Source organism: Capsicum annuum, chromosome 9, assembly GCF_002878395.1.
Source record: "Capsicum annuum cultivar UCD-10X-F1 chromosome 9, UCD10Xv1.1, whole genome shotgun sequence".
Taxonomy (NCBI): Eukaryota; Viridiplantae; Streptophyta; class Magnoliopsida; order Solanales; family Solanaceae; genus Capsicum; species Capsicum annuum.
The window spans coordinates 140,664,791-140,732,407 of record NC_061119.1 but is presented as its reverse complement, the minus strand read 5'-3'; the positions used below and the strand labels follow the sequence as shown (position 1 = coordinate 140,732,407).

Below are 67,617 nucleotides of genomic sequence, written 5' to 3'. Positions count from 1 at the left end.
TTGTAAAATTCATGGTTTGAATAAAAGGGCTAATAGCCGCCGTTATTTACTATTCTGGCCTTGCATCCGACCATTTTCAAGGTAATTAGTTTTTTTTTTTCTTTTTTAAAGGTATTGTAATACTGTCTTCCTCTCTTCAACCGTGACTATGTTTGGCTAAAAACTTTTCATATCTATGCTAGAGATCTAACTTCTCTTACATAGTAACTATGAAAGATCCAGACTCTATCAAAATATAAAGGAATTTTTCAATAGCTTCTTGACTTGGTTCTGAAATGGTTGGTACAGTCGAAACTAGTACTGCTTATGGTGACTTTGTCTTAGTGACTACGTCTAGCAAGCCATGACTTTTAAGCCCGTAATAATGGAGAAAATGGTGTCTCTTTTCACGGTTAGAATCGCTAGACACACGGGCTCATCCTAAGTATGTATTAATCTTCTAACAGGCCCCTTGTTCAGGTAAAAGTTTTCCATACAGTCATTAAGTTATTTGAAATTCTTTTATATTTCGGTTGATGCCTTAGTTGGTTTTCTGACTAGGCTTTTCGATATTAATGAATTGGTCTAGTAGGCCGTGCGGATTACCACCCGCCTGTCAATCCTGTTTATATGGTTAAAAACTTATACTATAAAAACAATTAACATTAACTTAAATAGCTATAATTTTAAGTTATAATAGATTATAATATATAATTTTAAAAATAATTATAATTTTAACTCATAACATTAACTTTTTATAACATAAACTTAGAAAAATTTATAAAAAAAATTCCTAACTTTATAAAGTTAAAGTATTAAACTTTTTTTCCATAACTTTAAAATTATAAATGTAAACTATAATTGCATCAAACAAAACAAATTTTAAAATAAAATTAAGGCGAATAGCCGTTATATTTATTCAAATTTCGTACGTTCTACATTTATTACAAATGTTAAAAGAGAAACTAATCTACGCAGCCACCTTCTAGGAAGGGTTCTGTTTGAATTAGATCTCTACTCTAGAATCATACTAATATCTATAACGTCCATAATATTCTAGACCTAACTTATCTATTTCTACATCTTCCGGAATTCGTCTTTTTCCTTGTTCTTCCATTGCTTTCATTCCATCATCACTATTCTCCTCAAATATTTCATCTATTTCGTCTTTATTTTGGGGCGGTAGTTTTGGGAGCCCAAAATTTCTTCGTTCGGCATTGATCCAATCTCTAAATAATACTAAAATCTCCAAACTATCCTTCGCCAACGAATATCAATGATCTCCAATCATAAATCTTCCTGCCCTAAAAGCTTGCTCCGAAACAACTGAAGAAGCTTGACTTGCTAGAAAATCTCGAACCACCCTTGAAAGTTTTGGAAATTGTCTGTACGGGTCTTCCACCATGCTAAAAGTTGTTGTCCATTTGCATCGCTAATATTTTCCCGATCCTGAGAAATATACGAATCAAAATCATTACTGCTACAACATTGAAGACCAAGTTCTTCACCCATCTCGTTATCTAAGTCATCATATCTATGTCTAGAAGTAGGAGGTTCGACCGACGCAATATTTTGTTCTATAACTTAATACATGTTATATAAACTCCTGGCTTTAGGTACTATGCTAGCACAACAAGTTTCAACTAATGCCTTTTCATGAGTTTCAATTTCTAAATTGGTGTAAATTTTTTGAACCATCATCATTACACATGTTCTTTGTAAAATGGGTTGTATAAAGTAGCTGTCAAATAAATTTGTGGAATAGGAAAAAAATATTTTTTAAATTTGTCAACCATAGCTTCAATTGCCTCTTTGTAAGGAATTTTTTTTATATTTAGCAAGTACTTTAGAAACAACAGTAATATTTACTAAAATAGAAAAAATAGTTGGAGTATATTGTACAGATACTGTGTTCGTAGCTAGATAAAAAGTTTTCAAAAATTTATGAAGTTCTTCTACTTTAATCCAATCATCAGAACCTAGCCTTAAATCATTATTCGAATTAAGCGAATTATAAACTAATTGTATAGGTTCACGATATACATGAGCAACTTCAAGCATTTGATACAAAGAATTCCATCTAGTAGGAATTTCTCTTGGAACTTTTTTATATGGAAGTTCACATTTTGCACATTGATATTTAAAATCATCTATTATAGCTTTTTTTAATTTTTAAAAATAAAACTACAAGCAATTCGAACTTTACAACAACCATTTCCAAACAACTCAACACCATCTTGTACTATCAAATTTAAAATATGTGCCGTATATCTAACATGAAAATAATCATCATCTGTAGGACGTAGTCCAGCATTTAAAAAATCAATGGCTTTCAAATTATTAGAAGCATTATCCAGTGTGCATGTCATAGTTTTATCAATAAGTCTAAAATATTTTAAGCAATCCGTTATTGTAGTAGATATAAATTTACCGGTTTTAGTCTCTTCAACATATTTATAAGCAATAATTCTTTTTTGCATGTTCCAATGGTGATCAATCCAATAAACCGTGACAATAAAATAATCATTACCGAGAACACTATGACCCATATCAGAAGTAATAGATGCTCTACCATCAAATTTACTAAATTAGCAATGAGGAAAATGACAATGTTTAGCTTGAAATTTAAAAATATCATTTTTAATTGTATTTCGTGAAAAACCTTTAAAAGAAGGATTATATACTCGTTGAATATAATGAATAAAACTGGTTTGCGAAGGAAAACTAAAAGACAAACCCATAACAACCATTTTCGCTAGTTCTTTTCTATCTACATCTTCACTATATGTCGATGAAAACTTGGGCCAACTGGGTTAAACCTATCTAAATGCGTTTGAACCATATTACCTCCTACAGATTCTTCCGTCAATGGTGTACCACCTTTTTTTTGCATTAACCTCATTTTCTAGATGAATAAATTTTTTATTACATCTCCTCAAATGCGTAGTAAGCAACTCTGTCCCACCATTTTTTCCCCCGGTCAAATATTTCATAACTTTCTGACATTTATTACAAGTAGCAGTATTATTTACCTTATCTTGACTCATAAATTGCCAAACTAAAGACCTTTTAGGACGTTCAGTACCTTTGGCCTTACTAAATTCAGGTAAAGGGGGAAGTACATCATCGTCTTTTGGTAATTCCGTAACCGGACTAGTAGGGGTAGGTGTTTCGCCTAACTCTTGTTCTTCTATATCATTTTCTTCCGGTAAATCTTCCTCAAAATTATCATAACGCCTACTTAGTGTCTTATGGTTTAATTCCATACCGGCACCAACATCGAAACCATTAGGTTGTGATAAAGAAGTTTCACTAAATCTAGGCGGTAATGAACTAATAGTAGCACTATTTTTTTTATTTCTACGAAAAACCTTACCAAAGATTGTTCTTTTACCACTACTCTTATTGGCATGCATAATTACAACAACAACAACAAAAAACCCAGTATATTCCCACATCGTGGGGTCTGGGGAGGGTAGAGTGTACGCAGTCCATACCACTACCTCTAAAGAAGTAGAGCGACTGTTTTCGATAGACCCCCGACTCAAGATAAAGGACTATATATAGAAAAAAAATGCATGGAACATGATAAAATAACATAGGTATGACATCCACCAAAAAATTGAACACTGCCAAACAAGGACACCAAATCCCTCCTACCTACTGCCTACGACTCAACCACACACCTTAGCCCTCTATTCTAATGTTTTTCCTCTATACCTTTCTATCCTGGGTCATGTCCTCAGTCGGCTGTAACTGCTCCATGTCACGTTTAATCACTTCCCTCCAGTATTTCTTCGGTCTGCCCCTACCCTGCTTGAAACCGTCCAAGGCCAACCTCTCACACCTACGAACCGGTGCATCCGTGCCTCTCCCCATTACATGGCCAAACCATCTCAACCTAACTTCCCGTAATTTATCCTCCACCGATACCACTCCCACCTTCTCCCGAATACTCTTATTCCTAACCCTGTCAGCCCTTGTTAAACCACACATCTAACGTAATATCCTCATTTCTGCCACCTTCAGCTTTTGGATATGAGAATTCTTAACCGGCCAACACTCTGCTCCATATAACATAGCCGACCGGACTGCAACTCTATAGAATCTGCCTTTCATCTTGGGGGCATTTTTTTATCGCATAAAATTCCCGAAGCGAGCCTCTATTTCATCCAACCTGCCCCAATACGGTGAGAGACATCCTCATCTATCTCTCCATTCACCTGAATCGTAGACCCGCCTGAGAATCCAACTTCATTACCACCTCCTCCTCTTGCCTCGAGTTACTAAACTTGCACTCCAAGTTCTCCGTCTTAATCCTACTCAACCGAGAACCTTTAGACTCTAGGGTTTGTCGCCAAACCTCTAGCTTATCATTAACACTTTATCGCAACTCATCAATCAAAACTACATCATCCGCAAAAAGCATATACCAAGGCACCTTGCCTTGTATGCTCCTCGTCAACACATCCATCACCACGGCAAAAAGAAACGGACTAAGAGTCGATCCCTGGTGCAACCCAGTCAAGATCTGGAAATGTTCGGAGTCTCCTCTCACTGTCCTTACCCGAGTCTTCGCCCCCTCATACATGTCCTTAATCGCTCTGAATTACGCCACAGAGACCCCTCTCGCCTCCAAGCATCTCCACAGAACCTCCCTAGGAGCCTTGTCATACGCATTTTCCAGGTCAATAAACACCAAATGAAGATCCCTCTTCCTCTCTCTATATTGCTCTACCAGTCTTCGCACTAGGTGAATTGCCTCAGTCGTGGAGTGACCAGGCATAAAATCAAATTGATTCTCCGAAATAGACACAATCTTCCTTAACCTACGCTCCACCACTCTCTCCCAAATTTTCATGGTGTGACTCGACAACTTAATACCCCGATAATTGTTGCAACTCTAGATGTCACCCTTGTTCTTATATAAAGGGATCATCGTGCTCCATCTCCACGCCTCTGGCATCTTAGCGGACTTGAAAATGATGTTAAACAAGTTGGTCAGCCACCTCAACCCTGCCCCGCAAGAAAACTTCCAAAAATCTACCGGAATGCTGTCGGGCCCAATCGCCCTACCCCATTGCATCTTGCGAATAGCCTTGCTAACCTCCTGTACTTTAAAACGCCGACAAATGCCGAAATCGCGACACTTCCCGGAGTGCTCCAACTCCCCCAATACAACACCTCTGTCCCCCTCATCATTCAGCAGCCTATGAAAATACGACTGTCATTTTTTCTTAATGAGGGCGTCTTCCACCAAAACTCTGACATCCATAATTAAATTCAAATATAATTAAAATGTTAAAACAAGCAATGTAAATATTATAAATCAAAAAATTAATGTAAGTAAACAGATATAGATACTAAAAATAAAAATATAGAGATTAAAGTTGGAACGAATATACCGAACGTCTGCGTAAAAGCAGACGTATACCAAATGTCGGAATTGAAAGTTGATATTTGAAGCTTGTAATATCTTCAAAAAAAATCTCCAACTCCAATTAATACAATAACTATAAATATTGAGAGTATGAAAATATTAAGAGAGAGAGTGAGAAATTGAGAATTTTTTTTTAAAAAAGAATAGATATAAAAGGGTATATATAGTAGAAATTTAAAGGGGGTAGTGGGGTAATTGGGAGGGGGAGGCACAAAATAGCCGTTGGCCACCTCCAACGGCTAAAATCAAACGGTCAACAACGGCCATATACTAAACAATTTTTTTTTAAAAAATTAAACTGCACCGGTCGGCGCCGGACCGGAACCGGCACCGGAATCGGAACTACCGGAAAAATCGATGCTCCGCACTGGTACCGGATTCCGGCTCGTTGGGTACCGGTATACCGGTACCAACCGGTACCGTTGCGTTACTGGACTGAAACGTGACCGGAACTGGACTGGAACTGGATTAACTCTGGTCCTCTGCCACCCCTACTCTTAACTGAGTCTATTGGTTGCTCTGAGTTTCTCTTCCTCAGCTTAGCCAATTGATACATCAACTTTTGGTGAGTATGCTCCTTAAGCTTGTGAGCCTCCTTTCTAGTGCCATCAGGTCCACTATTCAACCTGCGGAGCCTGCACTTTCTGCTGAATGTACTCTTCAGCTCATTGGTCACTTTGTTCTTCTAAAAGATTAAGCCTATAAAAGGGGAAAAGAGAATTTCGATTCACATGTAAACCCTAGAACTGGTTAACGAATATAAATGTCCCACATTAGTTGTTACAAGGTATTTATTGCAATGGTCCCCAGCTATTCCATTCGTACCAAATGTTATAACTTAAGACGGAGGATCAAAGAGTTGAATGTCACAAGAGACAGTGAATAGACAGACTCTGAATGTACTATCCATCATAATCTAGACTTAACATGTTACTGGAAAACAATAAAATGGGCTTCGGATTGGTTATCAACTTGCTATGTTTTGAGATAAATTGAAATTTCTCTCCTGTATAATATGATTCAATTCTTAGACGATCTAACAGGGAAAATATAATTCTTTATCAGAAGTTAATTTTTTGCATTTCTCAATTACTTCCAACCTTTTCTCTATGGGGAGTGGAGAAAAAGAAATGGAATGGAAGTGCATTGTCTTTTTTTCTCCTGGAATTTTTCTTTTTGGCGTTTATGATTTGCTTGACTTATGATAGGTATTGGCAAAATCCAATAATTTCTTCAGTTTTGGTGGTCTTATTTATTGGGTTTTCACTTGATGCTACTCATGATATTCAGCATAGAAGTATAAATGGAAATGGCTTACATACTAATACGGGACTACTTGGTGGTATTTATGATTAATTTATTCAGTAATAGCAATTTTATCTGGGTCACTGGATTTTCTTACTTGGGAGATTAGCATTTGAGGTGTTAAAGTAAACATATTATCGAGTGAATGGGAACTTGCAAGGTTTATTGTATAATTTATGCTTGTAAATTTGGGTCATCAGTTTCATGGATGTGCTTGGTTGGAGGAGAATCTTTCTTGTAATTTTGTTCCGTGTTTTATGCGTGATAAAATGAGGTAGCCTTCCCTGTGGTAATCCTCTAATTCTTTTACCTGCTGCATAAAAACTTGACTTATGTACATGTCCCCTCAGCCTAGTTGTCACATGTGGGGTTCGCTAAGCCATACAGTTCTGTAATGCAGCCATTGAAGGTGAACTGGAAAAATCCATCTTCAAAGCTGGTGGCATTCGAGACAGCAATTTTGGAAATTTTTATAAAATTGGCTGGGCAAGAAGTAGTCGAACCGATAAAGGAGTAAGCTGGAGATTTACAATTACTTGTGCATCACATTTATTTTTGCTTTCAGCCTTTCACCCAAAAAGTATGTCTTCTCTTGCCATCATGCTGATTTCATTTCAAAAATACATATTAGGTTCATTCCTTGGCGACCATGATATCTCTTAAAATGGAGATTCCTGAAGATGCATGGGAGGATGATCCAAATGGGATCACTCTTGCCAACTGTGTGAACTCAAGTCTTCCAGAGAATATCAAAGTTTTCGGTATTCTACCCTCAAAAAAGTTAGATTCTGTCTCTTATTTCTGAATTGGCCTATGACTCTCACTTTAGTTAATGTCCAATTTATAACCATAAAAAGCAGCACATTTACCTTGAGACTTTTGTTCATCCTGTTCTTACTTGAGAGTTGAATTTCATTATCATTAATGTAACTTTGCATGTAAAACACTTGTAAAAGTGCAGATTTCAAGCTTTGAACTGAAAAACAAAAAAATATTTCCTTCCTTTCCTTGGGTTAATAGCAAGTAAGTTTGTTGGGCTAACCTGAAAAGCTAAACAAGCATAACTCAAATTAAGAAGTACTCCTTAATGTACTTCATTGGTTGGAAGGCTATGTCATAGCATCTACTGCAGACTGTTACGTGCATGATGTATTTTTATCCTTTATGCTGATCAGTTGTTCAGTGCCTTATGTTTTGGTTAGTGCATTAGTTAAATGTGATGTATGTGTAAATGTCATGACCCAAAATCCCTAAGCCTTTGTTAAGTTTTGGTACCAAAATTGTACATTCCTATTCATATGTAGAGGTACAAATTTATAGTACAGAAAAACAAACAAACAAGCAATCTAATCCCTTGAGGGTAGGAGATTTGAGAATCAAGGAATGATTTTAATTGATCTAATTTCCTTAACTATTAAATAGCATATCAGGTATGATTTTATCAGTAATCAGAACAATTTAGATCTTACAAAATCAAATCTGATCACAGTTAGATATTTTCACAAATCAAAACTCCCCCTCAAGTTGGCGTGTAAATATCTGTCATGCATAACTTGCTTACAAGAGTTTTAAATTTTGGTTTAAACAAGTCTTTTGTGAAAATGTCCGCAATTTGCTGACTTGTTGGTTGAAAGCCATGCACACACTTCCTTCTTTAGCTGAGTTGTGAGCAATACTTATGGCGGCTTTGGTGTCACAGTACAACTTTGTTAGGAAAGTAAATTGTTTTTTTGGTTCTTTTATCATCTTCTTGAGCCAAATCATTTCACAGATCCTACGGGTCATAGATTGGTATTTAGCTTCAGCACTGCTATGGGCTACGACATTCTACTTTTCACTACAATTGTTACGATCCGAGACTACCCCCTAGTCGTAATACAGTGCTTTGAGTCACAAGTGACCCTAAGCTAACCCGTGGCCTAGCATGCCACAAAGAATATTGTATAAAACTGAGTAACATTGTGCGGAAGCTAAAGTCCGAATGATATATGAAAATCAAAATTCAATGTCAATGTTAATACAAAACGGAAATCACTGAACATAACTCTAATTGTCTAAAACTGAAATGAAATAAAATGAAATATTGATACTAGTTCTCGAATGATGAGGACTCACCATACCATGCGCAATTCGGATGTTGTAGTAGTAGATCATACTATGTGCAATTTGGATGTGGAACGTCAAAACCTATATTATGAGATAATATAGCGCAAAAGAGAGTATACGATCAATACGTTGAATGTACTGGGTATGTGAGATAGAAAATAACTGATATAGACCGAACATGATGCATGTAACATGATAAACTGTTGCAAAACCAAGTAATGGGCATGTGTTGTATGATATACTAAATAAACTGATGCAAAGCCAAGTAATGGACATGTGTTGTATGATATACTAAATAACTGAGTATGAGGTCATGCAAATATCTAAATCTGACCTATGAATTGTGGATTGTGGGAGCTATCATTAACCGACATATCCCAATTTGAGCTAGTCAGGGTCCAACCTATATCCCCAGTCAGAAGGGTGTTCAGTACCTTGCCAAGGGTACGAACACTGACTGACGTGAATCCACTGAATTGATGTCCAAGCGGACTAAGGTATCAAGCCTGGTCTGATGGGTGACCTTTTAGAACCTACGGTGGCGCTGTAGTTTTGGGACTTGGGGACTTCTACTGAAGGTCTCAACCTAATTAATAGATGAGCCTTCATCCCTGCGTCCGCTCGCTGCTAAGTACTACTACTGATAACTGAAATGCTTAATAGTGGTAATATTCAAAAGACTGAAAAAAATGCACTAAGAGCATTCAAAACATGTAAACTAGAGGATATAATACTCATAAGTATATGCATGAAATCCTAGGTCATTGGGTGTTCATAACCCACCATCTCTGAAGAATGCAACTATTGTGAAAATTTCATAAATTGAGTGAGTTAGGGATTTGATAACTCACGTCCAATAATCATGGATTTCACAATATAATTATGGTTTATAATTTGAACATGTAATGGTACTGAAATTCATGTTAAAACATGAGTTAATAACTCAATGTGATCAAGGAACTAAAATATCAAGAAATTCACAACATTATGAACCCTTATCTTTGAAAAAGGAATCGAACTGAGAATTTAGTTAACTTTGGGACTCAATGGGTGAAAAGAGATCCATTGATGAAATCCTATATACCTGGAGTTGAAATTGGAGAACCCTAGTTTTCCTTGATGCGAGAAAATCGCCTCTTTCTCTGTGATGCTAAGTTTCGAGTGTTTTCTGATTAATGAAGGCTTAGGGTATTATTAATCTTAATACTCAACTTTGGGATAACTTAAACGACGTAGTTTTGAAGTTAAAAGAGTAGGAAAAGACTGCAAAGGCCATCATAAAATGTAATTGAAAATCAGAATTGAGTCTACGGACCATCCTACGATCGTGGGACCCACTTACGATCGTGGGTGTTGCTCGTGATTTTGAGGCTGAATTTAGGCTTTCTGGACTCTACCAGACGAGCCATAGTATAATCATGGGACCCATCCACGATCGTGCCTTGTTCGTAGGTTGGAAGTCCAAGCCGGATCTACTTTAGGAGTCACCATTGTACCTAAGATCGTGGTTCCCTCTCGTGGTTGGAAGGTACTCGTCAACTTTTAGATGTTTGGGATTGTTTCGATATGACGAGAGTATTGTACGGTTGTACAATCTCACTAAGATCATACCTACGCTCATAGGTTCTTACTGCTCGACATGGCTCCTCTAAAATAGCCATAACTTCTTACTCCTATATCGGATTAAGGTGAAACTGGATGAGTTTGAAAAAAGACTCAAAGACTTTTCATTTGGTGGGTTTTGATCTCAAAAATACTTCAGAATCTACCTCTTGGTGTCATTTGTCCTCGAACGGAAGCTAAATAAGCTGAAATGTTAAGGAAAGAGCTGCAATCCCGTCATTGAATTTCTAAAAGCTGAGTTCTGACATGATAACTGAGTCTGTGACTGAAACATGGACTGAACCAAACTCAGGAATACATGTTATGATATGAGAAAAACTGGGTGACATGAAACAAAAATAATTAAAGGGAAACTATTACCTCAAGTTGGAACTGAGTTTGGAGAGAAAAAATGGGGTTCTTGTTCACCATATCTGCCTCTGTTTCCCAAGTAGCTCTCTCAACTGATTGATTTCTCCAAAGATCCTTTACCAAAATGACCTCCTTATTTCTCAACTTATGAACACGACGGTCAAGGATCAAGTATCTCAACTAGGACTTCTTCGTAAGAAAGACTATCTTTCATACCCACACTCTACACTTTCTAAGAGCAGAACCGATGCGGGATCACCAATGCATTTTTTTAACAAGGAACATGGAAGACTGGATGCACCGATGCTAAGTCTGCAGGCAACTCTAACTCATAGGCTACATTGCCAAAACGACCCACAATCTTATAAGGGCCAACATAGCGGTGACTGAGCTTTCCGTTCTTATCGAATCTCTTCACCTCTTTCATGGGTGAAACTTTCAAGTAGACAAAATCACCAATAACAAACTCAAATTTCCTTCTCATATCTGCATAGGACTTCTGACGACACTGAGCTGTTTTTAGCCTTTCTCTAATCAGTTGAACTTTCTCTATAGCCTCATGAATTGACTCTGGCCCTATCAATGTAGCTTTACCAACTTCAAACCAACCAATTGGAGATCGACACCTCCTACGATAAAGTGCTTCAAACGGGGCCATCTGAATACTAGAGTGATAACTATTGTTATAAGCAAACTCAATCAAAGGCAAATGATCATCCCAATTACTCTTGAAATCATTCACACATGCTCTCAACATGTCCCTTAAGGTTTGAATGGTTCTCTCTGCCTGTCTGCGGACGAAAAGTCGTGCTAAGATGAACTTGTATACAAAGACCCTTCTGAAAAGTTTTCCAGAATTGAAAGGTAAAATGAGTACCTCTATCTGAAATGATAGTCAACGGACTCCGTGCAATTTTACCAACTCCGTAAGATAAGAGTAGCATAATCCTCAGCTGAATCTGAATGGGAGCCTTGGAGTAACTGGTAAAGTTGCTGCCATCTGACTGGGAGGTCACAGGTTCAAGCCTTTGGCAGAAATGCAAGGTAAGGCTTCGTATAGTACACCCTTATGGTGGGGTCTTTCTCCGGACCCTTCGCATAGCGGGATCTTTAGTGGAACGGGCTGCCCCTTTTTAATCCTCGGCTGAATCTGAAGTGTTAACTGGCAGAAAATGATTTAACTTAGTCGTTCAGTCCACGATAACCCAAAGAGAATCATCTTGTCGACGAGTACGAGGCAACCCTGTAATGAAGTCCATATTCACCATTTCCCACTTTCATGTAGGAGTACTGATATCCTGAAGCGTACCACCAGGTTTCTGGTGCTTAACCTTAACCTGTTGGCAATTTGAACACTTAGCGACAAATTCGACGATATATTTTTTCATTCCATTCGACCAATAAACTTCCCGTAAATCATAGCACATCCTAGTGGCTCCTGGTGAATAGAATATCGACAACTGTGTGCTTCTGCTAGCATCCACTGTCTCAAGTCATCTACATCCGGAATACAGTCTTCCCTAACAACGAAGAACATCATCTCCTCCTTGGGAGAAAACCTTAACCTTCGGACTCTGGATCACTTTTTTCAACCTAAGGAAATAGGATCACTATTTTGCTTTTCTTTCACCTCGGCTATCAAAGAGGATTTTGAACCATTTTGAATTAAGATATTACCTTCGGCTAAATTGACCAACCGAACTCCCAGTCTAGCAAGCTAGTGAACCTCGCGAATTAACTCTTTATTCTCATCTTCTATATGAGCAACACTTCCCATAGACAACCTACTAAGAGCGTTAGCCACCACATTGGCTTTACCCGGATTGTACAAGACACTCATATCATAATCCTTTAACAAATGTAGCCACCACATTGGCTTTACCCGGATTGTACAAGACACTCATATCATAATCCTTTAACAAATGTAGCCATCTCCTCTGACGAAGATTTAGATCTTTCTGGTTGAACACGTACCGAAGGCTTTTGTGATCAGTGAATACATCAACATGAACCCTATAAAGGTATTGCCTACAAATCTTTGAGACAAAAAAACTGCTTCGAACTCAAGATCATGAGTCAGGTAGTTTGTCATGAGGTTTGAGCTATCTAGAGGCATAAGCTATAACCATGCCACGCCGCATCAACACATAACCAAGTCCAACTCTAGAAGCATAATCGTCTGGCAGAGTAAAAATTGGAGCGGTTATTCAACTCTTCAACTCCTAAAAACTCTTTTAGCACGAATCGAACCACTAATATTTGACTTTCTTCTAAGTTAGTCTGGACATGAGAGAAGCAATAAAGGAAAACCCTTCAACAAACTCTCTACAGTAACCAGCCCAAGAAATTCCTAATTTCAATGGAGAGATGGGTTTAGGCTAATTTCTAACTGCTTTGATCTTTTGAGGATCAACTCGAATGCCTTCACTGGAAATGATATGACCAAGGAACGCTACTGATTTCAACCAGAACTTGCACTTGCTAAGCTTAGTGAATAACTGATGATCTTTAAGAGTTTGCAAAATGATCCTTAAATCGTCTGCATGTTCATCCTCACTACGAGAATAGACGAGGATGTCATTTATTAAGACAATGATGAACATGTCAAAGTACTATTTGAACACCCTGTTCATCAAGTCCATAAAAGCTGCAGGAGCATTCATTAGTCCAAAAGACATAACAAATTTGAAGTGACCATACCAAGTTTTGAAGGCTGTCTTCGGAATTTGAGGCACAATTAATAATCGAATGCCAATTGTGAACCAGTTTTAGGAATTATCTTCGAAAAACTGGAGCGCTAATCAGGGAATATTCGACAATTTAGCCAAGAATAAGAAGAATTTGAGAGAGAAGAGATGTTATTATTCAATGGTGCTAAAACTCTTAATTGGATAGTTGTAACCGCCTTAACTAACTTTGGGATGCATCTACAATAACAGCTACAGTAAAAATAGATTTTTAAGCTACAACTATCATTTTAACAGTTTAACTAATCAATGCCAGCTCAACTCTAATTCTTGATTTCTTCTCTTCTTTATACTCCAATGAATGCTAGCTCAGCCCAAATTCTTGATTTCTTCTTTTCTTTATACTCCATTTTGCATACTTGTAACAATACCCCTTTCTTCAGCTGATCCTTGACCTCAAGGACTAAAAAAGTAAATCTCAAATAAAACTCAGAAGAGATTTCCCAAGTAGCCTGATCTTCATCCAAGTTGTTCCACTTAATTAACAATTGTTCCACAGCTTTGTTACCTTTCTTAACCGGTCTTTCAGTAGGGACTGGATAAACATTAACAGAAGGGTGTGCAATATTCACAGGAACTTCATGGCATTTCTTAAGCTGAAAGACATGGAATATAAGATGAATAAGCACCTCATTAGGGAACAACAGTTTTTAGGCAACAATACCTACTCTAGCCTCAATCGAGTAAGGACGATAATACTTGGCTGCAAGCTTGTTAAATGGCCTTGTTGATACTGAAACCTGTCTGTAAGGCTGCAACTTCAAGTAGACCCAGTCACCTACTTTAAAAGTCATGTCAGATCTATGTTTGTCAGCCAAATCTATCATCATTTGTTAAGCTCTGAGAATGTGAAACTTCAAGAGCTAGATGACAGCTTCTCTAGCAATCAATGATCTATCAACCATTTTAGTCTTTGATTCACTAGCCAAATAGGGAAGATGAATAGGAGGTTTTTGACAATACAGGACCTCATAAGGTGTGCATTTCAAGGTAGTGTTAAACCACCATTTAGCAAGGGGCAAGTAAGAAACCCATTCCTTAGGCTTGGCTGAGCAAAAACACCTCAAGTAAGAAACCCATTCCTTAGGCTTGTCGGAGCAAAAACACCTCAAATGTCTCTAACGTTCTATTCAACACTTCCGTTTGCCTATTAGTTTGAGGGTGATAGGCAGTAGATTGTTGCAATTGAACTCCCTATAAGCCAAACAACTCTTGCCAAAAGGTGCTAATGAAGATGGGATCCCTGTCACTTGTCAGGGTAGCTGGCAACCCATGTAATAAAGATGTTGTCAAGAAAGCTTTGAGCCACAACCCAAGCTGTGTAGTGATGCTATAGAATGATAAAATGACCAGACTTGCTTAATCTATCAACTACCACCAATATCACTTCTTTACCTTGTACTTTAGGCTAGCCTTCAATAAAATCCAAACACACATCAGTCTAGATCCTATCATCAGGACTGGGCAGAGGTTGTAATAACCCTGGATAAGCAGCAATATCATATTTGTGTCTTTGGCAAGTATCACATTTGTTAATGAAATCTTTGATGTCAGAGATAAGTGACTTCCAGTAAAACAATGCTTGCAATCTTCTAATAGTAGTATCCATTCCTGAATGCCCCTTTGAGGAGTAGCATGCCATAGGGTGATTATATCCTTTCTCAATTACAAATCATTTCCCACAACTAATTTGCCTTTCCACCTTAGTTGATCATTAATCCATGTAAAAGACTTGAGGGGGTGAACCTGTGGCATGTTAATTACCTCTTGCAATGTAGGATCAGCTTGCCAAGATGCTTGACTTCTTGAGTACAAAACGTCATCATGTGTCAATAAAGAAATAACTAAAAGCTCAGCCTCAGGTTTTCTAGAGAGAACATCAGTAGCCTTGTTCTCAGAGCCCCTCCTATATTCAATAGTGAAATCAAAAGCCATTAGTTTAGTTATTCTAGCAACCTAGAAATCAATATGGATATGCTACTCTAAGAGATATTTCAAGGCTTTTTGATCAAAGACTACAAAAGATCTTCCTAATAAGGACTTACTGATAAAAGCAATGGGGTGGCCTTCTTGCATAAGTACAACACCAATCCCTGTCCTACTAGCATCAGTTTCCACCAAGAAGGTCTGAGTATAATCAAGTAAGGCCAATGTTGGACTGTTGTAATCTTCTTAGGATAAGTAGCAACCCCATCTGCACTTATGAAATGATCAAGGTATTCTACCTTCAACACACCAAAAGTACATTTAGACATTTTAGCATATAATTGAAGTTGATGCATCAACTCAAAGACAACTTGTACATGAGCAACATGGTCAGTCCAATTCTTGCTATAGATCAAGATATCATCAAAAAAGACCAGGATTGATTTCGTCAATAATGGCTTGAACACATAATTCTTAAGACTTTGAAAGGATGAGGGAGCATTAGTTAAGCCAAAAGGCATAACTAAGAACTTCATAGTGACCCTTATGAGTTTTAAATATTGTCTTGTGAATATCTCCTTCAAACATTCTCAACTATTGATATCCAACCATGAAATCTATCTTTGAAAACACCTGTGCACCCCCTAATTCATCCAACAAATCTTCCATAATAGGGATGGGAAACTTATCCTTAATAGTTAGCTGATTAAGCTCTCCATAATCTACACATAACCTCCAACTTTCATCCTTTTTTCCAACCAAAACTGCTGGTGATGCATATGGGCTACTACTATGTTGTATCACACCTTGATCCAACATTTCCTACACCAACTTCTCTATAGTATCGTTCTTAGCATCAGGATACCTATATGGCCTCTTACTAATAGGATTAGACAATTCCATCAATGGTATTCTATGATCCAAGGGACCCTTATGTGATGGCAATGTTGAAGGAGCCTGAAATACGGAGGGCATTGCATCACTTTGGTCAGCCTGAATGTGATAGCAGTGAACCACCTTTATAGTCAGCAGGAATAAGGGACATGTAAAATTGAGCATCATTCTTATAATGCTTGATTATGGCCTTACTGCTGGTAGTTTTCATTATTAGTTGCTCATCTCATGACATGCCTCTTCCCCTGATGCTTGAACTCAATGATTCTGTTTTGGAAATGAAACTAAATCCTTCCTAAGGTGTTTAACCACTGTACTACTAACAAAATGTCTACATTTCCAAGAGGAAGTAGTAAAAACTCTGAGGAAAAAGTAGTTCCTTGTAAAAGCCATTGCAGATTCTTGCAAATTGTTATTGTTACCTTCCTCCCGACAACCACAATGACAGCTTGCTCTATTATACTATTAGCCTGACATCCCAACTTCTGGCAACTTCTTGATCAATAAAGTTGTGGGTGCTACCTGTGTCAATTAAAACTTGCAAAGATTGCTTTTCATGGTACCCAGTCACCCTGATAGTTTGATAACCATTTATGCAGTAAAGGCTTGTAATGAAAGTCATCAACTCCTCTTGGTACAAGTTAATCTCATTATGGTCAACATCATTACCTTCTAATTCATCCTCTGCATCCTCATCCACCACATCAATCAAGTAAAGTTGCTTCGTAGAGGCACACTTATGTCCCAATTCATATTTCTCATCACAGAAAAAACATAAGCCCTTGGCACTTTTTTCGTTCATTTTTACAGATGTAAATCTCCTTCCAGTGCTATTGCCATTAATTTTGAAATTCTTGTTAGTGTAGCCTTCCCCTCCTTTGTTAAAAACAATGCTTGATCCTGCTGATCTTTGGAACATAAGTGTTATAGAATATGCAGGTGTAGGTAATATAGGGCCTTGCATTCTCCCATTATTTTTCAAACCCCAAGAACTGCTTGAGCTTGAAATACCTCATTTGCAATCTTGTCAATTTATAGGCTTGCATCAATGTTCTTGGAGACTGCAATCTCACAGACTTATTCAAGTCTGGTGTCAATCCACCCAGATAATAACTAATTTTATTCTCAATTGACAGATTGACAAAACTCAATAGTCTATCAAATGCAGCCTGGTACTCCTTGACACTACCTGTTTGAGTCAACTTTTTGAGTGCTTCCATAGCATCCCCAAATCTTCCATATAAAGCTAAAACATACTCAGACCAACTCAATTCCGCACCTGAGTTTCTAGACATCATGTACGACCTATGCCAGGCTATAGCCTCCCCTTCCATGTGAACAAAGGCTATCCTGACCCTTTGGTCAAATGGAATATCATCCAGAGAAAAAATACTGCTCTACCTTGTATAACCAATTGCGTAATTCTGAACCAGAAATTTTGGGGAAATTTAGCCTAGAGAATCGAGTGAAAAATGTATCATGATTCATATTCTCCTTGGGTCTGAGATCATTGGGCAAGTCCATAGAACAAGCTCGAGCAGTTGAGGATTCTGCTCGACCTCCTTCCTTGTCCCTATTAACATCATCCAATCTTGCTAAGTTTTCACCCAATTCACCCAATTCTTTATCAGCTTGGGTGTTCCAGTCCATGTTGCTAGTCATTCCTTCCATCAATTTCTGAAGTTGATCTTGCATTTGGGACATCTTATCCTTCATGACTTTAGTAGATTTGCTTCTGTTAACCATTTATGGTCGAAAATCGAGTGGCTCTGATACCAATTGATGCACAATTGATAATCGAATGCCAATTGTGAACCAATTCTAGGAATTATCTTTGGAAAACTGGAGTGCTAATCAGGGAAATTCGAGATTTGACTAAGAATAGGAAGAATTTGAGAGAGAGAAAAGAGATATGTTGTTATTCAATGGATATCACAATCAGTATAATGGTTTATATAGCTAAAACTCTTAATTGGATAGTTGTAACTGCCTTAAAGTAACTTTGGGACATAACTACAGTAAAAACAGATTTTTTAACTACAACTACCATTTTAACAGTTTTAACTAATCAATGCCAGCTTAGCCCGAATTCTTGATTTCTTCTCTTCTTTATACTCCAATCAATGCCAGCTCAGCTCGAATTCTTGATTTCTTCTTTTATTTATACTCCATTTTGCATACTTGTAACAGAATATCACGTTCTCTAACTCTGAGCTGATGATATAGCCTGATCTGAGGTCTATCTTAAGAAGTAATTGGCAACTTGAAGTTGGTCGAACAAGTCATCAATCCTAGGAATGGGATACTTATTCTTGATTGTGACCTTGTTCAACTAGCGATAGTCAATGCACATTCTGAGAGAATCGCTGTCTTGCGCATGAAAAAAACTACAACATTCTATAGAGAGACGTTGGGCCTGATAAAACCCTTGTTAGGAGGTCTTTCAACTGTTCCGTCAACACTTGAAGCTCGGCTAAAGCCATAAATCCATTCTGTAGGGTGGAATTGAAATAGCTTGGGTATCTGGAAGGAGATCTATTCCGAAGTCAGTTTCCCGCTTGGGAGGAACTCTGGGTAGATCTTCACGAAACACTTTTGGAAATTTATTTCCACAGGAACTAACTCAAGAGTTGAGGTTTCGGACTTTGAATCCTTAACTCGAACTAGATAATAGATGCACCCTTTGGAAATACTTTTTCTAGCCTTAAGGTAAGAGACGAACCCAGGGTTGTCGATGGCGAGCGCCGTTTCGCCAATGGCGAATAGCGAGGCGAGGTGAGGTAGTGTCGCTACTTGCTTTCGTGGCGATACAATCCGTGAAAGGCGACGACAAGGTGAGGATGGCGACATGGCGAGGCGCTAAAGGCGATACCTTCTATTTTATTTTTTTTTAAAAATAAGGTTTTAAGGATAAAAGATAATTTTAGGACTTTCTTTCCATTTTGCTTTGACTGACTCACTGCGTGGCGACTGCGACCAAACCTTAAGGCAACTGTGAGTCTGCGACTGTGACTTTGAGAGATTCTGTCGATCGGCGGTTGTGACTCCGACGATAGCGATGGGTAAGTGTCGTTTCTCTTATTTTTTTCTACTTCTTATTTTCTCCATTGGTCACTAAATAGTCTTTTTGATTTCTTCTTGATTTTTTTTCTTCTCTACTTTTTTCTTCCTCTGTTTTTCTTCTTTTATTTCTTCCACTATTTTTTTTCACAAAGAGTAACATTGTAATAGTAAACAGTCTATACTCCATATGTAAAAAAGTATTTTTTTGTAACTTATAATATACTAATTAATATCGTAATTGTTTGATGACTTGATCATTAACAACAATTCCAATGTCGTCTTAATCTACTTGTAGCAAACAAAGAGACATTGAATGAAATTATGGTAAGCAAGGACCATTAAAAGATGTAGTGATATGTAATTTTTGTTGACGTATTATCAATAGTTGAATTACTCGGTTCAAGCAACATTTGATAGGTGGAAATAAAAATGTCAAAATATGTTAAACTTGTCCAACAAATATTAGGGATGTAGTAAAGACATTCGTCGATAGCAAAGCCGCAACAAATCCAAAGAATCAAAGATAGGTGTCATCGTATAATATTGTTGATGATGATAATATGGATGAACACGAAAAGATGATGCCTCCCTCCAAATTTCAAAGAATGTCTTCAAGTGGTAGTGTATCACCCTCAGTATGTATCACCCTTGGTACGAAATGTGATGAACGGTCCTATTAATAGGTTTTTTCCACAGAAGCCACAACACAATATAGGCTTTGAAAAGGCAGGAGTAGGAGGAGGATGGGGAATTGATGACACAAAAAAGATTTTAAGGGAGCGGGCTGGAAATGCTTTTGCAGTATGGATGTATGATGCGGGTTTCCCGTTCAATTGTGTCAATTATGAATCATTTGCTAACTTCATAGAAGTGGTAGGACAACATGACCCGAGAATTTTAGCCACCTACCTAGCATGAAGTTAGAGTTACTCAGCTAAAGAAAGAAGTGAAGAAAGTAGATGAACTTGTTGAGAAACATAAAGTTCAGTGGCAAAAGTAAAGTATGGTTGTTCCATTGTTATGGACAAATGTATAAGACAATGAAAAATAATCATTAATATTTTGGTGAATTGTCCGATAGGTAGAGTCTTTCTTGGTTCTGTTGATGCTAGCAATGAGTCTACCACTGACACTAAAATGTACAACTTGTTTGAGAAGTCAATTGAGGGAATTGGACTAGAAAATATTGTTCAAGTTGTCACTGATAATGTCCGTGAGAATGTGAAAATGGGGGAGCTTATAAGGGCTATGTACCCATTTATCTACTAGACTCCATGTGCTGCCCATTGCATCAATTTGATATTTGGTGACATATTCAAGATTAACCCATATGCTTCAGGTACTACTTGAAAGCTCTTCTCTTTTTTAGTTAATACTAAAGTCTAAATACTTATTAAGCTAGCAATTACTATAATGTGTCTTTTACCGTTTTTAAGAAGGCCACCAAGGTAGTTTCTAACATAAGTCAAAGGCCGTTGTTGAATTTGATGAGAAACTTCACCAATGAAAGAAATTTGGTAAAGCCAGCTAAGACAAGATTCGGAATGACCTTTTTGACTTTGGAGGCTATGTACAAATAAAGGAAGAATTTAAGAAGCTTGATCATCTCTAATGAATGAACTTCTAGTAAATTTGCAAAGGAAGTTTTGGGGAAAGAAGTTTCCGTCATCCTTTATTCTACTTACTCTTGGAATGATGTCAAAGCTCTTAAAGTTTGTGGTCCTTTGGTCTCACTGCTTTGCTTGGTGGATGGGAAAAAAGGACCCCCAATAGGCTATATGCTTGAGGCAATGGATAAGGCGAACAAAACTTTTCAATGGGGTTTTGATGGAGTTCAATGATACTATTAGAATGTCCTCGAAATAATTGATGCAAGGTGGACTGACCAACTCAAACGACCTTTGCATTCAGCATAGTCTGTTTTGCGTCCAGGATTGTATTTTAGATCCACTATGGATGACGAGAAAATTGCTCAAGTGTGGGAGAGTTACTATACTTGTGTTGAGACGATGGTCCCCGTTCTTTCCCTACAAAATTTACAAGTTGTTGAGCTTGCTAAGTACAAGAGTGCAGATGGATTGTTTGCTTCTGGTCAAGCTGTTAGAGCCAGAGACACAAGGTCACCGGGTTAGTGAATTGGTTTAGTTGTCTTTATTATAACTTTAGTGCTTTACTTCAGTTATTGACTTTTTTATACTTATTAACCTTCAATTTTTTCTATAGTTGAGTGGTGGCCGCTATTTGGTATCGGAACTCTGAATTTGTAGAGGTTTGCCATGAAAGTATTAAGTTTAACTCGTAGCACATCCAGATGTGAGCGAAACTGGAGTGTGTTTGAACATGTGAGATCGATTTATTATATTCTACTTTCTATATTGAAGCGATTATTATTAGTATCTAATTAGTAATTACTTTATTATGTACAGATTCATTCTAAGAAGAGGAATAGGCTTAGCTATCGCGTCTCAATGATCTAGTGTACGTTATATACAATAGAACATTGACACGTCGTTATGATATTCACGATACCATTGATCCAATTCTCTTAGATAATATTGATGATGCTAATAAATGGTTACTTGGTTGCCCCGAAGATCAAGAAGATGAACTAGTCTATGAGGAAGGTGATCTTAATTGGGGTACTGTTGCTATGGCAGCCGAAGTTGATGATAATGTCTATGGTCTTAGGAAAAAGTCTTCAAGCTTAACTTCAAGGTCAAGGTTACTTGACAAGTGAAAACCTATAAGTTCAAGTTAGAATCTGACCCTAGTTGATGAAGAATCCGAGGAGGAAGAAGATGAGGGGCAATATACTGTAATGCATGTTGGACTTAAAGATTATGAAAATCTTGAAGAAGAATAAAACTTTTAGAGTTTAAGTATTACTTGTTTTATGGATTGTTGAGTCATTCAAGTTCTCAACTTTTAGTATCTATCTGCTATCTATTTTCAATTTTTGACTTGTAATATTTCCTAATATAATATTGCTATTAAGATTTTGATCATTTATATATGCAATTAATTATTTTAATTTTTTGGTATTAATTGTCGCCACACTTTCAAAAGGCGATCGCTTCGCTGTGCGGCGAGGCAGAGCCTTGTCGCTTCGAACCAACCTATAGGAACTAAGGTACTACCCTGCCACTCTACAATTGGCTCATTTGGGAATTGAAACTAGACTACTCTGTTTCTACAATCAACTGAGGCGTAGCAAGAGTGGAGCCAATTCATGCCAAGAATAACATCAAAATTTGTCATGTTTAGCTCTACAAGAGGTGATATTTTTGGAAAACAATGATTGGCAATTTCTGTATACTAGTTTGGCTATGACTGAATTACCGACTGGAGCAGAGACTGAGAAGGCTTCAGAGAGGATTTCGGGACTGACATCGAAGTCTACTACTATAAAGGGAGTCACAAAGGAAAGTGTGGCTTCGGGATTTAACAATGCATAGACATGAATGTTAAAGACTTGTAACGTACTGGTGACTACATCAGGAGAACCTTCCTGATCCTGTCGAGTCTGAAGGACATAGAACCTGTTCTGACGTTGTCTGCCAGCTGCGCTATATGAGGCACCCTGTTGAGTCAGGTGGCCTTCTGGAGCTACTGGAGCTACTGAAGAGTTAGATTGACTTTGCTGATTAGCATCCCTACCTCTTTGTGAAGCCACCGGGCATTCCCTCTATCTGTGTGACTTGCCACATCCAAAACAAACATCACTATTAGCCATACACTCACCCTTGTGGTTCTTACCACATTTTTTGCAAACAGGGTTAGTACGACCACTATTCACACTACGTTAGGACTTAGAGCCTGTTGCTCTATCACAATTATCTTACTGAACTTGGGCACTAGCAGAAGATGGGGTTGGAGCTAAAGATTTTTGATGATACTGAGCACGACTGACCTCTGTTGAGAGAAATTGAGAGAAATTGAAGGTTTTAATAGAGTTCACAATCTATCGCACGATATGCACATGAAAAAAGTGAAACCTTTCTTAAAACATTTCCATAGCCTCTCACTCATAAGTTTGGCGCTCTTCATACCCATGAACACTCTACTTAACACGACTTTCAAATACCCTAGAACACTTTAAACCTAATGCTTTGATACCAAGTTTGTCACAACCCAAGACTACCCCTAGTCATAACACGGTGCCTAGAGTCATAAGTGATCCCAAGCTAATCTATGGCCTGGCATGACACTAAGAATATTGTATAAAACTGAATAACACGGTGCTGAAGCTAAAGTATGAATGGTATATGAAAATCAAAACCCAATGTCAATGTTAAAACAAAACAGAAATCACAAGACATAACATAAAGCTGAAGCTCTACTGTCTGTCTAAAAGCCTCTACTAAGACGAGTTGCTGGGACAAGCCCACAGCTAATCTTTACTGTCTGTAACTGAAATGAAATAAAATGAAATACTGATACTAGTCCTCGAATGATGAGGACTCCCCAAAGTACTGTTGCTGATGTAGTAGTAGATCATACTATGCGCGATTAGGATGTTAAATGTTAGAACCTATATTATGAGATAATATAACGCAAAAGAAAGTATGCGATTAGTACTTTGAATGTATTGAGTGAGATAGAAAATAATTATTATAGACCGAACATGATGCATGTAACATGATAAATTGATGCAAGACCAAGTAATGGACATGTGTTGTATGATACACTGAATAACTGAGTACGAGGTCATGCAACTATTTGAATCAGATCGATGAATTGTGGACTGTGGGAGCTACCGTTAACCAATATACCCCAATCTGAGCTAATCGGGGTCTAACTTTGTAACCCCAACTGGAAGGGTGTTCAGTACCTTGTCAAGGGTTCGAACACTGACTGATGTGAATCCACGGAACTAATGTCCATACGGACTAAGGTATCAAGCCTAGTCTGATGGGTGACCCCTTAGAACCTACAGTGACGTCATGGTTCTAGGACTTAGGGACTTCTACTAAAGGTCTCAGTCTAATTGACGGGTGAGCTTTCATCCCTGTGTCCGCTCGGTGCTAAGTACTCCCAACTGACAATAGTGGTAATATTCTGAAGACTGAAAATAAATGCACTATCTGTGAGCATTCAAAACATGTAAACTGGAGGATAATAATACTCATAAGTTTATGCATTAAAATTCTAGGTCATCGGTTGTTCATACCATCTCTGAAGATTGCAATTTTTATGAAAATTTCATAAACCGAGTAATTAAGGAATTTAATAACTCATGTTCAACAATCATGGATTTAACCTTATAGTTAGGGTTTATAAATTTGAACATGTAATGGTACTGAAATTCATGTTAAAACATGGTTTTATAACTCAATGAGATCAAAGAACTAGAATATCAAGAAATTTACAACAATCATGAACGCTAATCTCTGAGAAAGGAATTGAACTGAGAAATTAACTTTGAGACTCAATATCCATTAATGAAATCCCATACACCTGGAGATCAGAGCCTTGAAGAAATCTTTGAAATTTGAGAACTATAGTTTGCCTTGATGGGAGGAAATCACCTATTTCTTTCTCTCTGATGTTAAGTGTCTAGTGTTTTTTTAGTTATAAGGGCTAAGGTATTATTAATCTTAATACTCAGCTTTGGGATGGCTTAAACGACGTAGTTTTGATGTTAAAAGAGTGAAAAAAGACTACAAAGCCCCTCATAAAACGCAATTGAAAATCTGTAGAATTGAGTTGTATAGACCATCCCACGATCGTGGGACCCACCTACGATTGTGGGTGGTGGTTGTGGTTTGGAGGCTTAATTTAGGCTTTCTGGACTCCACCAGTCTAGCTTGGTACGATCTTGGGACCCACCCAGGATTGTGCCTTGGTTCGTAGGTTGGAAGTCCAAGCCGAATCACTTTAGAAATCATGATCATGCCTAAGATCATGTTTCAAACCAAAATCGTGGTTCCCTCTCGTGGTTGGAAGGTATACTTATCAACCTTTAGATGTTAGGGAATGTTTTGATATGACGAGATCATTGTACGGTCTTATAATCTCACTAAGATCGTACCTACACTCGTAGGTTCTTACTGTTGGACAGTGCTCTACTAAAATAGCCATAACTAATTACGCCTATATCGGATTAAGGTGAAACTGGATGTGCTGGAAAGAAGACTCAAAGACCTTTCATTTGGTTCTTGATCTCAAAAATACTTCAGAATCTATTTGCAAGATCCTTCACAAGAAATCAATGGTAAGGAATGTTTCCACTTGGCTATAAGCTAGAAGTTTCTTGTGACCTTAATACATGTCTAGATCATTTCTCATACTACCAAAACAAGGTGTTTGATTCTCCATGTACTTGAAGCATGATTTTAATCTTAGCTTGGATTTTCGGGGTGTTACACCAGTTCACGAGATTTCCCAAATAAATGACAATATCTAGAGGTAGACCTCCTGTCAGTAGTAGAACCTGCCCAATTTGCATCTCTATAACTTTCAACGCCCTTATGTTGACTTATTTTTAAAAACAATCCTTTTCTTGGTGAACTTTTCTGATCTTACAATCTTGTAGACCAGTTCTTGGTGCTTTTCCTTTGTCGAGTGCATAAATTGACTGGCTAAGTTTAGAATAAATCTATATTTGGTCGAGTATGTTACAAGCAGATCAACTTCCCCATTAGTCTCTAATATTGACTTTGGACGACTGAATTTCCTCCTTTGTTTTCGAATATTATATTGGGATAAATAGGTGTTTCAGCTGGACGACAACTTACTTACCTCGGATGGAAATTTTAACTGTGCCGTATAGTTTTGAATATCAAATTTTATAGGGTAGCATAGTTCATTTGCATACCCAGTGTCTTTAGAATATCTTGTACTGGTACATACTTCCTTTGTGACACCATAATGCCTTGTTTTGATCTCGCTACTTCCTTGTCCAGAAAATATTTAAACTGGCCCAAATCTTTGATCTCGAACTCTCAGGCCAATTGTTTTTTTATCCTTCATTTTGGGCAAGTTATCTCCTGTAAGTATGATAGTATTATATCATCGACATACATTATTAGGATAGTTGTCTTTACTTGAAGAGAATATCGAACGAACATATTTGTCAAATAAAAGAATATCGAATCTTAATGGTATGATCTGCTTGCTCTTAAGTGTACCATTGTTTTTTAACCAACTGAGAAAACCTCTCAAACCAAGCTCGTGGAGATTGTTTGAGCCCATGGAGAGATTTCTTTTGCTTGCACACTCTAGTTCCATACCTCTCTCCCATACCCAGAGGAGGATCCATGTGGACTTCTTCTTCGAGTTTTCCATTCAAGAATACATTCTTCTCGTCTAGTTGTTGAAGGGGCCAATCAAGGTTCAAAAATCCATTTAAGAATGCATTCTTCAAAACCCTTTTCTTTTCTCCCATATTTCTAGTTTTTAGTTTTCTCATCCAAAATGCATCCGCGTCCCTTGGTATCTGGTGTTTTTTAGCTTTGAAATTAAAGAAATAATAGAGAGAGTTAGAGAGAAAAAGATACTTCAATTGTATTGTCAAAGGAAATTATTTTATTAATAACTCAAAACATATATTTATAGTTAAATTTCTAACTACAGTTCAATTTAAATTGGGATAACTAATTCCTATTCAAATAACAAAGGGATAACTAATTCCTAAGTCATATAGACTCTAATAATTTAAAACTACTAAAATTATCTACTCCTACTTTATTTCTGAAACATATCTTCAACACTCCTCCTTGGATCAGAAATTGTCTTGGCTTTGGCTGAATTTGATCTCTTGAATAAATCTGCCAATTCATCTTTGTTCATGCATGGCTTATGTGCATCTCCTGTTGGATTAAATACTAAGCTTTTGCCTTTCATATCAACTTGTAAAATTTAATGATTAGTGGAATCAAAGATTCGACAATATTTGTCTCCAAATAATAGTTTAAATCCTTCTCCATTAGTTGCTTCCATTCTTCAACCTTGCAGGCAGTTTGAAAGTTTGAAGGTTCCAGTACAACAAGATTACATCTTTCATAAATTTCAGCCAATGGTCTGGTGCCTTTAACAACAAATGTTCATTTTTCTCTGTTTCTAAGTCTTCACTTGAACCTTGAAAAGTAGGTTTAACAATCATCTTTCTAACTTGAGAGATATTCCAATCCCAATAAGCATCTTCATCCACTTTCACATCTCGACTTATAAAAACTTTCCCAGATTCAATATTGTAGATTCTATAGCCCTTCGAGGCAGAGCTATAACCAGCCAAAATTTCCTTTTTCAGCTTTTTCTTCAAGCTTACTTCGTTTGACAGCTGGTACATGAGTATAACAAAAAGAACCAAACACCTTTAGATGCCTAATTGATGGTTTTATGCCATTCCAAGCTTCAACTGGTGTCATTCCATCCACAACCTTTGTTGGCAGCCTATTTTGCAGATAAATTGATATGTTTACCGCCTCCGCCCAAAAAGACTTGGGCAACTTTTTCTCAAAAATCATGCACCTAGCCATCCCAAGAACAAACCGATTTTTTTTTTTCAGAAACTCCATTTTGCTGGGGTGAGTAAGCGACTGTAAGTTGATGCTCAATTCCCATATCATCACAAAACAAATGAAATTTACTTGAAGTATAGTCTTTCCTATTATTTGTTCGAAGAGTTTTCAACAAGCATCCACTTTGAGTTTCACAAAAAGCTTTAAACTTCTTAAAAATAGCAAACACTTCAAGCTTTTGCTTAAGAAAATATACCCAGGCCATTCGAGTAAAATCGTCTATAAAAAGAATAAAATACTTGCTGCCATTGATTGAAGGAGTTTTCATCGGTCCACAAATATCAGAATGAACAAGTTGTAACTTCTCACTTGCTCTTCATGTTGCTGACTTTGGAAAAGGCAATTTGTGTTGCTTTCCTAGTTGACAACTTTCACACACATCTGAACATAACTCAATTTCAGACAAGTCCTTTACTAAATCATGCTTTTGAGCGTATTGACTAGATTTCAAGTTATAATGGCCAAGTTTTTTGTGCCATAATTTTGAATCCTGCTCACATCTACTACTTCGACAAACTTGCTTAGAATTTGAGTTCCAATTCAAAGGAGAACTTTTTTTTATCATTTCAACCGTAATCACTTCTTGACCGCTAGATTCGGAAACAATACATTTTTTTGTCTTTGAACAGTAACATATAATCTTGTTCTAGCATTGGACCAACACTCAATAGATTTTGGTCAAGAGTAGGTACCAACAAAACATCTTGAATAAATTTAGTACCTTTGGGAGCTTCAATTGCCACAGTTCCTTTACCAACAATCTCCAACTTGGTTTTATCGACCTACTTGACACTACCTTTGGCAGATTCCAACTTTCGTAAAATTTTCTTATTTGCTGGTTATGTGTTGAGTGCAACCACTGTCTAGAAACCATGTGTTTTCATCATCCAATCTTGTTGCTGCCATCGCCATAAACACAAACTACTCCTGTTCTTCAACTTCCGAAACGTTGGTTTTTTGAGTTTGTTGGTTGTTCTCCTTTTTCACTCTGCAAAACCTTTCAATATGACCAAGCTTATTGCAATATCGACACTGGAGAGGTGGTTTCTTCCCCTTAAACCAACAATCATCCTCTTTATGATTGATTTTTCTGCAATACTTGTATGGAGGAAAGCTTTCTTTCTTCTTGACTCCATTGCAAGAATCGCCTTGATTTTTTCTCCTACAATTAGTAGAAGTTTCTGGTATTTTACCTTCCTTTTGCATCTGCATCTTTCCTTTGAACTTGTCTTGAAGAGCAGTTTCAGTAGCTTCTTCTAGCCTAAGGATCTTCTTTGCTTTTGAGCTTGAAGAGCATGTACAAGTTTTGAAGGTGACAGTTTTGTGAGATCTTTTGAATCTTCGAGTGAGGAGATCTTTACTTCAAATCTTTCCGGCAAACTCACAAGAACCTTTTCCACGAGTCTTGAATCTGTAAGCTCTTCTGCCATAAGTCTGATCTGGTTTACTATCTTCATCAACTTGTTGGAGAATTCTTCAATAGTTTCTGAATCCTTCATTCGGAGAATTTCAAACTCTCTTCTCAGATTTATCACTTTTATTTGCCTGATCTTGTCACTTTCGTGAAATTCTTCATTCAACTTGTCCCAAGCCTCCTTTGCAGTCTCACTCGCCATAACTCTTGTGAAAATTACTTCCGAAAGTGCTGATTGTATGCAAGAGAGAGCTTTAAAGTTTTTTGAAACCTCTTCTTTGTGATTCTTAATTTGCGCCATAGTTAGATTATTTGGCAAAGGATTTGCCTGTCCTCCAATCTCTGCAACTTCCCAGATCATATGCTCGCAAATAGGTTCTCATCTTGATAGCCCAAATTGGATAATTTTCACTAGAAAAAATTGGGGGTGAAGGAATTGAGAAATTGTTGGAAGCCATAACAATATTGACTTTTACGCAGGTTTTTTTTGGGTCTTCTCTAACTCACAAGCCCTTAGAATCAAATAGCTCTTGATACCAATTGTTGCTTTTCAGCTTTGAAATTAAAGAAATAACAGAGAAAGAGTTGGAGAGAAAAAGATACTTCAATTGTATTGTCAAAGGGAATTATTTCATTAATAACTCAAAACATATATTTATAGCTAAATTTCTAACTACAATTTAAATTGGGATAACTAATTCCTATTCAAATAACAAAGGGATAACTCATTCCTAAGTTACATAGGACCCTAATAATTTAAACCTACTAAAATTATCTACTCCAAATTTATTTCTGAGACATATCAACAGTATCCTTGTCATTCTTCCTTACAAGTCATAATTCACATTTTTAACGGGCAGGAAGGGTCATTTAGGGGAAAAGGGTTCTAATACTCAAAATAACCGGACGGATCGTTACAGTAAATCTGGGCCCTTGATGCTGGTATGGAAAGGAGTTGCTCATCTTTGTCTTCCTTTTGAGTCAGTTAAGTTATTAGTAGGTGGGATTGAGCTTCCTTCATTACATTGTTTCATGATATTGGTCGATTTGAGCCATTGCCAGTGTCTTGTCTTCTGTCTTTGACCTGTCTTTATTCAGTTTGAAAATGATATAGCAGTTATTGTTTCTTTTTTGCTTCAGTTAATTATTAGTCAGGGAGAGGTTCCATTGTTGCAAGATATTAGTCGATTTGAGCCATTTGCCAGTCTGTCTGTTGTCTTTGATACGTCTTTATTCAGTTTGAAAATGATATAGCAGTTATTGTTTTATGTTCCTTATAGTTCCTTCATTTCTTACGAGCTTCAGGAGGTTTGATGCCAGAAGAGAATGTAATGCACGCAAGTATTCTTATCTCATTCCTGCTGAAATCATCGGGATAAAGAATGATTCAACTTCTTCTGAAATCGATTACCATTTAGCCAATTTTGATCACATACTGAAAACTTTCGAGGTATTTTCAAGTATATGAGATTGCTTCTCTTCTTTAAATGGCTGTGCTTCATGGTTTTGAAATTTTCCTTTCATATTCCTCCTTTTGAGAAGTGGGTTGTGTCATGCTCATATGGCATACCTTACAAAACTTTAAAACCTTCGAGAGTTCCTAAGTCGGACCATAATGAATCATTCTCCACATTATTTCTAAGAGGGGGAAAGAGTTCACGACTCGTCAATTCAGTAGATGAGTGTTTTCGTTTTTATAATATCTAATCGTTTTCCGTTGATAAAACACAATTATTCTGCTATCTTCACTTGATGTTCGTGGCCTTTGTTGCAGGGAGAACATCCTTTCCACAATTACACAATACGGTCCAAGTATAGGAAATCATCTCCTGCCAGAAACTCATTAAAAAAGGACAGTCTCTTAAGAAAAGGGAGGCCCTTTAGGGAAAAAGAAATATCTGGGTGTGAGGAAAGTGATGGAGAAGAAATCTGCAAAGAGAAGGGGGTTGTGACAATTGCTGAGGCTGAAAATCAAAATTCAGCAGGCAACTGTAATGAGAAAGCCAGTCATACAAAGGATCTCAATTCTGTTTTACCAATTCAAGCAAGATGGCTCAATGAACCTGATGCAAAAGATAAACTTAGCTCTGCCCATTTCCGAAGAATTTTTCACTGTCATTGTAGAAAGTTGGAGAAGTTGTTCGGCATGAATTATGTTGAAGTTTCCATCTGTGGAGAGTCATTCATGTTACATCAAGTAATTCTCTTTGATCATCATTTTTCCCTGTTGATTCTTTCTAACGTATTAAAAGGAAACATTATTCTTCTTGCTAAATATTAATAATGCCTAGATACTTGTCCATTGCGCAAGGGTGCAGTTGATAAACAAAGAGGTCTGTCCACAGGAAGAAGTGTATTATAGTTGCATTACCAAGATTCTCATTTGCCTGATTTACTCATGTCAATTTGGGTGGACATAAATGTGAATCCTTATGTTCCTGCTAAATACAGCAGTATCTTTTTTTATTTGATACACCAGAATCTGTTAGAACTTGAACGTACGCATGTTGTATGCATAACTATATGGGATACTCGTCCTTGAGTCCATGCATTGGCCAAAAAGATGGCCGGTGATTTTTCAATGGCAGCTTAATGACCAAGCAGAATGAACTGTTTACTTTTTTGTGTTTCGTTACTTGCAGCTGTTCCTTGTCTTTATTCAGTTACATGTGATTTGCTGTCATCTGTGTTTTCTTGATAAGATATGTTGATACAATACATCTAAGCCCAAATTGTTGCTCTTTTTCAGATACGCAAAATGATAGGGACAGCAGTCGCAATAAAACGCAATCTTCTACCCCCTGATATTTTGAGAATGTCATTATGCAAGTTTTCAAGGATTGTCTTACCCCTAGCCCCATCAGAAGTTTTGATTTTGAAGGGGAACAATTTTGCTTTGAGAAACCATCCTGGCAACATAATAAGACCTGAAATGTTGACATTGTTGGAATCAGATGATATTATCAAGGCAGTTGATGACTTCTATTACTCTACGATGTTACCTCAGCTTTCTAAATTTTTAGACCCTTCGAAATCCCCTTGGAGTGACTGGGTTGAAATACTGGACGCAAACACAAGCATTCCAGAATACCAATTAGAAGAAGTAAGGGTTGCTTGGAAATTGTGGAAGGCACAGTATGATAGCAGAGCTAAGTTTCCATCACTATTGGCTCAAGGTACATTACCCTTCCTCTCACGCATTATTGCTAAATTTACCAATTTGATGTTCTGTTGAGCCCTTTCCTCTTTCCTAGCTTGGTGGAGGTTGCGGCCAAGTCAGGTGTGTAAAAAACAATAAAATGTGTCTGCCCCTGGTGTGTTTTGCACCATCTTGTATCACATTGGATACTTCTTGCACAACTTTGAATTGGAGGGTTCTTTTCATGAAATTGTATCATTAAAATGATTTGTGTTTCTCCCGTGCAGAGCCTGGTGTCTTCTGATGGATGGTCAAATAGTAGGGAGAGTGAAATGTGTCAATCAGCATCAAAGATAAAACCTCTGTTTGGTATATGCTGAAACAAGGATGGAAATTCTCAACTTGGAAGCCATTCGAAGGAAATCCATTCCCTTTTTTCCTGTACAACCAAATATTATCTCTAAGAAAAATGACCTTTTGGCATGAAGTAGAAAACATGTCGAGAAGACCGTTCCACAATCAATATTCCTGCCTATGTTTAAATCCGATCACCAGACAACTAACACTCTGCCCGCTTCGCAAATTTATGCTTGCCTCCATTTCTTCTAGGCTGAACCCGAGGTGGTCTCTTCTCGATCCATTAGCCTTTAATCTTTTTATTGTATTTGTTAAAATATGAGTAGGAATAAAAATAACATATACTTGGAATAGGATTGGAATGTAGTGATTATAAATAGGGTCTTAGTGTAATACTATAGAAACACAATTTAGTAATATTATTTTACTATATTTCTCACATGATATAAGAGCCTCTATGATTTTGGTAGAGCATTAAAGAGCCTCCACTGTCGGTGGGCGGCTATTACCCATATATGTTGTTCGTCTGGCCAATGATCCAGGAAATTACATGGATGACGCTCACTACTTTGTTTTTTTATCTCCTATAAGAAAAGTTTTAAAGACTAGTCTTTTTTTTGTATTGAACAAGTACATCGCTTCTCTACGCCTCAAATGTTTCACTTTCTATGCTCACCAACTTTTATTTTTATTTTTTTCTTTTTTATTATTTTCCCTTAGTTTTTATTTATTGTTTCTTGTTTTAATCCATTTGTCTCAATTTTTATTTTTTGATTTTTCCTTCTCTTTTTTCCTCAAACGTTATTTATTTTTCATTTTATAATTTATTTGTCTCAACTTTTATTTGTATCTATATTTATATCTATAATATATTAAAGGGTAACTTACATAAATTTCGGATTTATAGTGGGTTTTAACACTTTTTTTTCATAATTTTGTTTAATTACATGATATCTCGGATTTTGATATTTGTGATACATCTTTAGCCTATTGTGATACATTTGTAATTGAGTGGTTAGTTAAATAAGTAAGTAATTAATTTTCAATTATTACAGAAAGTTCAATTAGGCACAAATTGTGGTATAAATGCATCTGGAACATCTGGTTCTAGATGTATCATAATGATACATCTGATAAAATTACTCAATACCCATTAAAAAATTAATCTTACATAAAAATAAATAGTTTAGATATGTCAAATATATGTTAAATGTATCAAATATTTTTAAATAAAAATATGAATGACTATCACAAGGTATCTGTTATATGTATCACCAGTATTTCAACAACAAATGTATTATATTGGTAATGTGTATATTTTTGATAATTGATTAACAACACCAATAAATATATTTTATACTATTATATCAGTGTTACACATATTGTTTCTCACAGGATAAAATGTATCAGTGGTGCACGTATAAAATGTATCATGAAAGTAAATAAAATATCATATGTACTAATTGAAAAATATCCAAACTGAATGAGGGTGGTGAAACCATTAAATGACTAAAAAATATATGCATCATCTTTAAAATTATGAAAAGGATACGCAAGTTTTTGATATATATCTATATATGTATTAAATACATTTATTTGATACATATTATTGATACATATGTATGTCTTGATACATATGACCGATACATATGTATCTCTTAATACTTCTGATTGATACATATAATCCACCACCATAACCCCCTTCGTCATTTGTCCGCACCATCATCACCACCTTGGCTACCCTAACCCCTCCGTTGTTCGTCCTCACCACTACCGTTACTTTGATCGTTCTCGTCTCTAATAACTGATTGCTTAATTTTTCCTCTTTTCCTTATATTAACTTTAAAGTTGATTTTTTTTTTTTTAAATTGATAAAGGAAAAGTTGATAAAAATATCAAAAAGGATAATGAAATTGGTGAAGACGGTGCAGTAATGGAGATGAAAGATGTCTTAATTGATGATAATTTGGGAGAGATTTTGGGGGATGAAATTATTGAAAAAGAATTACATGCGTTAATTGTGGAGTAAAAGTAGGATGGGGTTTTTGTTCAAGAGTAATATATTAAATTCGGGGTTTTAAGTAATTATTTAAAAGGTAAGGGATTTTAGATAATAAGGTCTCTTAAATTTGTGGTTTTGTATAATTTTTCCTATATTAAAAGTGTGAAGGACTTTAAAAATATTGATTGTACTTTTTGCCCTTAACTAAATTTCTTTGCTTTAGACAAATTGTCTTTTCACTATTTTTTCATAATATTTAAAAGTTGAAAATTAATTATATATATTTATGATAAAATTTTTCCTTATTAGAAGTCATCGGAATTAATGACAACTAATACTTTTTTCACTAGTTAAAAATAAATAAATGAAGAATTAATGTTTGTAGGTTTTTAATGTAAATAGGAGTCCTAAAATATATGATATAGCAAAATAAAAGTATCAGTTATTAATTTCATCGAATGAAGGAAACCAAATCTTGGTTAAACACTATTTTGATAAGGACTCATTTTTATTATATAATAATTGTATGTTAATTTGTACGTATGTCCGTGTCAACATGTATGTGTTGATAGTTTGATGAATAATGAAAATTCATTGAATTCGAGCAATGAACTCCTTTGAGTTCTTAAAGTAGGTTTGATAATCAACGAAGTACTAGTATGTTTTTAAATTTAGTCACAAAAATTGAAGGGACGCCTGAAGAACATAGTGTTCAGGTCTTCAATAATATGTCGTTACGGGTCATAGGATCCAGTCGTAATGAGCCCAGAAGGATTTGCCTAGGTCATTGTCTTGTTAACGACTAGACTTAACGAGTCGTAAGGAGGGTATTTCGTAAGGTGTCCAGTGTAGTGCCTCTATTGAGATTGTTGAGACTATGACTTGACCATACGAGTCATTATGTCTCATTATGAGACGTAGAGTGTCAGTCGTAGGGTTCAAAGTGAAGAGCACAAGCGGGTTCTGGTTTAGTTACGACTGGAAGTACCAAGTCGTAGGGTGCCCCTACGAGTCGAATGGTCACCCGTAGCGATTGAAGGGTTATTTGTCCAATTTCTAATGAGGGTATTTTAGACATTTTCCTCCCATCCCACTGATAACCCACGACTTATAATCTTATTTGGAACCCTATTCTCAACCATAACTCAACATAATTACACTCTTTTGTCTTTCAAATTCTCTCAAGCAACCATACCTAGGGTTTTCAAGAAGTAGGTCATTCAAGGGCTCAAGGGTTGGATTCTTTCCGTAAAACTTGATATTTCAGGCATGTTACTCTTCCCCAATTTTTAATTTGTTAAATGCATGCGTTTTAAAGTATTGTTCATGAGATATTGACGTTGGTTTTGAAACAAGGATTGGGGGTTTTGAATGCTTGTTATAGAATAATGTTTTTTCATGGTTTATTTATGATTATTCATGCTTTAAATATGGTTTTGAACTTGTGGATGCATGGGTATGGTGAATGAACTAGGAAATTGTGATTTTCCCCAAACTTGTGACTTTTTAAGTAGTTATGACCTCAACCCAAATTGTGAAGTTGATTTTTAGTTATGAAAAATGTGGGAATTGAACTATTCTTGCACTATTGCATTATGATGTCGAATTGAACCTTATGGATTTGTGTTTTCACAAGCTATTGCATGATTGAACCAAGTTGTGAATTCCCCCAAGTGGTGTAATTATTTTGGCATGTTGTTGATACCTTTCAAGTGTAGTTGGTACGAAGATACCAACAATGTATGCCTTAATGTGAAATATAGTTCAATGAATAGGAATGTGTGATGAATGTTTTAATTGGGCTTTAAAAGAGGGTTGTGTAGCTGAGTCGTGAAAGTGGAGGTCCGAGTGATCGATACTGGAAATCGCACTAGCCGGTGCAGTGGTCATTATGACTTAAGGGTTCGAGTCCCCTTGCTTGTGACTAGGTGGTTCAAGTCCACCTTATTGTTATTATTATGATTGGAGGATTCGAGCTCCCGATATCACATTTCATGATCGGGTGCTTAAGTTACCTTAGTATATGATTGTTCCCCGTGCATATATATATGACCTTTCTCTGATTCGTCTTGCTACACGCATTAGGGCTTGACCAGAGAGTGAGAGCTGGGTCTCATATAACCCGTGGGTACTATTATATGACGATTGATCTACACACTCCAGGCTAAAGTCTAAAAGTGAATGTTAAGCCTTGTCCCCACACGATACAAGAATTTGCCATACTTCTACTCCTGCAGAGTGATTCGGATTTGGGATCAGTACAAGAGTTGACATTGAAGTGGTAAGCTTCCATACATCGGTAGTCTACATTTCATGTTTTGGTTCCTTATGTCTCAGGCCATCTAGACTTATTTTTGGCTATAGTTGGGGAGATGTCCCGACACTCTATTGATATTCAGATTTGGTAGTGGCTTTGTTGGATTACTGCAGATTTTTTGGTTGGTGGTTAGTTAATGATTATATAAGTATCTTTTATTCTCTGAATTTATCTTGTTATATGCTCGAAATTCATTCGACAGGGGTGAATTATAGTGATTGGTTAGGTACAAAGGGGTGATTTTCGGTCCCCGATGGACTTGAGATACCCTCACGACCAGACCTTGGTTCTTATCATGACAATAGTTGTATCGGAGCCTAGGTTTGGTGTCATTGGGTGTCCAACAAAGCCGTGTCAAGTATTGTCTCTTTTATGGGTATGTAGCACGCCATACTTTAAGGGAGAGACTATGAAGCATTTAGGGATGTTTCTCTTTCTTGTGATCTATACTTTGGGCTATAGAGTCTAAGGTCATGGAATCTCCTCTAATTCTCATATGTTCACTTTTCAGATCATGCCTCCTAAAATATTTGATGCTCGTGAAAACTCTTCTGTCTTATTTGAGGATAATGTGGATGGAACTCGTCTCCCTAGGGTACAAACCTGGTCTAGGGTCACTACTTATGATTGCCCTAGAGGAGTTCCACCGATTTCCCCTAGTCCTCCTCGAACACCTCAGGGCGAAGTTTCCAAATCTGAGTTCCACCATTCTATTTATCCGTCGACCCAGCTAGTAGCCTCTCTGTAACGTCAGTCTGGTCTTATTGGTAGGAGAAGAAATTAGACTAAGATGGGGAAGAGGCAGAAGAAGAAGTTCAGATATTCAGAGCAGGGATGGGGTCATCATAATAGCGGTAGACATGGGAGACAGTGGACTAAAAAAGAAAGTAAGAGAAATTCTGGTTCATACCCATTGGCTAAAGCCCCTTACCCAAAGATGTCTGGTGATTGTTATTTCCAAAAGGGTATAGGTCCTAGGGAATAGGGTGCTTAATATCAGTCTAGTGGAGCTCGGTTAGTCCTTCCCTATCCTCCTTGCTGGTTCTGTGGTCAGTGGCATCATGGATTTTGTCATGAGGGAAAGAATCAATACATTAAGTGTGGTCAACCCGGTCATATGAAACGACATTGTCCTTCAGCCAGTGTTGCTACTGGAGGCAATAAGATTTTGGATGCTGGCTCTTTGGTTTTCGCACCGTGGGGTTCTACTTCTGATACTGGGACTGGCCAAAATTATCTTTATACTCTTGCTACCCGCCCGGAGTCTGAGGCATCACCAAATGTCATTGCTGGTATGTTACAACTCTTTTTATGTAATGTGTACTGCTTTCTTGATTCAAGGTCTACTCTCTCTTATGTGACTCCTAATGTGGCTGTTTATTTTAGTTTTAATCCAAAGTGTATTCCAGATCCCTTTTTTGTGTCTACCTCGATGGGTGATTCCACTGTGGCTAGAGGGGTCTATAGGGGTGGTGTGAAATTTGTCCATGGTAGGGAGACCATGGTGTATCTAATAGTGTTGGACATGGTAGACTTTGATGTGATTTTGGGGATAGATGGGTTGCATTCGTGCTATGCATCTTTGGATTGTCGGATCCATAAGCTCAGTTTTCATGTCCTTAACAAGCCGGTGATTGAATAGGAAGATAGTTCCCCAGTGCCTAAGGGAAGGTTCATTTCGTATATTAGAACCCAAAAATTGTTTTCCAAAAGGGTGCCTCTACCATCTAGTGCATGCTAAGGACTTTAGATCTGAAGATCCTTCTTTCCAGTCTGTCCCTGTAGTTTGTGAATTTTCTGAAGTATTCCCTAATGATCTTCTTGGTGTTCCTCCTAATAGAAAAAAATTGATTCTTTAGGATTGATCTCCTTCCGAACACTCGTCCTATCTCTATCCCTTCTTACGGAATAGTTCTAGCTGAGTTGAAAGAACTTTAGGAGCAATTGAAAGATCTTGATAAGGGTTTGTCTGCCCTAGCATTTCTCCGTGGGGTGTTTCCATTCTTTTATGCATAAGAAGGGTGGTTTCCTTCGAATATGTATTGGTTATCGACGAGTGAATAAGAAATTTAGGGTGACCTCCTGATGGGGTGGACCATATATATATTTAACGTAGGGTGATCTGTTAGTGGTGTATGATGGTTGATGGACACAAAGTTTGAACCTTAGATGTCAAATTTGGTGAAATGAGTATGTTAGCTCGAGGATAGCAATGCGAGATTTATGGGAGTAAATTGGTAGGCTTGATGGGATGTGTGAAAGAGATGAGGTTGATGACTTAGGTAGTATTGGAGTAGGAAAGTGTTAATATATAGGCCGAAGGTCCAGGTTTAACTGATGGATTAGGGGCTAAGTCATTAGATGAATTAGAGCATGGAGTTTGTAAGAATATACTGAACCCCAGGTAGCATCTTGATAGATAAAGTTTTAAGTATAAGAGAGCCAAGTGTGTCCCTAGTACATGTCCATGGTGATACCTCTTTGAGGGGAGTGTTGTGCTTATAGGTGTAGTAAGATGGAGATCGAGTGCTAATCTTAAATTTTCTCCGAGTGGTGGGTTTCAGGGGAGAGTCAGGGTGAATTTACTCCTATTCTAGCAATTCCCTCCTATTTCTGTTAAGAGGGCACTCTACTAGTACTGTACGCATTCTAATAGTGCTTATGCTTAAGGCCCGCATTCTACATGCCGCATATATCCATACTCTAGCCCCTGAACTAAAGGCTATAATGGTTTTCTGAAATTTGAGCTTCCAAGTGTTCAAGCTCTATGTCATGATGCTCATGATCCATACATTCATGTCTCACGTTATACCTGGCTCTAAGAAAATGTTGTTTCAACAGGAAATCCTTGCCTTGTTCCCTGAATACGAATCTCAACTTTATGTTATATTACCTATGATATATGCAGTCGCATTTCTACCAGTGCCCACTCTTAAGGACTCGTAAGATGGTATGTTTATGTCGGAACGACCCTCTATTTATAATCTAAGTGGTTGCGATAAAGTACTTCGTGCCTATAGTAACGTGTCTTATTTTAGGGGTATTATCTTGAGTAGTATGACAAATAAAAGTTGTAATTGAGAAGTAATCCCCTCATTCTTGATGCTTGTACTCTAGTTCCTCAGTGACCCTTTGTGTCAGGATGGTAGTGGCTATTGCAGTGTTGTAATATTTTGGATGAGAGAGTAGATGTTTTTTATTGTAAAAAATTTTTGGGGTGACTACTCAGGCAAAAGTTATAGATAAAGATGGGAGAGTAAGAGGAACTTTGTTATGTGAAATATCTAAGAAGAAGAGATGTGGTGAAATACATTGCGATAGTGATTGGAGTTTCTAGATTTAGGTAGGAGATTTGTAAAGCGGGGGTAGAAAGGCAGGCTTGAATTTTGTGATTGATAGATACATAAACCATTGTGTTATGTGGTTAGTACTCCTTGATTAAGACCTGAGGTTACTTGATTGTTGTGATAAGATCGAGCAGTACTGTTGGAGTAGTGTAAAGTAAGGGTCCCATGGCTTACATTAGCACCTTTAACTCAAAGTTAGGGCTTAACATGGGAGAGAGATGCAACGGATGCTCAGGTCTTGTAGTTATGTTTCTCGGGAGAGTTAGGAGGTTGAAATGGTGGAGTGTTGTATTCATAGTTGAATGCCTAGTGGAGAGTGTGGTCATATTTAAGGGTTATTAGATATATTATTTGGGGGGAGGGGAGCTATGTGGGAAGCTAGAGAGGACATAAGATCCAAATATCCATTCTTGTTCCCTGTTCCTGAGATTCGTGCTTGAGGTATGTGTATTCCCTAATTATTTGTTTTCTGCCTTTGTTAAAAGAAATCGTAAATTCCTTAGTATCTTTGTTTTCTATCTTAAAGGTAAGAGTGGTTGTGTTTGGAGTCAAATCTTGCTAATAAATGCCTAGTCCTATCATTTGAGGATGAATGATCCTAAGGGCGGGGGGGGGGGGGGGGGGGTGAGTATGTAACGCCCCAGGTTTTGGTCCTTGAAAAATTTATGAGTTCTAAGCATTCTATCCAGGAAACGACTCACTTGATGAGTTGTAATGTATCTTTTAAGGGTCATAGGATCCAGTCATAATGTGCCTAGAAGGATTTTCCTAAGTCACTGCCTTGTTAAAGACTAGACTTATCAAGTTGTATAAACTCCTAACAAGTCATAATGAGGGTATTTCATAAGGTGTCCAATGCAGTGCCTCTATTAAGACTATGAATTGACCTTACGAGTTGTAGTGTCTCATTACGAGATGTAGAGTGCCAGTCGTAGGGTTCACAGATTTCTGGTTCGGCTACGATTGGAAGGCCCAAGTCGTAGGGTAACCCTATGAGTCATAAGGTCACCCGTAATGACTGACGAGTTATTTGTCCAATTTCTAATGAGGGTATTTTTGATATTTCCCTCCTATCCCACTTATAACTCACGACTTATAATATTATTTGGAACCCTATTGTCAACCATAACTCAACACAATTACATTCTTCTCTCTTTCAAATTCTCTCAAGCAGCCATACTTAGGGTTTTAAAGAAATAGGTCATCCAAGGGCTCAAAGGTTGGATTCTTTTAGTAAAACTTGGTATTTCAGGAATGTTACTCTTCCCTCATTGTTATTTTGTTAAAAACATATGTTTTAAATTATTGTTCATGAGATATTGGTGTTTGTTTTGAAACAAGGGTTGGGGGTTTTGAATGCTTCTTGTTGAACAATGTTTTCCATGGTTTATTTATGATTATTCATGCTTTAAATATGGTTTTGAACTTACGGGTGCATAGGTATGGTGAATGAAATAGAGAATTGTGATTTTACCCAAACTTGTGACTTTTGAAGTGGTTATGACCCCAACCCCATATTGTGGAGTAGGTTTTTAGTTATGTGAAATGTGAGAATTGAACAATTCTTGCACTATTGCATTATGATGTTGAATTGAATCTTATGGATTTATGTTTTCATAAGCTATTGCATGATTGAACCAAGGGGGTTGTGAATTCCCTCAAGTGGTATAATTGTTTTGGCATATTGTTGATACCTTGCAAGTGTAGTTGGTATGGCGATACCAATAATGTATGCCTTAATGTGAAACATGGTTTAATGAATGAGAATGTGTGATACATGTTTTAATTAGGCTTTAAAAGAGGGTTATGTAGCTAGTCGTGAAAGTGGAGGTTTACGTGACCGACACTGGAAAATGTACTAGTCGGTGCGGGGGTCGTTATGGCTTGAGGGTTTGAGTCGCCTTGTTTGTGCCAGGTAGTTCGAGTCCACCTTATTGTTATTATTATGATTGGACGGTTCAAGTCCCCCATATCACATTTCATGATTGGGTGGTTAAGTCACCTTAGTATATGATTGGAGGGTTCGAGACCCCCGTGCATATATATATGATCTTTCTTCGGTTCTTGCGACTACACGTACTGGGCCCAACCAAGGGGTGAGAGCTGGGGCCCATATAAACTGTGGGTACCATTATATGACGGTTGAGCTACCCAATCCAGGCTAAAGTTTAAAAGTGCATGTTAACTCTTGTTTATATATATATATATATGTATATGCATTTGATTATATGCATTGTATTTTGAATGATTTAAAACTGTTGATTGTGGCATCATCTTATTCTTATCCCTAATTATCATGTTAGCGTTTACCCCTCTAACCGTCTTGGCACGCTGTATCCCCACGTGATGGAGGATTTTCCATACTTCTACTCCTCATGTAGAGTGATTAAAATTAAGGATCAGTTCGTGAGTTGACATTGAAGTGATGAACTTCCATACATATGAAGTCTACATTTCATGTTTTGGTTTCGTATGTCTCAGACCTTCTAGACTTGTTTTTTGCTATAGTCGGGGGAATGTACTGACAGTCTATCGATTTTCAAATTTGGTAGTGGCTTTGTTGGATTAGTGTGGATTTGGGTGATGTTGGTTGGTGGTTGGTTATTGATTATAGAAGTATCTTTTATTCTTTGAATTTTTCTTGTTATATGTTTGAAATTCATCCGACAAGGGTGATATTGTAGTGGTTGGCTAGGTGCAAGGGGGTGATCTCCGATCCCTAGTGGACTTGAGATACCCTTCATGGCCCGACCCTGGTTCAGGTCGTGAGACTTGTTTATTCCTTAACCCACGAATCTGACGGTCAAGGATCTCAACTGGGACGAAGAGAGACTATCTTTCACATCCACACTCTCTAAAGGAACAATAGAATCTGAGTCACCAATAGATTTCTTTAGCAAAAAAACATGGAACACCGGATGCACTGATGCCAAATCTATAGGCAACTCCAAATCATAAGCTACCTTCCCAAAATGGCTCAAAATTCTATATGGGCTAACATAGCAGGGACTGAGCTTTCCTTTGTTGCCAAAGCTCTTCATCCCTTTCCTAGATGAAATTTTTAAATAAACTAAGTCACCAACATCAAACTCAAGATCTCTTCTCCTCACATCTGCATATGATTTCTGACGACTTTGGGATGTCTTCAACCTTTCGTAAATTAACTGAACTTTCTCCATCACCAAAAACACTAAATTTGGCCCTATTAAATCAGCCTCACCTACTTCAGACCAATAGATAGAAGATCTACACCTCCTTCCATAGAGAGCCTCAAACGGAGCCATCTGAATACTGGAGTGATAGCTGTTTTTATAGGCAAACTCAATCAAAGGTAGGTGGTCATCCCAACTACCCTTAAAGTCAATAACATAAGCCCTCAACATGTCTTTTAAAGTTTGAATGGTTCTCTCTGCCTGGTCATCTATCTAAGGATGAAAAGTTGTATTGAGATGAACTTGGGTACCAAGACCCTTCTGAAAAGTCTTCCAAAAGTGAGAGGTAAACAGAGTACTTCTATCTGAAATTATGGTCAATGGAACCCTATGCAATTTTACCAACTCCCTGAGATATAGGATAGCATAATTCTCAGCTGATCCGAAGTTTGAACTGACAAAAAATTGGTTGAATTGGTCATTCGATCTACAATGACCCATATTGAATCATGCTGACGCATACAAGGTAACCCTATAATGAAGTCCATATTCACCACCTCCCACTTCCAAGTAGGGATTCTGAACTCCTAAAGTGTACCACTAGGCCTTTGGTGCTCAACCTTAACCTACTGATAATTCGAATACTTAGCCATAAACTCTGCAATATCTTTCTTCGTACCACTCCACCAATAGATTTCCCGCAAATCACGGTACATCTTAGTGTCTCCTAGGAGAGAACCTTAATATTTTGATCCCTGAATGCCTCTTTCAACTTGACCAAAATAGGATCCCTGTCTTGCTTTTCTTTTACTTCAGCAACCAATGAAGATTTCGAACTATTCTAAACCCATATACTACCTTCAGTCGAATCAACCAACCGAACACCTAACCTAGCAAGCTGATGAACCTCACGGACTAACTCCTTCTTATCATCCTCAATATGCACAACACTTCTCATAGATAATCTACTAAGGGCATCAACCACTACATTAGCCTTATCCGAGTGATACAATACACTCATATCATAGTTTTTTAATGATTCAAGCCACCTTCTCTGACGAAGATTCAGGTCTTTCTACGTGAACACATATTATAAACTTATATGGTATGTAAACACATTGACATGAACTCCATAAAATTAATGCGTCTAAATCTTTAAGGCAAAGATAACTGCTGCCAACTCAAGGTCATGAGTTGGATAATTCTTCTCATGGGGTTTAAGCTGTCTAGAGGCATAGGCTATGACCTTACTTCACTACATTAATATACAACCAAGGCTGACTCTAGAAGCATCATAATAAGCTACAAACTTATCTGTGCCATTTGGTAAAGTAAAGACTGAAGTGAAGTGAGTAGAATTTCAACTCCTAAAAAATCTTCTCGTAGGAATCTGACCACTTAAATTTGACTTTCTTCTGGGTTAGTCGAGACATTGGAGAAGAAAAAGAAGAAAACTCTTCAACAAACCATCTATAATAGCCATCTAAACCCCAAAATCTCCCGATGTCTGACAGAGAGATGGGTCTAGGCCAGTTTCTCAGTACTTTTTAATTTTGAGGGTCAACTCGAATACCATCACTAGAAATGATGTGAACAAGGAAAGCTACTGATCTCAACCAGAAATCACACTTACTGAACTTAGCAAATAACTAGTGATCCTTAAGGTTCTGCAATACAATCCTCAAATGGTCTGCATAATCACCTTTACTATGAGAATAAATGAGAATGCCATGTATGAAGACTATTACAAACATGTCCAAGTATTGCTTGAGCATACTGTTCATTAAGTCCATAAAAGTTACAAGAGCATTTGTTAGTCAAAAAGACATAACTATGAATTCGAAGTGACCATACCGAGTTTTGAAGGCTGTCTTTGAGATATCACATTCTCTGATTCTAAGATGATAATAGGAGAATCTGAGGTCTATCTTAGAGAAATAGCTTGCACCCTAAAGTTGGTCAAATACGTCATCAATCCTTGGGAGATGATACTTATTCTTGATTGTGACTTTGTTTAACTAATGGTAGTCGATGTACATTCTGAGGGAACCAACTTTCTTGCGTACGAAGAGAACTGGGGCACCCAATGGAGAAATACTAGGCCTGATGAAACCCTTATCTAAGAGATCTTTCAACCATTCCTTTAATTTTTTAAGCTCAACTGAAGCCATTTTGTAAGGTGGAATAGAGATAGGCTGGGTATCTGGAAGGAGATCTATTCCGAAGTAAATTTCCCTTTCGGGAGGAACTCTGAGAAGATCTTCTGGGAATAGTTTTGAAAACTCATTCACCATCAGAACTAACTCAAGACTTAGAGATTCAGAATTTGAGTCCTTAACTCAGAGGAGTTGGTAAATATATCCCTTGGATATCATCTTTCTTGCCTTAATATAGGAAATAAATTGACCCTTAGGCACTAAAGTACTACCCCTCCATTCAATAACGGGATTATTAGGAAACTAAAACTGAACAATTTTATTTCCATAATCAACTGAGGCATAGCATAAGTGGAGCCAATCCATGTTGAGAATTACATTAAAATCAATCATCTCTAACTCTAACTTTCTAGAACATTGTGACCAGGCAATTTCTGTATACCCGTCTAGATATAATAGAACTTCCCACTAGGGTATACATTGAGAAATGCTCTGCTATTATGTTAGTAATGACACTGAAGTCTATGGATTGGAGTCATAAAGAAAAGTAAAGCTCCTGGGGCTCACAATGCATAACCATAAAGATGGAAGACTTGTAACATACTTGTAACCATATCGGGAGAACTATCTTGATCATGCAGAGTCTGAAGAGGATAAGGTCGATTCTGATGATGTCCACTGGTGGCACTGGAGGTGGCGCTCAGCTGAGTCGGGCGACCCATTGGAATTGATGAAAAGTTGGACTGACCCTGTTAGCATAGATCTTTTCCCCTTTGGGAAACCACTAGACAGTCCTGATCCTGTGGTATGGCTTTCCATATCTAAAATACACATCACTACCTAATTTGCACTCACCTTGATTATTCTTACCATACTTCATGCAAAGTGGATTGGTGCGACCACTATTTACACTATCCTGAGACTTAGAGCCTGACACCCTATCTCTATTGTCCTGCCTAAACTTAGGTACTGACACACTGGTTGAACATAGAGCTGGAGTTGAAATTTTTTTGTAGAACTGAGAATGATTTCCACCATCAGACCTCCACTGTGAGAAGTTGAAGCTACCTATTCTGGCCCTCTAATTTTTTATTTCCTTCTTTTTGAGATTCTCCTCATTAATCTGTTGATCATAAACCACTAGAGTTGAAAGGTCTATCTCATTAATCAACATGGCTATCCTACACTCCTTGACCACACTATCAGACACACCAGACACAAACTTACTCATCCTGGACAAAGAGTCAACCACCATCTTTGGAGCATACCTCACCAATTGAGTGAATTTGAGTGATCACCCCTTTACACTCATGTTACCTTGTTTCAGATTGATAAACTCCTGTACCTTAGCCTCTTTCAACTCTAGTAGGAAAAACCTATCTAAAAATAGCGTGGTAAACTCCTCCTACTCTACAGGCACTGCCTCAACACCCCTGTTCTCCTTCACTACTTGAACCAGGTATGATCTGCTCCCTACAACTGATACACAGCTAAGTCAGCATTCTCATTAGAGGTGACACCCATAATATCGGTCACCTTCTGCACACTGTCTAAAAATTTCTACGGATCCTCGTCAGATTTGGATCCAGAAAACAAAGGGGGATTCATCAGAGTAAAATCTCAAATCTTAGATGCAACTATATTCATCACTGGATTGGATGGGGCAATAGCCTGATGGTTAATCTGTGCATCCATAAAATGGGCCAAAGTTGTGAAAACGGCCTTGAAATCGACGTGAGAAAAATGTTCATTCAGGGAATCTTCCTAAACAGGTGTTGGTGCAGGATGATCCCTATTCTTTCTTCTATTATTTCTCCTGGGAGGTATTTTCTATAAACGGATGAAGGATGAGTTAGAAAAAGGAATTCAATAGAGTTCATGCTCTTTTGCATGACATGAACACTTAAATAAGGGAAACTTTCCTAAAACGTCTCATAGCCTCTTGCCCATAAGTGTGGTGCTCTTCACACCCATGAACAAGACTCTACTCAACATGTCTTTCAGACACCATAGGATACTTTAAAACCTTAGGCTTTAATATCAAGTTTTGTTAAGACCCAAGGCTACTCCCTAGTTGCAACACAGTACTTAAGGTCACAAGTAACCCCAAGCTAACCCATGATCTGGTACCTACTGTGAGCACTGAATAAAATAATGGTAAAGTATCATATGCAGAGGATGAACTGATAAGATAGAATATTGAAAAAAAACAATGCCACATGTCTGAACTACTGATAAAAGAAATTGAAACAAGTCTGAATATCTGAATATCTAGTCTGAATGTCTGAAAGCCTCTACGACATGAGGAGTTAATAAAACAAAATCCAACTAACTTTGATTGACTAAACATAAATAAATACTGAAATAACTATAATAACATATCTTGTCCTCGATGGATGAGGACTCACCTCTACTACTGCTGAGAGGTACTGAGCTGTCTAAAGATGATTAGGGAACTGAGCATCCGAACCTATATTATTAGATAACATAATGCAAAAAAAGAGTATGCAACCAGTACTTTGAATGTATTAGTACGTGAGATAGGGACTGGTTGTAATACATATGATACGGATCATAAATGAATGAACATGCAAAAAAAATGCAAGACCAAGTAAAACATGTACTGACATAATCTGTAGAACTGGATGACTAAATAGCTGATAACTAATTACTTGGTCATGTAAACCTAAACTGATATAACATGAGTACTGAACTTAAAATATGGGGGCTAGCATGTAACCGACATACCCAATCAGAGCTAATTGAGGTCTAACCTATAAGCCCAATTGGAAGGGTGTCAGTACTTTGCCAAGAGTACTAACAGTGGCTGTATGGATCCACTAAACTAGTGTCCCGAAGGATTAGAGAGTCAGTCCTCTACTAGAGGGTGACCCCTAAGAGAGTCTTAGTCCTCTACTGGCAGGTGACATCTCATAACTTATGCTGGCTACATAGTTCTGGAACTTAGGGATTGCTACTAAAGGTCTCAGTCCTCTACTGGCAGGTGATCCTTCATCCCTAGGTTTGCACGGTGCTAAATACTACTCCCAACTGAACTGACTCTTGTTCTGACTAAAGTCAACTGGACATCACAGTTGATAATGCTCAACATGATCATAACAAACTAAGTATGATGATAAAGACATGATTTGATTGACTTGTTACTTGTAATTCTAAAACATGTATAAACGTATAGGTATCGGGTGTTCATAACCCTCAAGTATTGAGTGATTCTTAAATACAACAACATCATTTAAACACACTATACGAAAATTCTTGATTCAAAAACCCAAAACATTGTACATATCACTAAATTGATGAAATACATGAATTTGAATTTAGGAATATGTTAGCCTTAGGAGGACAATATACTCACATAGTTTAGTTCATAACTTAATGATTTAACATGGGGTTAGTTGAATATGACATAGGTAATTGAAATTCAAAGCATGTAATGACATAATCATATGGGAAACATATTAGCATGTCTTGAATTCAAAACTACCAAGAAATATATGAGTAAATTTGTACTTAATATTTAAATTTCATGAAAAAAAGATAACAAATTCATATTGAATGAAAAGAGATTTTTGGGAGTCAATGGGTGTAAGGAACCTATTGATGAATATCCCACATACCGTAATTTCTTGATTTCTTGAAGAAGAAGCTTGGAATTGAAACCTTGAGGAGAAACTTGAATTTTATGTTCTTGGGAAAGGGGGATGAGTTTACATATGATAAATGTTGGAGAATGGGGCAATTGATGCCCCTCTTGGGGTTTTAATTCATCAATTGGGCATTTGAGGCAAGTGGAAAAGACTAATTAGACCTTTATTCAAGAATTTAGGAAAATACAGCCTCTGTGGCACAAAGGTTATCGCGGAGACTAACCTCTGTGACACAGACCTTAATGTGGAGACTATCCTCCATGTCACAGACTCTATCATGGAATTATCCTCAGTAATGTGGGGATATCGCGAAGGTTCACTGCCTCCGAGGTCCACAATCACTCCCGAATCCTATCCGAAAACCAAAACTCTTTTGAGAAACCTCTTTAACATATAAATATTTTCAACTCAAAAATCAACGTTTCTAATTCGGGAAGGCCAAAAATAAAATCCTCAAAATCTTGGGGTCTTAAAATAATTAAGTCCTTTATACTTAGTGTAAAATTTATGCCTTGGACCTTATTTTAAACATTCGATTAGTAGCTGGAAATGAGCCTAGGATCTTATGGGGTATTATAGTACTTTGGAATGTACTAAGTATGTGAGACATGCACTAAATCATTGAAAATACTTAATGTATGCTTTAAAATTGAAGACATAAGCTATCTGCTGAAATATGCATTTAAATCATGACTGTATGTCAAAGCTGTAAGACTTATTAAAATTTTCATATCATGGTCTGAAAATATTTTTGTAAGTTGAAAAGCGGTAGAAACACAAGTACCATATGAGAATCTCAAGTTAATGATGAATAGATGGTAAAACCGTACTGAGGATCATGGATGAATACTAAGCAAAGATGCATGAACATCTAAAATGAATGCAAGACTAAGTGAAACATGTGATGAAATAATCTGTAAAACTAAATAACTGAATAACTGATAAACTTAACACTTGTTCATGCATATCTGAGCTGATATAATATGAATACTGGACTGGAACTGTGGGAGCTAATATTTTACCAACATGCTCAATCTATGCTAATTGGGGTCCAAACTGTAACCTCAGTTGGAAGGGTGTCATACCTTATCATGGGTACTGACACTGGCTATGTAGATCCACTAAAATAGTATTTCAAAGGACTACGATGTCACCCTTGACTGGAAGGTGTCCTTAAGAGAGCATCAACCCTCTGATGGCAGGAAGACCTCTCATACCTACGCTGGGTACATAGTTCTGGAACTCAGAGATTTTTACGGAAGATCTCACCCTTGAGTGGCAGGAAAGTCTTCATCCCTAAATTCACTCGGTGCTAAGCTCTACTCCTAACTGACTGACACGGAAATATAAACTAGTACATGCACTGATAATTGATTTTCTCAAATGTGGTATTCTAAAAGTAATAGTGCATGCATAATCTGAGGTAATCATGAACATGTTGCTGATGTATTTAGGATGATATCACACTGGTGAGTTCTCATTATAAAAATATTATAAATTTCATGGTACAAACATGGTATGAATAGCTTGAAATCTTGAAAAACCGTAGCATGCATGATCATCTAGGTATCGAGTGTTCATAACCCACCAATGTTTCAAAATACAGTTAAATAAGATAATTTCAAAATAATGACATGATAAGAAATTTCATGACTTAAACTCAAGAATCCAACAATTTCATCAATGTAACGAATTATCATGATTAAAGTATGAAAGAATGCCTGAATTTATGAGGAAACACTTGTTCATGGTTGAACTCAAGAATTACATTCAGAGATCATAGAATTTATGCTTTTCATGGAACCTAGTTTACGGAATCATAAAATTTATGAGTAAAAATTGTAATTTTGGGCATCAGAAAGAAAGGAGATCCTCATTAAATACCCACCTACCTGAATTTCATGACTTCTTGAAAGGAAACTTAGATTTGGAGCCTTTGGAGATGAATTCTTTGAAGAAACCCTTGCTTGATGTTCTTGAGGACTTGGGAGGAAACAATATTGTGTATTTGATGTATTTGAGATTATGGAATGACAAAATCATGTTTATATCAGTCATAGGATAGTTTAGCATGTAAATGACTTGTTTACCCTTGAAAAACTTAAGCGAAATAAGGGTTTTAGCATTTCTGAACATGGTCCGTGCCATATTTCTTATCGTGGAGCATAAGATCCGTGCCATATCAAAATCGCGGATCCTTACTGGTTCCTCATAAAAATGCTCATAACTCTTTGCTCAGGTATTGGATTAAGGCAAAATTGGATGAGTTGGACAGATGGCTCAATTATATATAATTTGGTGGGTCTTGATCCCTAAAATTCCACATATTCCATAAGTTATACATGTTCAAAGTTGATCCTTGTAGGATCGAATATCAAAATTTAGTGAAATCAAAAGCTCTTAACTCAACTTTGCTCTAAGTGTTTCCTATGAACATTTTTCACCTCAAAAGCACTCTTCACACTATACTAATGATCATGACACTTATATTCATATATAAATAATGAGATTAGAGCTTATACACGTAGGAACAACTGTTCGAATTCTAGCCCAAAAATGAGGGGTGTTACATTACCCCTCTACACCTTAAATGTTTTTAAACTTTTCATGCTCATTTGTCTCTCAACTTTTATTTTTTTTAAAATTTTTTTCTTGGTTTGATTTAAGTTGTCTCAATCTTTGTTTTTTTTCTTTTTTTTTCCTTTTTTTTCCTTTTTTATTTTTTCTCAAACATTATCTATTTCTTTCTCTTTTTTCCCCTTTTAATTATTTGTCTTAATCTTTTTTATCATTTCTCATTTTATTTTTTTAATTCTTCTCTTTTTTTAATCTTTATTTTTTACCTTCTTTTTTTTTCTCTATCTTTTATTTTTTTCTCTATTTTTTTCTTCTCTTTTTTCTTTTTTCTCAACTTATATTATATTTTGTTAATAAATACAAAGTTGGATAATTCACAAAGAGATCTTCTTTCTTTGACATCAAAGTAAATTTAAGGACATGACCTGTTATTTGAAAGTCTTTTGGAATAAGTCTTGCCTCTAAAGCAAAAGTTATAGAACATCTCATAAATTATAAACAATGTGGTAGTTTTAAATTTTGCTTGTGGGACATAACTTGAATTTAGTCTTGCCTCTACGGAAAGAGTTATAGAACATCTTATACATCAAGACACAATGTGATAGTGTCAACACTTGCCCATTGGGCGTAACTTCTTTTTGTTTTTTGGGAGGTTCTTTTGTTAAGTCTTGTCTTAGAGGCAAGTCTAATAGAGCATTACATAAATCAAGACACAATATGATAGTGTCAACTCTTTTTCATGGGACGTAACTTGTGGGCTAAGTCTTACCTCTAAGGAAGAGTCATAAAACATCTCATAAATCAAGACACAATGTGCTAGTGTCAAATCTTGCCCATAAGGCATAACTTGCTGTTTGAAAGTCCTTGGACTCACTCATGCATTTAAAAAAGAGTTATAGAACATCTCATAAATCAAGGCATAAGGTGGTAGTGTAAACTCTTACCCATGGAGCATAACTTCTTGTTTTAAAGTCCTTGATTTATAAAATACCTCATAATTCGAGACACAATGTAACAGTGTCAACTCTTGCCCATGGGGCGTAACTTGTTGTTTAAAAGGTTTTGGGCTAAGCCTTTCCTCTAAGAAAAGAGTTATAGAGCATTTCATAAATCAATACATAATTATGGTAGTGTCAACTCTTACCCATGGGGTGTAACTTCTTGTTTGAAAGTCCTTGAGTTTAAGTCTTTCCTCGATGGAAAAAGTCATAAAGCATCTCATAAATCAAAACATAATGTGGTAGTGTTAACTTTTACCTATAGGGCCTAGCTTGTTGTTTGAAAGTCATTGGATTAAGTCTTGCCTCTAAGGCAAGAGTTATAGAACATCTCATAAATTAAAAACACAATGTGGTAGTGTCAACTCTTGCCCATAAGACATAACTTATTGCTTGAAAGCCCTTGATCTAAATCTTGCCTCTAAAAGAAGAGTTATAGAGCATTTCATAAGTAAAACACACAAAGAGGTAGTGTTGCCTCTTTCCCAATGTACGTAACTTTTTGTTTGAAAATTCTTGGGATAAGTTATGCCTCTAAGGCAAGAATTTTAGAACTTCTCATAAATCAAGAAATAATATGGTAGTGTCATCTCTTGCCCGTGGGGCATAACACGTTGTTTGAAAGTCCTTGAGCTAAGTCTTGCCTCTAAGGTAAGTGTTATAGAATATCTCATAACTCAAAACACAATGTAGTAGTGTCAGCTCTTGCCCATTAAAAACGTAAATTGTTGTTTGAAAATTCTAAGTCTTGTCTCTAACGCAAGATTTATAGCACATATAATAAATCAAGATACAATGTGAAAGTTTCAACTCTTGCTAATGGGGCGTAACTTGTTGTTTGAAAGGAATCGAAGAAAACAAAAATAATAAAAATTATGGAAAAAGATAAAATAAAAAAAGATATTTTTAAAATAAATCAAAGAAAATAAAAAATAAAAAAATATAGTAGTTGAGAGGATAAAACAAAAAAAATAAAGGTTAAGAAAAATGAAAAAAAAGACAAAACAAAAATTAAGGCTTAGAAAAATTAAAAAAGAAAAAAGAGAAAAGAAAAAATAAAATTCAAAGAAAAACTGGAAGAAAAATTAAAAGAAAAAGTTGAGAGGAGAAAAGTAAAAAAAATAAGGATTGAGAAAAATTAAGAAGACAAAAAAAAAGAAGAAAAAATAAAAATCAAAGTAAAATAAAAAAGAGAAAGAAATAAAAAACTAAATTGAGAAGCAAAAAGGAAAAAAAGTAAGGGTTGAGAAAAACTAAATAAACAAGAAAAAAAAAAAAAGTAAAAATAAAAAATAAAAGTAAATAAAAAAGAGAAAAAATAGAAGTTGAAAGATACATAAATATGAAGTTGTTTAGAAATATTTGAGATCTAGACGGACAAATATGTAATTTTTCTATATATAAAAAAGAAGGAAGACTAATTTTGTAGGACTTTTCTTATGAGGAATAAAAAAACAAAGCCACCCATTATATTGGCTATTTATAAGTTTCCCCATTCTTAGAGACCTTTTTAGTTTGCTATGTGATACAAGATCGACAAGGAAGACACTAACACACACCAAAACAGTCCTTGATTTGAAGAACCGAGGACCCCTTGTGGTGACCCCTCTCGGATTCACTACACAATAACAATACAAGCACGATAACAATAAGATTCTAAGGTATTCAACACCTATAATCAGCGAGCCACAAACTAAGATTAAAACACAATAACAAGAACAAAAATAACACAATAATGTCTCGGGTTTGGACACCCAAAACTGAGAATGAACACAACAACAATAATAAGATAGAATGATAGATAACTTGACATACAATGCACAAACACTATGAACTAAAGTGTATATTGAACACTAAGACCCAAGAATTCGTACAAATAACATCAAGTTCTTACAGTGACCTCAAGGGAACAGAATCCCCAAGCAACCAACATTTTAAAACACGCAACCAACACAAGTGATTCCACACTTGTCACAAGTGATATCCACACTTGTATGAACACTCTCAAAGAGCTCTCAAAATATCATCTAAGTTGTCAACAAAATACCTAATATGTTCTATTTATAGTCTAGGTTATAACTTATTAAAAAATGACTACAATGCCCTTAATGAACCAAGACAAAGGGGCGGCCTTCGAGTGTGCATATTGGATGGCTTTGGAGTGTTGGGACTTGTTCTCTACACTTCAAAGATTGTTCCATTAGTTGGGCAGCCACCCGAGCTCGAGTCTTTATGTATTGATCCGCAATCACGATCGTACTTGTATCACTATGGGATGTTTCAAGTATGTTTGAAAGAGAAATAAGGAAAAAAATGCAAATATGAACACATGAGACTTGATTAATGGCGCGACAAGATCTTCAAAATGGAATATTTTCATAAATCAAGAACAATCAGTTTTCTAATATTCCAGCTACAGAATTGACTCTTAAAGGTCATATGTTCAATGTCAAATATGAAGACTTTAACATTACCCTTCAACATTTGAAATTAAAATTCATCAATTGAAGTGTCTCAGATTTCTTCATCGGAATTGATACAAGTACTATAAACTTCAATCATTACCTCAATTTATTGATTACATTGGTACAACAAAAGTTCTTAGTTATTTGCAAATTGAAGCTGCTTCTGAATTTTTCTCAATTTGAAATATATATTTACAAAATACATTCATCACCTTGCTTTGCTGATATTGTTGAAACAAAAAACATTTATATCAATTATTCAATAATCTTATTTGATATGTGTATTTAGAAAAATCACGAACACAAAAACGAAAAAGGAATCTTTATGAATGTATGTACAGTTTGCATCACTTTTCTCTATTGTTGAATTTGTACTATTTTTTTTATAAAATTGGTATATAATAGAATTGATATTTTTATAAAATTTCTGAAAATTTATACAACAATGGCAAACATAAATTCTCTGATCAGACATTCAGGGTGATGGAACAACGAGATCAACATTCAGGGAGATGGAACAATGACAACTGCTACGTTGATTACACGATCGAGGAAATTGTGTTGAAGGAGTATGCATCATACAAAGAGTTGTTTGATCTAATTACAGACTAGATAGGTATCAACTTAAATTTAAAAGTATCAAACTTGAATACAAAGTTGAAGGTAACAATATACCAATGAAAATACATAAAGATATGGGTGTCTGAGTATATTTTCTGCTAAAGAAAGATACAAAAGACTTTCTGTCTTGACCCAATTCATGAGTCATGATGACACCTACTGAATTTCGCCAATAGGTAAGACGAATCATAACCCGAAGCTGATTGCAATGGGCTAACTTGGTGGAAAATATCCCCAAAAGGGAGAAATAGATTGTACACCTTATAAGTAAGGAAGACAATAGAAATAGTCTGAAAGATAGCCAAATATAGAAAACCATCCCATGACTTGGTAGAGTCAGTACATGAGCTACTACAACACACCACAAGCTCTAAAATAGTCAATACAACCTGTCTTGAAATAAAAGACTAGACATGGATAAGTAGAAGAAGAAGGGGCAACTCCGACTCCAAGAGCTCATCCTAATTCAAAAATTCACTACAACATGATCCTCGAATCAGCGGCGACAACTAGCACTCGAATGTGAACCAAAAAGGTACAGAAGTGTAGTATGAGTACCAAAATCATGGGTACTCAGTAGGCATCACCGGACGACTGAGCTAAATCATTATATAAATACGATAAGATGTAAGATAACATAACTAAGTCAAAATAAAGGGGCAAACCTGGAAGTAACTCCAACCTTGTTTTACACAATTAAATACATAAAACAAAATACAACATAAAGATGAAGCAATTATAACTACAAAATAAGCTAATAAATATGGAAAATTAAAGATCCCAATGTAGGTCCCCATAAGCCTGGATGGTACAATAAAGGCAATATAACACATATACCCGAGAAACCACAATTTTCCAACCTTCATACTATCACTGGGAACCCATCCGAATCATATCCCACTAAGAACCACTCCCTTTACCGAACTTGAACCAGTGCTTATATCCTTAATATCATAACCAACAGCCGAAATCAAACCGATATATATCATAAATATCATAATCAATTGCCGGACTTGAATTAGTACATTATCATCAATGTGAAAATTAATAGCCGGACTCGAACTAGTATAATATCATCAAAATCATAGTCAATAGCCATACTCAAATTGGTAAATGTATCATCAATATCAACCTCAATAATCAGAATCGAATTGGTATATATATCATCAATATCAACCTCAATAATCATACTCAAATTGGTATATATATCATCAATATCATAACTATCGAGTTTTTCCATAATTAGCATCAACTTCCAATATCAAGCCATCATGACTATTAAGTACTTAGCCTCATCAAGCCTCATAATAAGTATTTCAAAATGTATAACGAGTGTATAAAAGTCTACCAAAACTAGTTCAAGACTTGGCCTAAGGTGGGTTAAAGAGGCCCATTTCTAATCCCCAAAATCCATTATAAGGCAACTTTACCTCGGACTAGACTAGCAACTCTACCCTGGACTAGACTGAGGTATCTAAATCCACTTTTAGATGTTAAAAAATCCTTAATTACCCCAAAGATAGAATTTCTACTTAGGACCTAAGCAACTAAGCAAAATACACCTAAATTATGGTTTTTGGATAGCCTAAAAGGTTCGACTAACTCAAGTATTGTCAATTTCATCACCTACACCTAAAACCCATCCCAAATCCAACATAATATAAAAAAACATACTGCAACATAGCTCAATCTATGATGAGGGAAAAACCTAGCCTACCGGGATACTGGAGAAAGCTAAAAAATCTGCTAAATTACCAAATTTCACTTTTGAGAAGCTTCTGCAAGGTGCCACACTATCAAAATCACAATCTACTCATCAAAATGAGAATAATAATACCCATCTTGCACTATTGTTCTTCACACTATTGTTCTTCGGGTCTAAAATCACACTAAATTTTTATGTGAGGCCCGTTTATGAAAATTGCACTTGCTAAACCAACTTAACGTCCCTCTATGATCAAGGAACATTTACCCTAAAAAATGGGTGAATTCGGAGCTATATTGGTGATAAAATCCAGTCTCCAAGATTTTGGTGTTTTTAAAGAAGAAAGGGGAAAATCAATCATGAAAATAAAGGAATCTTACCTCAAATTTGAAGAAGAATTGCATAATTAACATTTATCCAAGCTCTTAAAAGCATCCACAATGCTATTCCTAAGATATCCTACTCTTTAGGGTTTAAAATTCTTGAGAATGGCTAAGAAATGGGTAAAAATGGATCGAAGGGGGGTATTTATACCCTTCCCAGGTACACGAGAGTCACGTTTGTAATCTGTCGAACGCATTCACAATACTTGGCCAAAATGGGCAGAAGTTGCATATACGACATTAGTATCATGATCGCGATATATGCATGCCGCCAAGGAAGGTCGCTTACACTATTTCATATATCATTTTGCAACACTTACTGGCGTCTGCCAGATCGCGTACGTGATCCTTGGCTCGCGATCGCCAGTGTACCAGAATCACTTGAGTCTCTGCCAAACCCTCGAGATTCATTTGGTATCCCATATATGCAAACTGACTATGCTACCCAATCAAATTCATCATTCCTGACTTAATGGCACATTCAAAATTCCCATCCAAGGTTGTTTCGATGAAAAATGGCTCCCACACCTAATTTACCATTTTTTGAACTTTTGTTCAATAGCTCGAATTGAGCCTGAGTGCCTCGACACCCAAACCAAAGGTCCACCTATCTTAAAATTGACATTTCAGAGCTGTTGGAATCATCAAAAAAGGTATACAAGGTTATTTGATTAGAGTTTTTACCCGGTAGCCAATTTGAACCAGTGAAGACTTCAAAATAAAAAATTGACTCTAAAAACTAAATGAGCTTCTAGATAATCAAAATATCAGTAGATGAAATGGGGAATCCATAGGAAAGCTCTTATAACAAAAATATACGAAAATACAAAAAATAACCTGAAGGGTCATTACAGTATCTACTACTAAAAGGATTTTCATCTGCAAAAGTAAAGGATTAAGATGTACCTGAAGTCTCAAACATGTGAGGATACGACATCCGCATATCGCTATCAATCTCTAACGTATCCTCCATCACTAGGCGGTGCCCCTAATGAACCTTAACTATTGGAATCTCCCTACTGAACCTTAACTATTGGAATCTTTCTAATTCTCAACTGTTTGACGTCACTAGCCAAAATGAGCACAGGCTCCTCCACGAAGGTCAACCACTCATCCAGCTGAACTGAACCCCATCTAAGTACATAAGATAAATTAGGAAGGTATCGATGCATCATAGAAACATATATAAATGAATGGACAACAATAAAATTAGGGGGAAAGGCTAACTCATAAGCCACCTCACTCATTGTGCGAAGAATATCGAAGGGTCTAATATATCTGGGGCTGAGCTTTCCCTTCCTTTTGAACCTCATCACACCTTTCATGGGTGACACATGGAAGAATATCCAATCACCAACTCCAAATATCAAGGTACAAAGCCTATGGTCTGCATAGGCCTTTTGCTTACTCTGATCTGCCCTCAACCTATCCTAAATCACCCTAACTCTATCTAGCAAATCTTGAAGCAAGTCAGTAACACAAGGTAAAGCCTTAGAAGTCTCAAACCATCCAATCGGGGAACAACATCGCCTACTATACAAAGCCTCAAAAGGCACTATCTCAATACTCGATAATAACTATTATTTTATGCGAACTCTGCCAAGGCTATGTGCTACTCCCACTGACCTACAAAATCCATAACACAGTCTTGGAGCATATCCTCAAAAACTTGAATAGTCCATTCTGAATAGCTATCAGTCTATAGTTAAAAGGCTGTACTATATCCACCTGAGTACCCAACTCCTTTTGGAAAGCTCTCCAAAAGCTAGAAGTGAACACAAAACCTCAGTTTGAAATAATAGAATAGGAACACCATGCAAATAAACTATCTAACACATATAGATATAGGCTAAACTTTTGGCACTAATGGGAATTTAAATTGGAATAAAATGCATCGACTTGGTCAACCTATATATAATAACCTAAATACCATCGAAACCATAAAAAGTGCAAGACAAATCACTTACAAAGTCCATGGCAATCCGCTCCCATTTCCACTCAGGAATAGGCAACCTATGAATCAATACTCCAGGTCACAAATGCTCGACCTTCACCTGTTGAGAACACAGGCAACGAGCTATGAAGTCCGCCATATCTCTCTTTATTCCACTTCACCAATAATGCTATCCTAACTCTCTATACATCTTAGCTGTACCCGAATGAATAGAATACCTAGATCTTTGAGCCTCTCACAAACTAAATCAAGTCATTAACCCTTGAAATAGAAATACGGCTATCAAATCTCAAGACACCCTCAAAATCGATGGTAGCCCACTTGGACTCACAACTCAACACCTGATCTCGGATGATGCAAAGTCTTTTATCCTTAAAATGGCGATCCTAAATATGCTCAAATAGCAAGCACTTTTGCCTCAACACTAGCAAGAATCCCCCCAAGGTTTGAAATATCAAGTCACCCTTCAAGTAGGCCAAAGACTAAATGTCCCATGTCAAAGACCTCTGAAAAACTAAAATACAAGCCATGCCTACTCTCTGTTTACACGATTCTCAAAGAAGAAAAGGAAGGGTCGGCAAAAGGTACCACGTGTCTCTGTCCCACACAGCTACCCATACTCACAACCTTCCGACTCAAGGTATTTGCGACCATATTCACGTTGCCTGGATGGTACAAGATAGAGATATCATAATTCTTAAACAACTTCATCCATTTATGCTACCTATTGTTTAGCTCTCTTTGGGTCATAAGATGCTGAAGACTATGATGATTTGTGAAAATCTTATAATGCACACCATAAAGATGATTCCTCCAATTCTTAAGCGTGAATACTACTGCTGCCAACTCTAAAACATGAGTAGGGTAGTTGTATTTGTGCACCTTAAGCTACCTCAAAGAATAAGTGATAACATAACCCTACTGCATCAATGCACAACTCAAACCAATACCAGAAGCATCATAATACAAGGTGAATCCCTCACCCTCAATAGGAAAAGCCAGTATAGGAGTCGTAGTAGGAAACTCCTTGGGCTTACTAAAGCTCCACTTACTCTCCTTAGACTATAAAAATAAAACCTTTTTTTGAGTTAATCTAGTCATATGTGCTGAGATAGTAGCAAAACACTTAAAGAATCATTTATAATAACCGACCAAGCCAATAAAACTATAAGCCTCTATCGGAGATGTGAACCTGTCCTAATCATGAATAGCAACAATCTTAGTCAGATCTAACATATCCCATCCTTTGACACCGTATGCACAAGGAATGTCACTGACTTAAGAGAAAACTCACACTTAGAAAACTTGGAAAAAAGAAAATGATCTCTCAAAGTCTGGAGCACTATGGTCAGATGCTGTGTGTACTCCTCTTTACTTTTTAAATACACAAAGATGTTGTTGATGAACGCAATTATGAAGTAATCTAAATAAGGCCCGAGCACTCGGTTTATCAAATCCATGAACACGTCTGGGGCATTAGTCAACCCAAAAGACATCACCAAGAACTCATAAAGACCATAACAGTTCCTAAAGGCTATCTTCAGGATATTCTCAACCCGAATCCTCAAATAAATGTAACCTAACCATAAACAATTCTTAAAAAATACCATTGCACCTTGAAGATGGGCAAACAAATCATCAATGTAAGGCATATGATAATGGTTCTTTACAATCACCTTATTAAGCTATCTTTAATCAATACACATACCCATGGAGCCATTTTTCTTCTTCATAAACAACAGAAGAGCTCCCCAAGGGGACATACTTGGTCTAATAAAACCCTTGCCAAAAAGGTACTAAAGCTAAGAGTTTAGCTCCTTAAGCTAGATAAGAGCCATACGATAAGGTGCCAGGATTAAGATCAAAAGCAAACTTATTCTCATGGGTAGATGGTATGCTATGCAGATCAGTAGGAAAAATATTAGGAAACTCATAGACTATAGTAATAGAGTCAAGTGAAGGACCCTCCAAACTAACATCATGGATATAAGTGAGATAAGACTTATAACCTCTCAAGATAAGTCTCCTAGCATAAATATAAGAAATAATCCTAGTTAACATGCATTTAACAGTCATAACATGTAATATAAAAACTCGATCCAATACTAAAGAATTACCCATGGGAGTAGATACACTTGAAGATATAGATAACAAATTCCAAGATATAACTCTAACCATGGAGTTTAATTAGTAGGCAGATAAGAGTAAGTGGATCTTGAATCAACTAAAGCAAAGGCCGACTAAAGGCACACAAAAATTATACTTGTGACAACTATATTCAAAGACTCAGCCTGGGCTCTAGCAGGTTGTAATGACCCAGAAGTACCCCCTAGATGTCACACGGTGTTTAAGACTATGAATAGACCTAAGATAACCCATGATATCTATTCATATTAAAAATCGCATGAACGGTGACCTAACATATGTATAAACACTGAAAGAAAACAACTTAATATCTTATTGTCAACTAGTAAATTAAAAATCTTAAACAAACTTTTTAAATTGAAAGATATGTAGTCTGACAAGCCTCTATTGTTAACTAGAGATACACTAGTATATACCCTAACTGACCCAAACATAAATGGATATCAAGACTAAAATATTTTCATTAATGAACAGGAGTCTGATAAGATGGGTCCTCAGAATATGAGGACTCACTAAAGTTGGGATGCAGGTGATGATGTCTGTTCTCAATCGTGTTGCTGGAATAACCACCAGAACCTATATTATAAGACAATGTAGCACATAGACATATATGTGGATCAATACTTATGGAATATGCTAATTATGTGGGGGTGATTTCATATATAAAATAAGAACTGAATATATACGTAAACTTTCAAATGATGCATGCTAAGCGTAAATGACTCACCTTGTACTTGAGTAAAACTAAAGAGTGAAAGATCATAAAACATGGATAATGAAGCATAAGAGTAAGATTAGTTTGCCATAACACTTAGTTTCTAAAATACTTACTTTTATTTTTTCTAATGAAAGCTTCTTTAGTTTCTAAAATTCTTACTTTTATTCTTTCTAATGGAAGCTTCTTAAAATTGACATAAACCATGTAAACTACCATGGAGTCCAACATTTTACCTATATTGGGGAGAGCTGTTCTGCCCTTGCCATCAGAATAGAATCTTAACTTAAGTGATCACTATGCTTCATCTATATTGGGAATAAGATTAACCTATGGTGGCTCATAGTTTCCAAGAATTTAGGATTTGCTCATTTGCATTCCCTTCTCGATGCTAAATACTACTCCCAAATTATATATATGCTTGTACTTAGGAAATCCACCTTAAAATAGCATAAGGGTTTATATAATCAAAACTAGTTATACTTCTCTTTATATTAAATCATAATCAAGATGAACACTTGTGGATTTCATATCTTATATTTAGATCAAAGGAGCAAGCCTTCTTGAATCATTCTATATTAAATCTGAATGGAAATTTAAAAGCTTAAACTTTTTTGTAAACTTAATGCTTCTTCTTAAATTTTAAAACCTTTACTTTCTTTCATAACACTTATAGAAAAATATCAAGCTCAATACCCATATAGAAATCTTTCATTAGAATATACATTAAAGTAATGAAATTTAAATCACATTATCGGTCTTAAAGTTCAAAACATGAATAGAGGTAACCTTTATGAATCTTTAGTCTTTTAAATTATAAGAAAGGGTTATACTTTAATATATGAGAATTTGGGGGATGAAACCTGATATAAATCTTGTAAATTCAATCTCAAAAATCATGATTTTTGGGTACAAGTATGGAAGATTAACCTTGTTATAAACCCCACATACCTAGAATTGCTTGACTTATGAAGAGGACTTGAACTCTGAATCTTGATAGATGTCTTAGTCAGAGAAATCCTAATCTTATTGTTCATAAAGATAGGAGGAGAAAAAATGTTGTTAATTGACTGAAAGAATGAGGAAAATTATGCCTCTCTTGGGTATAGGTCATGGGTTGGGCGATATAAGTAGGGAAAAGACCAAAAATCCCCTTAACTGAACTTATAAAAATTGACTGTCAGTCATCACGAGTTAATCTTATGACTCATTAAATAAGGATACGAGGCGTACTAGTTACTCATAATCTTGGCAATGGCTAAGATTGCACACACTAGTTAATATACAAGTGGTAGCTTATGACTCATTACATATTCATATGACTTGAAATAACCTCTCGTAACTTGGATAGAAACTTAGGGAACCTATACTGTTAAACTTAAGACTTTACTTCATATGACTTATAATATGCAATGATGATTTCTAAGGTCAAATTGTATCTACAATAGACTTAAACTACTTCACACTATCATTGATACCACTTACAACATACGACTTATAAGGTGCATTTATGACTTAAGAAGATGAGTTGTTTGTTACACAATGGCTCTCATACATGGGGTGTTACAATATCTCTCCTTGGAAACATTTATACTCAAATGTGATTCATCTGGGTTTTGAATTTGGAAAAGAATCAACACCTTTACACTAAACTTATAACCGATCTTATATCTATCACAAGGATCCAATTACTCATAACATAAGATACGACTTAAGAATACTTAAACAGACAAAGAGTAAGAGTTTTGGCTAAAAATAACTACTTATGAAATACCTTGGGTTTTGGAAACTTGGAAAATTTCCTGGATTTTTTGTTTTTAGACATCATACGACTGGTGGGTACCAGTCATATGGTGGGGTACAATTGGTATGGACTGGTCATATGTAACTGGTGTTGGTTGGCGAGTTGGATCAATTTTTAGAGTGGGTACAACTTGGTGGGTACGAGTCATACGGTTGGTGATGAGTCATATAGTTTTAGTTCTTCCTTTACTTAATCTAAGACTTAGTAACTTAACTTGGATCTGAGTATGACTGGCTCACTATGAGACATAAGATAGGGTACAAGCCATACTATTGACTCATATAGTAGATAATCTTCAATCTTTCTTTAATTTTATTTTGCCAGGGATATGGTTTAGGGGTATAGGTTGTATGGTTGGATACGACTTAGTTTGGGTAAGTCATATATTGGACAGTGTTGGGTCTAAAGGGGAGGCCTAGGGTAGGAGTGATGGGTATCACTTGTATTGAAGGGTACAACTAGTATAGGGTAGTCGTACTATCTAACGAAAAATTTAAGCAATTTAAGTTGAGGGTAATATAGATATTTCCCCACTTAACCTCTTAAGGCCCGACAACTTATATCACTATTAGGGATATTATTTACCCAATTATTTTAATTTTAAACATTTGGAAATTCTCACCTATTCTCTCTAAGGCTTTTAAATAAAGAAAGGCTAGGGTTTTATCTAGATGATCAATTTGGGGCTTGTACGAGTGATTTCTCTCCATTATCTTTGTAATCTAAGGCATATACTCTACCATCATTGTTAGTTCCAACTAAAGGCATGTTTTATACAATGTTTTCATGGCATACTTATTGCATGGTTTTGGGGTTTTCAAATATATGTTGGGGTATTGGTATTAAATTCTTAGTTATGGTTTTCCCATGTTTTAATTATGTTCTTACATGCTTTAATAGTGGTTTGGACATTTGGTTGTATGGAAATGGTTAATTGGTAATTGGAATTGGTTTTGGAAACACTATGCCCCCAACATGTTTGATAAAATACCTATGATAATGCTCTTACTATACTATTGGACTTTTAATGGAACTATTTCATGGTATGGTTTGGTAATGGAACTCTAAATGGTATAAATAGTTTGAAATATTTAAATGGTAAGGTTTAGTTGTCATGGTTAGGGTTAATTGAACTCTTTTTGGTTAACAACAGAATCCCCCAAGTAAACATGTTAATGAACAACTTATTGGGTACATGGAATTCCCCTAATTAAATTTAATAATGGAACACTTGTGGGGTACATGGGATTTCCCCAAGTTAACGTGATAATGTGATCTATGGATACATGGAAATCCCTTTACATAAAAAGGCTTGATAAGGACATTGCTTGCAATCTATAGTTGGTCCGCAATACCACTACTTATAGCCTAGTTTAATACTAATGGACTAATTGTTTGGTTGGTTGGAAATGGTTTTAGTTAGGAAATATTAAAGGGGTGTGATAGCTAACCGTGAAGGTGCATGTCCAATAGCAACCATATATGATACTATGAGGTACACATGAATCCTCTAAGTAAACTATACATATGTATCATGAAGATCGAAGGGTACTTGAGAATCCCCTACTCTTATGGTACTCCAGTTCGGCAGTCTATACATATTCAGGCTCATTCAGTGGGTTGCACTGGACCTATATAGCCCATGGATGGTTCTAGGATGGCTAAGATACAAATACCCAAGTTAATGGTTTAAATACATGCTAAACCCAACTCCTTTCCTAGAATGGTTATATATATATGTACGGTTGTGTGCATATAGTTGGTTTATTTGGTTTTACTAGATAGAATTATTTTATCCTTATCCCGAGTTCATGCCAGATTTCACCCGCTAACACATCTTTGGGTGGATGTATCCCCACGCAATGCAAGAACCGACTATTCTACTCTACCTGCTTAGTGATCGGATTTGGGATCAGCTATTAGATTGAAGGGTTGAGCTTTCATATTCCAGAAGGCTCTATTTTATGTCATGGATGTCTTTACATACTTTGGTTATTTTATGGATATTGGTTTTGGCTATGGTTGGGGGCATGTCCCAACTGGATATTATTTTTATTTTGGTTAGAGGTTTTGTGTGACAACTCTTGGTTGGAATGGGCTGCGTTGGTATTAGTGTCAGCCTTAGTATTTTCGTTGGTATTGGGGCTGATACCATTGGACTAAATTTATGATTGTTCCATCCTTTTATGTTATGTTATGGACAGAAACTTGGTTTTTATATTGGTTTGGTTATGGTTGTTGGTTGGTAATGGATGGTTAGACTTATTTGGGTTGGTCACGATTATAGACCTATACCAGAGTCTTAGGTTATGCTTACATGCTATCTTTTATATGTTCAAAATTTATGTAACTCAGGTTATGCATATTTAGAGGTTGGGTTGGGTAACGGGGGTAGTCCCTAGTCCTGGTTGGACTTAGGATGCCTATTACAACAAAGCATTAATTCGGGTTATGTCAAGTTGGTATCAGAGAATTAGGTTAATAGTCAATTGGGAGTCCACAAAGTCGTGTTGAGTAGAGTCTCTTATAAGGGTATGTAGCGCGCCACACTCATAAGGGAGAGGCTACAAGGAATTTAGGAATATTTTACTTTCTTGGTATTCTAGTTTTAAGCTTGGAGTCTTAGTCCTGGAATCTTCACTAATCCTAGTTTGTTTGTTTTTCAGATCATGCCTAGATGATCTGAGATGCAAGGTAACTCTTCTATTCCAACCGGGGTAATATTTATGGGACACAGAGAAA

At 36.5% G+C, this 67,617-nt stretch overlaps 1 protein-coding gene across 1 annotated transcript; it reads left to right on the top strand.

The window, feature by feature from the left end:
* Window positions 1-7,124: 7,124 nt before the first annotated feature.
* On the top strand, window positions 7,125-33,378 carry LOC107842657 (putative tRNA pseudouridine synthase; the record flags this gene model as incomplete). Its single annotated transcript, XM_047397009.1, is given in 6 exon segments — window positions 7,125-7,237; window positions 7,356-7,504; window positions 30,676-30,820; window positions 31,145-31,567; window positions 32,120-32,546; window positions 32,797-33,378. Coding segments are annotated over 6 exon segments (1,274 nt in total), but the record flags the coding sequence as incomplete, so codon positions are not given.
* Between the last annotated feature and the right edge of the window lie 34,239 nt (window positions 33,379-67,617).